This window comes from Pipistrellus hanaki, assembly GCF_964339955.1.
Source record: "Pipistrellus hanaki genome assembly, chromosome: 1".
Lineage (NCBI taxonomy): Eukaryota > Metazoa > Chordata > Mammalia > Chiroptera > Vespertilionidae > Pipistrellus > Pipistrellus hanaki.
This window is the reverse complement of record NC_140503.1, coordinates 108,532,112-108,604,200: the sequence shown is the minus strand read 5'-3', so window position 1 is coordinate 108,604,200 and position 72,089 is coordinate 108,532,112. Positions and strand designations below refer to the sequence as shown.

Sequence of the window (72,089 nt, the reverse complement as noted above, 5' to 3'; positions counted from 1 at the left end):
TTGAATGATTCTTTGCAAAAAGATTTTTATTTTAGAATCTATGTACTATATCTCTTTCACTGCAATTTAAAGCAGAGATAGAGGTGGTTAAGTGATAAAAACTACCAGTACAATTACTGATACTGGAAAATAAGCACCATAAAAGTATAGAAATCTAATTTTTCTCTTGGAACATCTCCTTTGCACTATTCATTCCTAATCCACATCAAGTTATAATGAATAGAATAATAAGTACCATTAGAATAATTCACTATTCATAAAGAATAATAAACCACTTAGTATAACAAGGCTAACATAATAAGCCAATGCTTAAATCATGAATAAGGAAAGGAAGAGTGTCAGAGAATTTGAGATTATTGCTATTGTGAGATACTAAATCCCTTGATGTATTGAATTCCATATTAACTTATTTACCAACACACCCTGCTCAAAATCGCTCAATGTGGTTTGTACACCACCTATATCAGACTCACCTAGAGCCATTGTTGGCAAACTGAGGCTCTTGAGCCACATGCGGCTCCTTGGCCCTGTGAGTGTGGGTCTTCCACAAAATACCATGACCTGGGTGAGTCTATTTTGAAGAAGTGGCATTAGAGTAAGTTTAAAATTTGACTCTCAAAAGAAAGTCCAATTGTTGTACTGTTGATATTTGGCTCTGTTGACTAATGAGTTTGCTGACCACTGACGTAAAGTGCTTGTTAAGACAGCCAGAGAGAGGAGATTCCCAAGGCTCTGATTTAACTGGAATAATTCTTATTTAATTATTCTTATATGTCTATCTCCTATTCCATCTCAATGACATTTGTTTCTGCTGGCCTTTTCACCTAGAATCAGCTGGATTTCTAACTTCTCCTATTAAAAATCTGCTCATTCTTTAAGGCTCAGCTTAATAGCTGATTTCTTCTCTACCCTTCTTGCATCCAATTCCCCACCCACTTAGCCACCCTGGCCAACATGGAAGTAGAATTCAAAGAATGTCAACAAGAGAGCTTAGACCAATTCTTTGTTTTACAGATGAGGAATCTAGAAGATAGAATCTTCACTTAAAGGAAAATCTTCCTTTCCAAAGAAGTAACACTCATGTTGCTTTTAACAAAGGAATTACATACATTTATATAAATTTATATACATTTTATATAAATGTATAAAAGAGTGACTTAAGTTACTATAATAAATATAGGATAAGAATGTCACTTTCAATAAGAGGTATACAGATATAAAATTCTATCTAATAAAAGAGTAATATGCAAATTAACTGTCACTCCAACACACAAGATGGCTACCCCATGTGGACACAATATGGCCACCACAATATGGCAGAAGGGGAGGGCAGTTGGGAGGTATCAGGCCTACAGGGGAGGGCAGTTGTGGGTGATCAAGCCTGCAGAGGAAGGCATTTAGAGGTGACCAGGCGAGCAGAGAAAGGAAGTTGGGGGCGGCCGGGCCTGTAGAGAAGGGCAGTTGGGGGGATCCAGGCCTACAGGGAATAGCAATTGGGGTGGGGGAGGGGGGACTAGGACTGCAGGGGAGGGAAGTTAGGGGTAACAAGACCTGAAGGGGAGCAGTTAGGCATCAATCAGGCTGGCAGGAGAGTGGTTAGGGGATGATAAGGCTGGCAGGCAGAAGTGGTTAGGGGCAATCAGAAAGGCAGGCAGGTGAGCAGTTGAGAGCAAGCAGTCCTGGATTGTGAGAGGGTAGTTGGACATCCCTCAAGGGGTCCCAAATTGGAGATGGTGCAGGCTGGGCTTAGGGATACACATCTCCTCATGCACAAATTTCATGCACCAGACCTCTAGTATAATTATATATGTTTATCTTTATGCTATATGATAAAGGAACATGAACACTAGGAAGATGCTAACAATAGAGGAAGGAATTTTAGGGTTTTTTTTGTTTTGTTTTGTTTTGTTTCTAAACCTGATCATCTATGGACTATTAACTTTCAACTTTAGGACTGTTCTCCCTTCAGTAACTGTGCAATTCAGTTGACTTCTCTGTGGTCCTCTTTCTTTCTAAGTATAACTATATAATATGTGTTTTTACTAATTTTGGAGAGGGAGAGGGAGAGAGAAATAGAAGCATCAAGGATGAGAAAGCAGTCATTGATTGGCTGCTTCTTGCATGTCCTCTACTGGGGATCAAGCCTGCAACTCATGCCCTGAATGGGAATTGAATTGAACTGTGACTTCCGAATTCATGGGTCAATGTGCAACCACTGAGCCACCCCAGCCCTGCAAATATCTATCTATATCCATATATATGACTCAATAAGAATTTGCATATATGAAGTAACTTTAGTAATGTATTTTGAATTCACATTCTAAATTACAGTGCACAAATATTAAACTTTAGGAAAATTAACCTCCACTTTTTCCTCAAATAGTTGAATTTCTTTGAGCATACAGTGTAGTGAAATTATGAACATTAATTTGGTGAATAATTTTTGCCTCCTTTTAATTATACTATTTTTGTATTCCTGAAAAAATATGTGATTTTAAATTACCATAGGTATTTATGTGACTTTGTATTTATATAATACTTGAGAACTGATGATACTTTTATTTAAAGAAAATTTATAGATAATTTTATCCAATTAAAAGCTTGACTTTCTGAGAAGAAAGCTCTTTCAACATTTTTCATATGGTTCAATATTTAATGAAGAAATACATTTACCAAATTGTACTTTGATTAAAAAAACAAACAAAACAGGTTTCTTTGGTAGACTTAATCAGTTAAGCAGGACTAATTTATGCACAATTTAATACAACATTGACAATTCTATATAATAAAGAGCTAATATGCTAATTAGACCAGATGGCAGAACAACCTTCCGGATAACCTTCCAGAATGACCAGTGGCAGGGTCACGAGGACAGGGCTATGAGGCAGCCAAGTCTGTGAGGGCCAAGTCCCTTGCATGAATTTTTAGCATTGGACCTCTAGTATCTATACTAATAAAAGGGCAATATGCAAATTGGTTAGGATGCCCTCACACAATGACTAAACAGCAGGCTCCATCGGCGACCAGGTTGGCAGAGAGCGGGAAGTGAGGGACAGCCAAATGACTAAACAGGAGGCTGCATGGGGCAACCAGGCCAGCAGGGGTGAGGGGTGACCAGGCCAACGGAGGGGATCAGTGAGAGGTGACCAGAGCGGCACAATATGCAAGGGCAATATGCAAATGGCAGATGGGGCAGTTGGGGGTGCAGATGGCAAGGGGGCAGTTAGGGGCAATCAGGCTGGCAGGGCAGGGGCAGTTGGGGACAACCAGGCTAGCAGGAGGGGAAGTTATGGACAATCGGGTCAGCAGGCAAAGGCTGTTAGGGGTGATCAATGTGCAGGTGAGTAGTTAGGAGCCAGCAGTCCCAGATTATGAGAGGGATGTCCTATTGCTGGTTTAGGCCTGATTCCCACGATTGGGCCTAAACTGGCAGTTAGACATCCTCTGAGGGGTCCCAGATTGGAGAGGGTACAGGCTGGGCTGAGGGAACCCACCCTCATGCACAAATTTTGTGCACCGGGCCTCTAGTTTCAAATAAAATGTAGCAAAAAAAGAACTTTTAGTAGATTTAAATTAAGACATTTCCCATACTTGAAACTGTTTCAAATACCAATCTTATTGTAAATTTTCATCTAACCCCATCCATTTTTTATTTATGGTAGTTTCATGTATTGAAAAAAAAAAAAAAAAAGTGTTTCCAAAATGTTGTAGTGAGTACATGGATTCCAGAAAAATGTAAAAAGCCCATTGTAATGAAATGGTAACTTTTCTGCAAACACTGCAATTAGATATCAAATAACTAATAATGTCATTATTAGATGTCAACATCTAATATGACCTAAAAAGTAAAACAAATATAGTTTGTATAGAAAATAGATTGTGATTTATTTCATTATCAACAAAAGTATGTTTATTTAAAGAAGCTCATTGACTATACCTCTGGGCAAAATTCCTATGAATCTATGCTCATAGCCAATGTGAAAAATGAATCCTGGTGTCCATAAAGCAACACTTGGCTTCCCCCAAGTGGGACATAGGCCCTGTCACCACTCAGAACAATACCCCTCCATATTGCAGCCAATGCTGCCAAGACCCCATTGCACAAAATGTGGCCTAGAGCCCAGCCCACCCCAAAATGGTGGCTGTGGGTGTCGGGTAATGACATCACAGAGCAGCGCCCAGATTTCTCTTCCTAGAAACTAGCCTCCTTAGCGCTTCTTCAACCCAGGAACATAACTTGCTTTATAGCCAGGTGGAAACATTTTGCATTTAACCAAATGTCTGTGAAGCATTTTCCCATGCTCATCTCATTTGATCCTCACAGAAGTCTTAGAATAGGTAGATTAGTCAGTAAACAAAGTTTTAGAAAGTTTAGCAACTTGACCTAATTGAAAAGAGGTAAAATGTTGGACCTTGAAAATGACTTCAGGTTTTCTCACTGAGCATAATATAGTCAAACACTGCTTTAGTTAAATATTTTACCCTTTGTTCTTCCTGTGTGATCTACAAAAAAAGAATCTGCTTTGTGTTGGTAATTACTGCTGTGTTGTTGACAATTACCTGAAAGAGAAGTTGGGGTGCTTTACTGGGCTGGAGAAAGTTTAGCTAAATCAGAAAGCAGGTCTAATTAAGCAAGTTTATTCTAATATATTTTTTATTGATTTTTTTACAGAGAGGAGGAGAGAGGGATAGAGAGCTAGAAACGTCGATGAGAGAGAAACATCGACCAGCTGCCTCTTGCACACCCCCTACCGGGGATGTGCCCGCAACCAATGTATAATACATGCCCTTGACCGGAATCAAACCCGGGACCTTTCAGTCCGCAGACAGATGCTCTACCACTGAGCCAAACCGGTTTCGGCAGCAAGTTTTATTCTATATATAAAAGGCTAAATTGACTTACACATGTGGGATACATATAAAGCTCTGACTGACACCTATTGCATGTGTGTACTTCGATCTGTCATTGTCAATCATAAATTTGGTTGACACTTCTATTATAGAAAAAGGGTGGATAGTGATATTAAAATATTTCTTCTAATTAATTTCCTTTCAATGTGCACAAATTCGGGCCTCTAGTTCAAATATAAAGCTGTTTGGGAAATATAAGCTAAATCTATTTGGGGTTAGAAGTTCAGAGATCAAGAGATTTGAGCTGGCTTTAGATAGATTGGTAGGAATTCAAATTTAAAAAAAATGAAAAGGAATATTATATAAAGGAAAGATTTTCAATTTCAAGGAAGAGAAGAGCAGTTCTCTATAGAATTTAGTGTGATTGAATTCTTGGATGTATTGAGCTGAATGGTAGCAGATGAGATGGCATCCAATCAGAAAAAATGTAGTATGTCAAGATGAAGAGTTTGGCCCTTATTCTTTAAACGTTGTACACATTTATGAAGAAGAAATTAATGAGTCCAGAATAAAGGCATTTTGTTAGTCAGTTTTTCCAATTACCTCACAAGAAACAAGTGGAAAAATAACTTCTGGTACCACCTCTTAATTTTAAAAAAAATATTTAATTTAGTCTTACTGTTCTTGAGGTTATATAATAAATATTCAGCATTTAATACTATGATGATTCCTGCCATATAGCAGATGAGTCTTCCAAATGATGATATACTGAGTGTAGGTGCTAAATGTTACTCTGAGTACTATGATAGCACATAGAAGGGAATTTAATGTGCCCTTGTGGGGCTAGGGAAGGCTTCTAATAAGTTTTTTTCACTCTGAAACTTCAGAACTACCATTACTTGTTTGCAATTGTCAATCTACGTGGAGATGATTCTTTTTAAATGTAGTTTATTGATTTTTTTTACAGAAAGGAAGGGAGAAGGATAGAGAGTTAGAAACATTGACAAGAGAGAAACATCGATCAGCTGCCTCCTGTACACCCCCCACTGGGGATGCACCCACAACCAAGGTACATACCCTTGAACCGGAATCGAACTTGGGACCTTTCAGTCCACAGGCCGACACTCTATCCACTGAGCCAAACCGGTTTCGGTTGGTTTTTAAAATCTCATAGTGTATATTTAATCAGTCTTTTACATACTAAATAAAATACACTGTATATGACTTGGTATAGATAAACATATTAACAGTTAGTCTTTACAGTTAAGATTACATTGCTTACTTTTACAAAACCAGATAATTAGTCCCTCTTAAAAACTGATATCTTAATGAGCTTCAGTTCTATCTGAGTCGGCTATAGCTTTCAACAAGGTTTATCTCTCTTCTAAACCATGCCTGTCTGTTTATAATTGTTATAAAACGGAAAACGCATGTTTCCCATGTGTTTACTCTCAGTACTCTACAACAGCACCACTTCACTTTACTTCTGACACTTCTGGTCACTAAATGTGTGGGAGGAGGATTTCCCACATCACGCTGTTGGGTGTCCTGTAATTCAAGTCTGACTTTCTCTACCTGGAGAGAGTGACAGACTCCAAAGATTAATAGCCCAGTCATTCACAACACCCCTGCTCCCATGCACACAGGTGCATACAGACACCCCTCTCCCCCGCAACACACACTCAGACACGAGTTACAAGTGCAGGTTGCTTCTGATCTATAATATGTAAATCAAAAATTCCCACAACCCCCTCCTTGAATTTAATTAATTTGCTCAACCTCCTCCTTGAATTTAATTAATTTGCTAAAGAAGCTCACAAAACTCAAGAAAACATTTTACTTACTATATTACTGATTTATTTTAAAACAATATAACTCAAGTTCCCAGTTATAAAAGTAAGTTCTGGGGGCTATAGATTATAATACTGTCTTGTTGTCTTGTACACTTGAAATTTACTAAGAGAATAGATCTTAGGCATTCTTAACACACACACACACACACACACACACACACACACACACACACACACACACAAAATAGGTAATTAGGTAAGGTGATAGGTATGAGAGTGAACCTGCTGGTGGTAATTGTTATGCCCAGATTTCAAGATCCCCAAGGACCACCAGGGAGCCAAGTCTGATGCAAAAAACAGAAGAGCCTTTATTCAAACTCTAGCCTGGTCTCCCTGCCTCTACCGACGCAGCGACGCAGCGGCAGAATGCAGAGAGCCCCGAGCTCTGAAAGTGTGGTCCTTTTTATAGGGTTTAGGGTTGGGTGGTGGGGTGATGCTCGGACCACTGAGTTGGCTGGCTCTCATTGGTGGGGTGAGGGCCAGGGTCCGGTTATGCTGGGTTACTTCCCTCTGTATTTCTATTGGCTGATTTAAGGGTGGGTTAGGTAATTGATACATATTGTGGTCTTTCTCTGAAAGGGGTTATGTCGGAGACATAGCTATAAAAGACAGTTACACAGTACAAAACGGAATCAGTCCTGCTCTGCCCTTGAAAGAAGGCTTATGTGCTGGGAAAGGGCCATGAGACCATATCTGAAGGCCTGGACTGGTGTCAGCACTGATAAGTCTATAGTCTGGAAGCATGCTCCAACATTCTCACTCTCTTACAGTAATCATTTCATAAAGGATATGAGTATCAAATCATCAGGTACACTTTAAATATATAGCATTGTATATGTCAATCATACCTTGATAATATATATTCAAGAAGAACCCAGATAGGAACAATGCATAGGCCAAGGTATGTGGGAAGGGGCATGAGCTTCCATACTTTTTCCAGGTGCCCCTCTCTCCTTGTATCACCACATGTTTACCAAGCTGGAAGCTGAACCCCATCCTTTGAGGGTTTTATGGAGGATTCATTACATAGCCATGGTTGTTTAAATCACTGGCCATTTGGGAATTGATTCAACATCCCGCCTCTCTCTTCCTCCAAGTTCAAGGGCTGGGACTGAAAGTTTCATTCCTCTAATCACAGTTGGTTCCCCTGACAACCAGCACCAACCTAAGGGTTTTTTCTAAAATCACTCAATATAAACTCAGGAGTAATGGACTTATTATGAAAAGTAAAGGATACCTTTATTGATCCCATCACTTAGGAAATTTCAAGGGTTTTAGGAGCTCTCTGAGGGAACATGATGAAGACCAAGTATATACTAGTATTTCTTTTTTTAAATCACATATTACTTTTTGCCTCCTATCTGTAGGAGAGTTACTAAAAGACAGAGTATTGTTCTTTCTTTTCTCCTTCCAGAGTTAATTGTATTTTAATAATCAAGACACTATATCATAAGGGGACCTATGACTCAAGCATTCTTTGATGACTCAACTGCTGTAATAATGCAGCATCAATAGGAGTAGGTAAGCTGTAAAACTGCTTTACTCAATAAACCTGCTGAAATAATTTCTTTCCCTAGCCCAATCCTTTCTTCAGTGTCCAGTTAAGCATGACATAAAAGGAAAATGCTCATATTCACCCCAGATGAACAACAAATGATTAAAATTCCCAGAATTAATTATAGCAGTAGTGTTCTTGTTTCTGCAACTTTGATTCAGCTGTCACCATTAATATTGGCAGTGGCAGCAATGGCAGAAACTGATGAGCCTGTGTGGAGATCTAATCTCTGTGTGGTACCAATGGTCTGTTGAATGTGAGGACACCTTTGGGTCATCTTACTCATCAATGACTGTAAAGAGAAGAAAAGATTGATTTGTAAACCTCTGTTTCAGTAACAAATAGAATTAACTTCAGAGGCTTTGTGAGGAGACTATGGAAAGGACTTAATACAAGTATGGGCAAGTCAGAGGATGCTGAGATATTAGCATGCCAAGAGCTGAAAAAGTAAAGAGAGAAAATAGGGTTATCAGAGTTCAGTGAGAGTGGAAGTCATGGGGAGTGGTTGTCTGGTAGGAAATATAGCCCTGAAGGGTTGTAACTACTGTCAAACACATGGGCTGGCAATAGGAAGGGAATGCCTATGCTGCTCTCCCCTACTGCCCTCTTGCAAAAGCCTCTGTTTGCTCTGTCATCAGAAAGCCAGCCCACAAACAGCCCAAAAAGCATAATTGGCATAGTTACTTTCCTAACACAATGAACAGAGAAATGGGAGGTCCTCTGACTTAGTCTCTTCTTTTCTTCTCAAACTACACTGTCTTCCAAGATGATGCTACTTGAACTTTGGTATCTAGACCATTTATGGAAATTATTTTTAGTGCAGATCTACAGATAAGTCTTCTTCTATGAGCTACAAACCTGTATACGTTTGAAGCAGGATATTATATACTTTATATTATATTTGTAACAGTTCTCAGCTCTCCTTTATTTTTTAAACAACTGTCAACAAAAGAAAAAAAGACCTATTTTATGTCATAAAACTAATTATGTTAATGTTATAAACTGAGATTATTAAATTCTAGAATCAATAGATTAATCTACTTGCTCTGTTCAGTGTAGCAATGTATATGAAATATGTAACTATATTGCATTTTCTCTTAATTTTGTCCTTGTAAATCATATTGGTTAAAAGGAAATCTTTTTAGACACCTAGATATCAGAAATAATTCCTCTATCCTATACAATATCATAATAACTTAAAAACTCTGTTTTTCTCATTAGTTGCCATACTTGATAAAATCTTGGCCAAAAATAATATTTAAACTAACATCTGTGATTTTCTGAAAGTCTAAGTCTTCGTTATATTTTTAGAAAAGAAAAAAATTTATCTTAGTTATAAGTACATCTATATATATAAAAACCAGTGACCAGAATGCTGTAACAACCAGAATGACCAGTTGCTATGATGCCCACTGTGGCCAGCAAACTGGCCCAATCAGGGGGTGGGATCTGCCAGCCAACCTCTTGAGGCCCCTCATCCCAGTAGGGGTCAGGGCAGGCAATCCAACCTCCTGAAACCCCTATTCCTGCCCAGCCCCACCCTAGATAGTTTCTTCCCACCAATTGAAGTTGGGGCTAGCTGGCCAACCTCGCACGACCCCTCCCTTGGCCACTGACCCTCGATTGGCCTAAAGCCACTACTTGGTCACTGAGCCCTGATTGGCCCACCTACCCCATTCAGGGTCAGGGCAGGCCAGCCCACTGCCCACAGTCCCTCCCCCTAGCCAGCCTGGCCCTGATCGTTCTGATTAAGGATGGGCTGGCTGGACCCCACCCATGCATAAATTTGTGCACTGGGAATCTAGTCCTATAAATAAAAGCCTTGGTGGTCCTCATGCCATCATGTCATAATGCCCTAATGCCATCACAATGCATCACCAGGAGTCAGCCAATGACAAGACAGAATAGGCCCTTGATGTCAGGGAGGGGCGGGACCTGAGCACTTGGTGCAGAGGGAATAGGACAGGCCCCATGGGAGAGAACTCAGAGCAGAGCTGCAAGTTGAGCTGGTCACATTGGTAAGGATATGCCAGTGCTACATCCTTCAGGTTTCAAGGAGAGGGAGACTCAAGAGATTCCAGATTTTAAAGGGCGCTCTGAAAAAAATATAAAGAGGCTTCTGAGTCCCTACCTTTCTCAGACTTGAGGGTCATGAAGTGCAGGCTGAACTCAGGGAAAACTTGTTCTGGAAGACCCCGGGCAGGTCACACTCAGCCTCGGACTTCACTTTCCTGGTGAGTGTCAGGTGGCTCTCCCCATCTTCACCCTGTTGCGAAGTTCGGGCTTCAGAACATGGGTCAAAAGACTGAGAGCTTCCTTGGTGGTTGGGAAGGCAGGGGAGAGGGACAGTGAGCAGGCTAGTCCTAGGGGACTCTACACGTGCACGATTAAATTGTGCTCTGGGCCTCTAGTAACATATAAATCAGGAGCATGCTGAATGCCCTCTTAGCAGAGGGATTAATTAATTTTTCATTTAAGTAAACAGTTTCTATCAGCCATAAGTGAAAAGAAAATCTTGCCATTTGGGACAATATTGATGAATCTTGTTGTCATTATACTAAGTGAAATAGTCAGAGAAAGACAAATGCTATATGATCTCACTTACAAGAAGAATTTATCCCCTAAAACTCTCCTTCCCCCCAATAAAAGCTCAAATATTAATTGGTGGTTGCCAGAAAAGGATATAAGGCATGGGCAAAATGGGTGAAGGGAGTCAAAAGGTACAAACTTCCAGTTAAATAAGGCATGGGGATTTGATATACAGCAGAGTGACTATAATAATGAAATCATAATATACTAATTGGACTGGACATCCTTTTAGATGACCTTCCAGATGAAGCCACAGCAGGAGGGGTCTGAGGCAGAGGCAGTGCAGCCGTGGTGGGGCTTGAACCCCTTGCACAAATTTCGTACATTGGGCCTCTAGTCCTATATAATAAAAGCCTAATATGCTAAGTGTCTGGTCAACCAATCAAAAAGTAATATGCTAATGATATTCTAAAGCAGCTTAACTGCTTGCTAGGATATGCACTGACCACCAGAGGACAGATGCTCCAACCAATAGGCTATTGTGCACCTGTCTTCCTTCTGAGTTTGATAGTCTGTTCGAGGTCCTTTGGCCTGGCTTGCACCCTCTCACAATCCGAGACCCCTGAGGGGATGTTGGAGAGCTAGTTTCTGCCCAATCCTGCAGGCCAGGCTGAGGGACCCACTAGCACATGAATTCAAAGCTAATCTATCTAATAATAGGGTAATATGCAAATTGGTCAGGATACCATCACATAATGAGGAGCAGCAGGCTGCATGCTCAGCAGGGGCAGGTGGGCAGAGACTTGTAGCATTGGGAATGGGGATAGGAAAGGTGAGGCCTGGCGGAGGACAACCTGTGCTGGAAAACAAGTCAGTTTCACTAAAAAAAAGATGTTGACAGGAAGCCAGGAAGGCTGGTCAACAACCTTAATTGCTCTAAACCTTTAGTTGAGATATTGTTAGCTGAAGCAGAATCTACCTTGTTTGTCCCATGAAAGTTTCTGTTATTTCCTGCCTAACAGCTACATGTAAATTTCTGTCTATGTTGCCTAAGATGTTTTCCCCAAAGCCTCAATAAAAGGGAATGGCAGGGCCAGAGCAGGTAGTAGTTCTCCCACTAGAGTTGGACTCCTGTCTGGCCCCCCATATCACAAAATTGAATTTCTTCAAGTCTCTTTTCATTTGAACCTAAAAAGAGAACCTGAACCCTGAACTGGAACTCTTTCTATGCGGGCCATGAAAGAGAGTCCTATATCTGGCACCTTCAACACGGGGCTTCTGGAGGAGAAGGTATTTTTCACCTAAAAGCGAAGGAAGAAAGAAAATTATACCAAGAAAAGGTGTGGAAGATTCACTGGAAAAAGGTGAGGGAAATTCACTGCACTCAAAGCCCATGGCCAGCTGCAGAGTCTCGAACTGTAAATAGGGTGAAAAAGTCTTTTTTCAGTCAGGCTAATGGGGAAGAATTAGGTTATAAATATAAAGTAAATTTTATTATAAAATTTTTGTTTGTATGTCTAAAGAATGTGGTTTATTGTTAAAATTTAGTTTGTATATGGAATTTAAAATCTGTAATAAGAAATGAGACTCCCCAGCTGAAACTCCCTCTGGTATGGAGATTCAAAGGTGGCAGGAGAGGACAAGGCTATCTGCTCTCTTGCAATGAGATTACTTAAAGTTTTCTTTAGAAATTATAAAAGAATTCGCAGGGAAATGCTGATCTTGGCCAAATTGGGTGCTAGTTATTACTTCAGAAAGCAAAAAAGAAAGAAAAAATTTAAGACCTGTTTTTATCTTTTAAGCATGAAAAAATGTGAGGCCAGATCTTTTGCTAAAACTTCCCCCAAAGTAAGCTAAGGAATGTGGTATCTTGCATTTGAATGGCCACAAACTTCCTCCAGAATCATGTGGCAATTGTTTTTTGGAAGCTGGCTTAATTATATAAATAAAAATGTAAAGTTTAAATTTGCCTCATAAAAAATCTAGAGGACAGAATGGAAGCTCTTAATTGAGTATGTCTTGTATTTTTCTTAGAAATGTAAAGTGTTATTAATCTAGGACATGCAAAATATATTTGACTTGCCAGCTTTAAAAGTTCAAAGTGCAAATTAAATGGGGATAAATTATATAGTTAAAATGTGTTTTCTTTAATGATTAGGAATTCAAAATAAGTTGCTTATTATTGGTCTAATTAAAAAATAGGATTAATTCTGTGATCTCAACCAAAAATTTTCTATGCAAAAACTAGTCTAAATCTAATTGATATATTAAGATAATAATAAAAGGTATTATAATATTTAAATCATATATGGATTTAGATATTTGTTTGATAGTTTTTTCCATGTTAAAATTTCAAGGCCTTACAGAGATGATTCTTGGAAAGCTCCAAGGGCCCGGAGTAATACAAGAAATTTGTTCTCTCTTCTTAAAGGAAATCTTTTTAAAACAGATCTAATATATCAATACTTGAAATTGCATGGAAAGCCTTAGCAAATAAAAATTAATAAATATACTTTAAATATTTTAGGAGGTTTGCAGGCAAGTATCGTTGCCGGCAAAGGAAAGCAGTTAACAACTCAGATAGGATATCAACCTTTTTAGGAGCGGTCACTGCTCAGTCTCCTAATCCTCATGCTGATCCTATCCAATGGAAAGATGATAAACCTGTATGGGTGGATCAGTGGCCATTAACCAAGGAGAAATTAAGTCATATTCATGAATTAATACAAGAGCAAATAGAGGCTGGCCACATAGAACCTTCCAATAGTCCTTGGAATACGCCTATATTTACAATCCCTAAAAAGGCGACAAGAAAATGGATGGGGCAAAGAAGTAGGGGACTATCACTAATTTATCTTGGAAGAGGTGCAGAAAATATAACCAAGATGTTATTTATTCAAAAAGAAATTGATAGCCAGTTTAAAATTGAATTTCTATGGCCTTGAGTAAAAAATATCCTTATATGATATTATTCTACAATGTCATTGTAATTTTGATATTTTTTACCAGCATATACCAAACAAACTTACAAACTAATTCTTTGAATATTTGGCAACAATTTAAAAGCATATAAAAGGATTTAATCGCTTCCACTGTGTGGAAGGCCCCCTGGGAAGGCACTTGAGCATTCTATATTGGCCCTTCTTGCTCTTTTGCCAAAGAGGGACCAACTTCTCACAATCTGATTATTCACAGCTGTTGCCTGAGTTTTCAAATTATGCTGAGGTTGAAGCCTTGTGGTGGCTGGTACCATGTATCTGTCTCTTGCCAAATGAAGTAAGCTGGACCCTCCCTAGAGAAGAAACCTGGGTTCCCCAAGATATCAATGCCAGGGCCCCGCCAGCAGGTGAGAGGATCCCAAGGCAGGTACTGAGCATGAAGGCCATAGGGGCATAAGTTACCAAGGAGACAGAACTGAACCTCACATCACCCTGCTTGGCCCCGGAGGATGGCTGGTTAGCCAATGATGGGTAAGATTCCTCAAGGGAGGAACAAGCTAAGACAGGGACAATCGCAGGGGGCCATCAGGAGAGAACTTGGAGGTCAACAGAGGTGAAGCACAGATCTTCACCCCCCTGCAACATTGCAGGGGCTTGAACACTCACCCCTTCTGAGGGAGGTCTCCTGCCCCATGGCTGCTTCGAGCTTCCCATGCCCAGCTCAGATCGGGACCCAGGCAACAAATGGAAACTTGAGCTCAGATCAGGACCTAGTCAACAGAGACTTAGCCGACAACAGCTACCCTATATCTAAATCTAGTCTAATACCAAGAATGTTTAGAGCCTTCTCAAGGATGCAAATAATCCTTTGCATTAATATTTATAGGGTAAACTAAAATTATTGTTAGAATATTAAGTTTTACAGTAAAATAGTAGTCAAGTTTTCAGATTAATTTAAATTGGCTAATTGAAATAAGTAAATATTCAAGAAAATTTCATTATACAAGAAGTTGTTTCTAAAGTATTAACTAAAATTTCTATTGGTAGTTCATTTCAAGGTAAAATTGCTTAACATGTAATGAATCTAAAAGCAGTAATATTTTTGTGCAAAAAATTAAAATTTGAAGACAGCATTATAAAAATTTTCAAAAAGCCTCCTAATAATTAAATCAAAAAAGGGGGGATAGTGGAAACATATTATGTAAGAAAACATATTCAGAAATTTTTTTCTTTAAAAAAAACCCACAAAAAACTAATTTTTATTTGTAAATACTAACAGCAGGACGAAAAATACACATGATGTCAGAATAAGCCAAAAAAAAAATCGTTTGGGCAAAAAATTAAAAGGATCCCAAGTAAAATTTATGGAAAAGATTCCATTATTAACTTTTGGTTGAGAATATGTTTGTATATTTTCAGAAAACAACTCCAAGACCATATGGATTCCTACAACAGAGAGGAATTGACAGGAATACGCCAGCCATAAAGACAAGAGGAGAGACAATTCAGAGATGGAAGATGCTGACCACGCCTTGCCATACTAGCAGTCAGCAGATGTGCATTGCTGCAGGTTGCCCAGGACCAAACCAGAGTTCAGACCTGCATTGCCACCATTTGTCCACCATCCAGATACCATTGCTGATATGGACTCATAACTGTTGGACATTAAAATTTTGGACTCAGAACTGTTGGACATTAAAATTTGGACTAAAAAAACTATTGGACATTGAATCTGGGATTCAAAAACTGTTGGCCCAGAAAGAAACATACTGCAGACTGATTTCATTTGACTCTCGGCATAGCCATTGTTGCTTGTTTCATTTTTGTTCATTTCTAGTCTGCATATGAAAAATTTTTAAGGAAAGAAAACGGGGGGAGATGCTGGAAAATAAGTCAGTTTCACTAAAAAAGAGATGTTGACAGAAAGCCAGGAAGGCTGGTCAACAACCTTAATTGCTCTAAACCTTTAGTTGAGATATTTCATGGGACAAGCAAGGTAGGTTCTGCTTCAACTAAAGGTTTAGAGCAATTAAGGTTGTTGACCAGCCTTCCTGGCTTTCTGTCAACTAAAGGTTTAGAGCAACAACCTTAATTGCTCTAAACCTTTAGTTGACAGAAAGCCAGGAAGGCTGGTCAACAACCTTAATTGCTCTAAACCTTTAGTTGAAGCAGAACCTACCTTGCTTGTCCCATGAAAGTTTGTTATTTTCTGCCTAACAGCTACATGTAAATTTCTGTTTATGTTGCCTAAGATGTTTTCCCCAAAGCCTCAATAAAAGGGAATGGCAGGGCCAGAGCAGGAGTAGTTCTCCCACTAGAGTTGGACTACCGCCTGGCCCCCATATCACCAAGTTGAATTTCTTCAAGTCTCTTTTCATTTGTGTGCGGCCCTTCTCCAGAACCTGAACCCTGAATTGGAACTCTTTCTACGCAGGCTGTGAAAGAGAGTCCTGTAAGCCTGTATTCCCCACATGGTGACAGTGGCTGTGAGCGCTCCTGACAGCGACTTCCGCTTGCCCAGAAGACCACAGGTTCCTTCTGCCAAGTGGCAGCAGAGCCACTCTGCCAGGAAACCTCTGCACCAGCAGCAAAGGCAAGTGAGGGAAAGGCCAAGCTCCACAGCTAAGAGTTCCTGGCCTGGCTATGCCCCACCTTGGCCTTCAGCATGGGTCAGGGGTTCTGAGAAAGACAGCTTCTTTCTTTGGCTCCTCAAACTCCCAGGCCACCTCCATCATCCCTCAACACCCCTCATGTCAGGGTCAGAAATAAGTGGAGGCCTCCAGGTGTCCAGGCAACCAATGTAGGGAATTTCCTTAGCAGCCAAACACAGTGACCCTGGGCTGGAGAAAGATGTGTACCCTCCCCTGCAGCCAGGAGAGCCCTGTAAGACATGGTCTGCCCATCACTGGATGAGAGCATCCAACTGATTAAGCACAGGGAAACTTGGGGCTGATGGCTGCTACTGCTTGCCCAGGACAGGTCCAGGGCTCCAGCAAGCTGTTGATGGCCACTACCACTGTGAGGGCCTGAGGCTCAGGCAATGAGGGCTGGGCGAAGCTCAGGCAGCCTTGCAGCTGGCAGTGGCAGCAGCAGAGGTGTGATGGGGGCATCATCTTCTCATGATTGCAGGGTCACTTCCCACAGAGGGAGGCCAGAGGCAGCAGCAGTGAGAGGGTGATCGGGGCAGTGCTGATCAGCCTGTCACCTCCCACAGAGAGAGGCCAGACTGCAGCTTAGGCCCACTCCCAATGTATGAATTTTGTGCACCAGGGCACTAGTAATACTATATTGTGTGTTTGAAAGTTCCTAAGAGAGTATGAGATCTTAAAAGTTCTCATCACAAGAAAAAAACAAAATTGTACCTGTGTAGTAATGGATGTTAAATACACTTATTATGGTGATAATTTCAAAATATAAAATCACATTGTACACCTGAAACTAATATAATTCAATTATATTTTTTAATGAACAGCTTCTAGTTGTCCATTTAACATCTCCACTGGAAGTCTAAAATGTTAACTTAGAGTTAATACTTCAAAAATGATTCCATTATCTTTTTCATAAGCACATCCTTCTCAAAACAGACTAGAAATAGATTGGAAATTCTAGAATAATAATTTAATAATACCTTTTAAGTATTTTGATTTTTTACTTAGTCTTTTATAGCTATGTCATATAATTAAACCACCAAATGTAATGACTATGGCATTGTTTAGATAAAAAGAAATAAGTCTGGAGATTGGATTAATATACTGTACTAGAGTTTATTTATCTGGCGAAAATAAAAACATTAGGCATGACGTTGTTGAGTTATATCACACAGTGATTAAGGAGACAGTGGTATCCATAAAGAAAGAAAATAAGCATATTTTCTACTTTCTATAAGTAAGCCAATAGCAGTCAATTCAATACTAATGGATATTTTCTTTCCCTAAGCCTTGTTAGATACTTAGTAATTCACAGCTGAATTTTCAGAGTAACAGGCAACAAGACTAAAACAAGTGCTTCATTTTTATTTTCCCTAGCCTGAATCAAAATTAAGTAGCTCCATGTTGGCACAGCTTTGTGAAAAAACCTGAATCTTACATTGCTTCCTAAGGAGTTCAGAACTCCTTATGAATTACTGGGTTTCTGATAGAGAAAGGCCATGTCATCTAAGCTGGAAACTCAGGTCGCCATTTTGTAAGTAATACTAGAAGCCCATTGCACAAAATTCGTGCATGGAAGTGGGGTGTGTGTGTGTGTGTCCCTCAGCCCAGCCTTCACCCTCTCCAATTTGGGAACCTTTGAGGGATGTCCAACTGCCCGTTGGACATCCCTCTCACAATCCAGGACTGCTGGCTCCCAACCTCTTGCCTGCCTGCTTGCCTGAGTGCCCCTAACTGCTTCTGCCTGCCAGCCTGATCACTACCTAACCACTCCCCTGCCAGCCTGTTTGCCCCTTACTTCCCTCCCCTGCAGGCCTGATCTCCCCCAACTGCCCTCCCCTGCAGATACCCCCAATTGCCCTCCCCTGCTGGCCATCTTAGGTCCACATGGGGGAAGCCATCTTTGACCACATTGGTGCAGCCATCTTGTGTGTTAGAGTGATGATCAATTTGCATATTACCTCTTTATTATATAGGATAAAAATTTAGGGTGTTCTTTGCTTTATCTTTTTTATTTTTTTGAAAAGGTCTTTATTGGTTAAAGTATAGCATGTCTTCTTTTTCCCCCATTGACCTCTTCCCAGCCACTCATATCCCCCCAGCACTGCCCTACTGTTTATGTCAATGAGTTATGCCTATATGTATGCATACAAGTCCTTTGGTTGATCTCTTATCCTTCACCCCTCCAGAGTTTGATGTTTGTTCAATGCCTCGATGTCTCTGAATCTATTTTGTTCATCAGTTTATGTTCATTATATTCCACAAATAAGTGACATCATGTAATATTTATTTTTCTGACTGGCTTATTTTGCTTAGTATAATGCACCCCAGTTCTATCCATCCTGTTGCAAATGCTAAAAGTTACTTCTATTTTTTTATATAGTGGCGTGATATTCCCTCATGTAGATGTACCACAGTTTTTAATGCACTCATCTGCTGATGGCCACTAAGGCTGTTTCCAAATCTTAGCTGTTGTAAATTGCACTGCTATGAACATAGGAATGCATATATCCTTTCTGAATGATGTTTCTGATTTCTTGGGATATATTCCTAGAAGTGAGATTACTGGGTTAAATGAAAGTTCCTTGTTTAATTATTTTAGGAAACTCCATACTGTTCTCCACAGTGGCTGCACCAGTCTGCATTCTCACCAGCAGTGCATGAGGGTTCCTTTTTCTCCACATCCTCACAAGCACTTGTTGTTTGTTGACTTGTTGCTGACAGCCATTCAGACAGGTGTGAGATGATACCTCATTGTCATTTTGATTTGCATCTCTCAGACGCTTAGTGATTTTGAGCATGCTTTCATATATCTCTTGGCTTTCTGTATATCCTTTTTTTGAAAAGTGTCTGTTTAGGTCCTTTGCCTATTTCTTGATTGGATTGTTTATCTTCCTTTTGTTATGTTGTATGAGTTTCTTATAAATTTTGGAGATTGAAACCTTGTCAGAGCCCTAACTGGTTTGGCTCAGTGGATAGAGCATCGACTTGCAGACTGAAGGATCTCTGGTTTGATTCCAGTCAAGGGCATGTACCTTGGTTGTGGGCATATCCCCAGTGTGAGGTGTGCAGGAGGCAGCTGATGTTTCTCTCTCATTGATGTTTCTAACTCTCTATCCCTCTCTCTACCTCTCTGTAAAAAAAATCAATAATATATATATATATATATATATATATATATATATATATATATATATTTAAAAACCTTATTTTTTTGTATATGGTGTAAGTTGGTGGTCCAGTTTCATTTATTGCATGTTTCTGTCCAATTTTCCCAATGCCATTTATGGAAGAGACTCTCTTCACTCCATTGTATGGTCTTGCCTCCTTTGTCAAATATTAATTGAGCATAATGGCTTGGGTCCATCTCTGGGTTCCCTGATCTATTCCAGTGATCTATATGTCAGTTTTGTGCCAGTACTAAACAGTTTTGAGGACAGTGGATTTGTAATATTGATTGATATCTGGTATTGTGATCCCTGCAACTTTGTTCTTCTTTTTCAGGATTGCTACTGCTATTCGGAGTCTTTTTATTTTTTAAAATCACAAATGAATATTTGTAGAGTTTGTTCTAGATCTTTGAAATATGCCAATAGTATTTTAATGGGGATTTCATTGTATCTATAGATTGTTTTGGGTTGTATGAACATTTTAATGAAGTTGGTTTTACCACTCTATGAACACAATATATTCTTCCATTTGTTTATGTCTTCCTCTACCTCTTTTTTCAACGTCCTGTAGTTTTAATAGTACAGGACTTTTTTTTAAGGTCCAATGACAGCATTTAGTGTCTACACACCACACACACACAATCATGCTTAGAAATGTAATCTGGGCACCAGCATGTCTAGAAATCTTATACAATGAAAAGCCCCCAACAGCCCCTAAGCTGTAAGCAGCCAGGCCCTCCATTGGCTGTCAGCCCTGGTCCCTGCCAGGGCAAGTGGCCTGCGGCCAGCCTATGCCCCAAATGGGAGTCATTTGTGTAGAACCTGCTCCCATAAGCTCCAGCTCCTGCAAGAACTGGTGGCCAGGCCAGGCTCAGGGAGTACTCTCAGCTAAGTACTCAGCTCGAACAGTCTAACGTCCAGCAGCTGTGCAGCCCCGCACACCTCAGCCCTTGCCCGTTCCTGCTCAGCCAGAGCCTCCTCCAGGCTGTGCTCTGTCACTCGCAGCTGGTGCTTCAACTCCACATTGCAGGTTTCCAGGTCCTGCACCTTCTGTTGCCTCTCCTCCCGATCCACTGCATCAGGGGCCTCACGGGGCCCACCAGCTTGGCCCTTGAGCATGTGGATCTCATGCTCAGTGCTCACCTGGTCCTTGGTTTGCACTAAGGACCCCAGCTGTTCCAGTGCCTGGCCTGGTTCCTCTTTCTCACTGACTGGGGTCGGCTCTGTGGCTGCCTGGGCCTCCAGTTCGGCCACCCGCTGCCGCAGCCCCTGAGCCTCTGCATGCTGTGCCTCTAGCTGCCGCCTCCACTGGGCGGAGGCCGCGTTGGCCTCTCTCAAGGCGCTCTCCAACTTGTCCTTGCTGTCCTGCAGCGCGAAGAACTCGGCCTCCCATGTACCCCGCCCATGGAGCCCTCTGACAGCATCTCCTTGAGTTGCTCTCACTCTGAGGGGCCAGGGGCTTCCGTGCTCTGGTTGCAGAACAGTTTCTCATCAATGGGGGGACCATTGGTGCTGATGAGGGGGCTGGGGGACACCTGGTGAGTGGATAGGCCCAGGGCTGGACTGATGAGCTCCCCCTCATCCTGAGATTTCCCCCGCACCAGCCTCGCTGCTTCCTTCATTTCTTGGAACTTCTCAGCAAACTGGGTTAGATGCTGTTCAGAAGTAAAGCCAAGGCCGAAGACAGTGTTGGCACGACTGTCTGCCCATTGTCCGAACTTCTGGGAGGTTTTGGTAAAGGTCGTGTTGGGGGTGACAGCACTGTTGATAATGGCCGTGGCACCTCCAATGCTGATTCTTCTGTAGATGTGGTGGGTGGCATCATAGAAGTAGGAGACGGTGAGTGTGTGCTTGCCTTCAGGGATCCAGGAACACATGTGACCTTGTGCTGAAGATGGACTGCTCCCTGGCTGTGGAATTGGTCAGGCTGGGCTTGGTGGGCTCCAAGGGGCAGCCAGAGAGGTGACAGGCGCTGCTGGTTCTGCCTTTGCTTATTTGTTCAACTGTGGCCAGATCAGGGCGCTGCTGGAGGGCAGACACATCCTGGACCCCCAGCCTCGCTGGGGAAATGGAAGCACAGACTCAGTTTCTAACTTCACCAGGCATCTGCCCCAGCAAAAGATTTGGTTTTGCTCTCAGGCTCGAAGCCACAAAATGCATGAACAAAGAGAATACCATCTGTTCTGTGCAGAGTGACTTTTCCTTATTACCAAAAATATAATTTAAAAAAATAGTAACTGGAAAGGTGTAGGCAGGGCCAAGGGTTCTGGAAGTCAGTCAGGGTGTGCTGAATGCCCTATGGCTAAAGCTCTGTAGTGAGGACCATTTGGCCCTTTGGTGGGGAGGGCCAAGTACAGGACTTTTACCTCTTTAGTAAACTTTACTCAAAGGTATCTTATTTTTGTTGTTGTTGTTACAATGGTAAATGAGATTGTCTTTTAGTTTCTCTTTCTGTGAGTTCATTATTGGTGTATAAAAAAGCCATAGATTTTGGGGTGTTAATTTTGCATCCTGCTACATTGCCAAATTAATTTAAGTTTAGTAGTTTTTTGATGGAGTCTTTAGGATTTTCTATGTACAATATCAAGTCATCTACAAATAATGATGTTTTACTTCTTCTTCTATTACACTTTGGATACCTTTTATTTCTTCTCCTTGTCTGATACCTATGGCTAGCACTTCCAGTACTATGTCAAACAGGAGTGGTGAAAGTGGGCATCCCTGTCTTGTTCCTGTTCTTAGGGGAAATGGTTTCACTGTTTGCATAGTGAATATAATGTTGGCTGGTGTTTGCTATATAAAACTTTTATTACATTGAGGTATGATCCCTCTATTCCCACTTTCCTGAGAGTTTTTACCAATAAAGGGGTTGGATTTTGTCAAATGCTTTTTTTTTTTTTTACATCAACTGATATGATTATGTGATTTTTGCCTCTCAATTTGTTTATGTTATGTATCATATTTATTGAGTTGCAGTTATTGTATCATCCTTCCATCACTGGAATAAATCATACTTGGTCATGTTGTATGATCTTTCCAATGTAATGATGAATCCTCTTAAATTTTTTGGAATAGTCACAGGAGGATTGGTTTTAATTCTTTTCATGTTTAGTAAAACTTCCTTGTGAAGCCTTCTTGACCAGGGATTTTGTTTCCTGGAAGTGTTTTGATTACTGATTCAATTTCCTTAGTAGTTATCACCTTATTCAGGTTTTTCATTGTTCTTGATTGAGTTTTATTTTTATTTATTTATTTATTTATTAAATATATTTTATTGATTTTGTACAGAGAAGAAGGGAGAGAGATAGAGAGTTAGAAACATCGATGAGAGAGAGTCATCAATCAGCTGCCTCTTGCACACCTCCTACTGGGGATATGCCCTTGACCAGAATCAAACCCGGGACCCTTCAGTCCCCAAGCCGATGCTCTATCCATTGAGCCAAACCGGTTTCGGCTTGATTGAATTTTAGAAGATTGTATTTTTCTAGGAACATATTAATTTCACCTAGGTTGTACAGTTTATCATAGTAGAGTTGTTTGTAATGTTTTAAATTTTTTTTTGTTTTATATATTTTTATAGACTTCAAAGAGAAGGGAGAGGAAGATACATATAGAAACATCCATGATGAGAGAGAATCATGGATTGACTGCCTCCTGCATGCCCCCTACTGGAGATAAAGCCTGAAACCCTGGCATGTGCCCTTGACTGGGAATCGAACCCAGGACCTTTGAGTCTTCAGGCTGAAGCTCTATCCACTGAGACAAATCAGCTAGGGCTGTAGTATTATTTTATATCTAGAGGCCTGGTACATGAAATTTGTGCATGGAGGGGAGGGTCCCTCAGCCTGGCCTGCACCATCTTCAATCTGAGACCTCTTGGGAGATGTCAGACTGCCATTTTAGGCCCGATCCTGCAGTCAGACATCCCTCTCGCAATTCGGGACTGGTGCCGCCTAACTGCTCACCTGCCTGATCACCTCTGCCTGCCTGATAGCCTCTAACCACCTCTGCCTGCTGGCCTGATTGCTCCTAACTGCTCCCCAGCCAGTCTGATCATCCATAACTGTTTACCCCTGCCAGCCTAGTTGCCCCTAACCACCTCGGCCCCCGCCACCATGGCTTTGTCCAGATGGATGTCCAGAAGATGGCCAGTCTAATTAGCATATTACCCTTTTATTAGTATAAATCCTTTGTATGTCTGGGGGTTGGTTGTTACTTCACCTCTTTTATTTCTGATTTTGTCTATTTAGGTCCCCTATCTTTGTTTCTAGGTGAGCCTGGTTAGAGGCTCATCAATCTTGTTTATCCTTTCAAAGTACCAACTCTTGGTTTTATTGATCTTTTGTCTCTATATTGTTTATTTCTGCTCTGTTTTTGGTCTCTATATTGTTTATTTCTGCTCTGATCTTTATTATTTTGTTCCTTCTGCTTATTCTGGCCTTTTCTTGTTGTTCTCTTTCTAATCCTTTAAGTTATAGGGTTAGATAATTTATTACCGTATTTTCCAGTGTATAAGACAACAGTGTTCTAGTAAAAAGCCTGCTCAGATTGGCCAGAGTCAGAGAGGTGGTCTCTTAAAAAAAGAACTGGTGTTGCCTCGGAAGTAGGGGGTAGTCTTATACAGTGAATATAGGCCTAAACCTATGTTTTAACTGTAAAATTAGGGGGTTGTCTTATATGCCGGAAAATATGATACCATTTTTTTTTTCTTGTTTTTTGCAGTAAGCTTGTAGAACTTTGGGCTTCCCTCTCAGGACTGCATTCATTGTGTCCCATACATTTTGGATTATTGTGTTTTTATTGTCAATTGTTTCCAGGATGCTTTGTATTTCTTCTTTGATCTCTTTGGTAACCCTATGCTATTTAGCCTCTAAGGCTAAAATGCTTGATTTTTTTCATTGTAGTGATTTCTAATTTTATACCATTGTGATCTGAGAAGATGCTTGATATGATTTCTATCTTCTTGAATTTGAAGAGATTTTGCCTATGTCCCAATATGTGGCCTATCTTTGAAAATGTCTCTTGAGTATTGAGAAGAATGTATATTCTGTAGCTTTGGGGTAAAGTGTTCTGAAAGTATCAATTAAGTCCATCACTGATTTAGTGAGTCATTTAGGGTTGATGTTTCTTTGCTGATTTTTTGTTTAGATTATTTATCCAGTGGTATCAATGGGGTATTTAGTCCCCTACTATGTTTGTGTTGCTATTATTCTCTCCCTTGATATTTTGCAGAAGTTTTATTATATATTTGGATGCTCCTGTATTGCATGCATATATGTTTACCAGAGTTATATCCTTTTGTTGAATTGCTTTCTTTAGTATTATAAAGTGGCCTTCCTTATCTCTTGTTGTGGCCTTCACTTTGAGGTCTATTTTGTCAGTAAAAGTATGCCTGTATTTTTTCTTCCCTTCCTATTTCTTCCCTTTTAGAAGTCCATGTAGCATTTATAGTATTGCTGGCTTGGTGATAATAAACTCCATTAACCCTTTTTTGTTTGTGAAGCTCCTGATTTCACCTTTAATTTTAAATGATAGCCTTGCTGGGTATAGTATTCTTGGATTTAGTCATTTGCTTTGTATCACTTTGTATGTTTCATTACATTCCCTTTCGGCCTTATTTGTTTCTGTTAAGAAATCAGTTGATGGGAGATCCCTCATAGGTAACTTTCTGTCTCTCTCTGGCAGCTTTTAAGATTATTACCTTGTTGTTTGCCAACTTTGATGTTTGCCAATTCTATATAATAAAGAGGTAATAATCAAATTAACCATTACTCCAACATACAAAATAGTGGGGTCAAAGATGGGATCAAAGTTGGCCATGGGGTCAAAGATGGCCACCCTCATGTGGACACAAGATGGACACCATAAGATGGCCAGAAGAGGGCAGTTGTGGGCAATCAGGCCAGCAGAGTAGGATAGTCAGGTGCAACCAGGCCTGCGGGGGAGAGCAGTTGGGGGTAACCAGGCTAGCAAGGGAGGAGGGTTAGGGGCAATAGGGCTAGCAGGGGAGCAGTAAGGCAGAGGTCAGGCTGGCAAGGACATATTTAGGGGGTGATCAGGCTGGCAGGCAGAAGCAGGGGCAATCAGGCAGGCAGGCAGGCTGGCAAACAGTTGGGAGCCAGCAGTCCTGGATTGTGAGAGGGATGTCTGACTGCCTGTTTAGGCCCGATCCTAGTGGCTAAAGTGCCTAAATGAGCAGTAGGAAATCCATGGAGGGTTCCCAGATTGGAGAGGGTGCAGGCTGGGCTGAGGGAAACCCCCTTCCATGCACGAATTTTGTGCATGGGCCTCTAGTTTGTGGATAATAAAGAACATTATAAAGTGATGAACAAAAATATATATACAGAGGTAGTAAAGCATCAAACAGACTGTTAAATTACAGTGGGAAGATTAGGGAGTGGTGGGGGAGATAAAAGATCAACTGAAGGACTTGTATGAAAGCTTATAACCATAATGGACACAAAATACTGGGGGTGTGAGGGCATGTATAAGAGTGGGGTGCAGGTCAATGGTAAGATATGTACACATATAATACTTTAATAAAAAAAATGGGGGGTCGGGGGGAAGAAAACACTCTCCTGTTCTGCCTGCCTCTTCTCAGTTTTCTGTTAGGTACTCAGCACTGTGTTGAAGTTCCAAGTGATCCACGGCTCCTTAGTGTCTGTCTTCACAGCCTTGTCTGCAGGCAGATGGGACCAATCTGCCCTCTTAGCCTGTCTGCCTGCTGTCAGTCTTAATCACTCAAGAGCCTGTTTCTGACAGGACTTTAGGTGGAGGTGGTGCTGTATTGTTTTCTGGGACCTAATGACCCCTCCTCAACCCAGTTCCTGAGGGCTCCCTGGGGCTATTCAAAACCTTTGTTCCCTCTGCTGTCTCTTCAGGGGAATAATTGCTGCTTAGGTTTGGAGGGTTTGGAATATCCCAGTGATGGATTTGCAAACTCCTCTCACTGTCCTTCTCCCTTCCAGAGCCTCAACAAATTTGTGCCTCCATCTGCACCACAGCCTCAGTATTTGTAATTGAGAGGTCCTATGAACTGAGTTTAGCAAATAAAAGCAAAGACAAAACAAAGGCAAAACAACTGCACAACTGTGAGTTTTAACACATACACACACACACACCACCACCACCACCACCACCACCACCACCAGGCCCAACCCAGCACCAGGGAACTTGGGAAGCTCTTCAGGCTGCCTTCCTGGGTGCAGCCTCTCATATTTATGTTCTTAAATCTAGATTCACTGGCTGCCAGTAGCCCTGTGGACCTCCCTTTCACAGTCAGGTGTTACACGAGTCCCCAGGGATGCGGAATTGATGTGGCACATCTCTCTATCTCCAGCCCAGATCCCTGATCCTACCATTCTGTAGGCACCTGCTGCCTTTTCCAGCTGCAGATTGTCTCACCAGCTATGTCTCATTTGTCAATTCTGGGTGGATGTTATGCATTTAGTTGTTCCTTCTATCTACTCCAGGTAAAGGCACAGGACATATCTACCTATTTGGCCACCATTTTGTGTATCCTTCATTTTAGGTTTTTCTTGAAAAAATACACAAAATGATAGGTTCTTCCAAAATACACTGTAATTTTACATTAAGAAAAGCTCTACATTATTTTTTGGGCTATTCCACATAGTGTGTGTGTGTGTGTGTGCGTGTGTGTGTGTGCGCACGCACACACACACACATATGTGTATAGTCAGATGACAGAGATCGAGGTGTGTGTGCACGCGCCTGTAGTCAGATGATAGAGATAGCAATAGTGAGAGAGATAAAGATAGAGATAGAAACAGAGACAGAGACAGAGATAGAGATAGAAAAGAGGCTCATGGCACCAACATGATAGATACTGATTTATTGATTTAAAATTGTGCATCATTTCTATGTGTGTGATCTTGGGCAAGTTACTTAACCTTCTTAGCCTCCATTTCTTCAGGTTCCAGGCTAAGTAAATGTGCCCTATGAAAGAGAATGAAAGTCTTTGTTAGTAGTTAACAGAAAATATTTTCTATGGAACGAACTCCATAAAAATGCATTCCCAAGTGTTCAAAGAAAAATATCTAAAAAATACCAGAAGCTAAACATTCCTCATGTACAGTTGGGATTTTAAATCCAAAAAGAGAGTATATAGAGATAGCAGTTTCTGCATACCTCCTATCATACTGACAAGGATTTGTTTATCAAATTCTCTTTTTAAAATTTATTTATTTTTGTATTTATTATTTTATTTTTTCCTGTTTTAATTACACTTATTGGAGTGACATTGGTAAATATGATTATATAGTTTTAGATATTGTTTCTATAAGGAAGAAGCAACTAGCACATGTTCTGTGAGGCTAAGGACGCCATCTTACTTCATCTCTGTTAATATAGTTAGACTTGACCATGTGCAAAGGATAAAAAGGGACTATTTATGTGTTTGTTATACATATGTACAATGTGTCCCAAAAATGTATCACAGCTGATAGCTGTTAAATTAAAATGAAATGCATTTTAATAAACACTGCATTTATAATTATATTCAAAGTGTGTATACATTTTTGTAACAATATATACATATGTATTTATTATGTAGTTTTCTATTCCATCGTATCTAATAAAGAAGGAATTTGCTAATTGATTCTCATGTTATCACAAATATGGTGGCACCCACAGCCAATAAGGAGGGAATATGCTAACTGACTACCCCTCCCCTCGAAGATGGCAGCACCCACAGCCACAAGATGACTGTGCCCAGTCCCCTCAGCTCCTCTGGGGGGCCTTCCTCTAGAGTCCCCCAGACCCCTCAGCCCCCCAGCTGCCCAAGGCTTTCCTGAGGTGCAGGAAGCTTTGGATGGCAGCTGCCCTGCTGCCCGAGGCTCAGGTAACCAGGGCTGGCTGAGTCTTGCACTGCTGTCATTGGCAGTGGCAGAGGTGTGATGGGGTGTCGCCTTTCCCTGATCTTCTGGTTGCCTCCCATCCCAGAGGGCTCCTGAACTGTGAGAGGGGGCAGGCTGGACTGAGGAACTGCCCCCACCAGTGCATGAATATTCATGCACCGGGGCTCTAGTAAAAGTATAAATCTTCAACCTCCATTACTCCCTTCTCTTTCTGATAATCAATTGAGAACTAGGGAAAGACCAAAGTTCACAGGTTTATTTTAGGTAAAGCCCAATCTCTTGGGGCCTTAGTAAAACAGGTTTTTTTTTATATATATGTCCAGTGTTTGATGGACACCAGAAATACCTTTGCAAAGTTTTGTCAGACCTTTGTATATGCTATAATGAAAGTAACATATTTAAATCTTTACCTATGGTGAACTCTCTTCTTGAATTAAGTGATAGGAGTCACATAAAGATAGTTCATATATCCATAAAAAGGTGAAAAGTAGGCTTGGACCATTTGATATTCTGAAATGGAGTATTTGGCTTGCAAATAAGATCCTTTTAATTCAAGCCATGAAACCTCTTACATAAAGTAAAAGATTAATATTTGAAATTTCTTATCTTTGACTGCATTTTTAGATTTCTTGGAGCATCAGAGGAAAACATTTTAAGACTAACAATCTAAGAAGCAGGAGCCATCATTTCTCCCCAACATGCTGGTTTACAGTGCACTTTCCTCCGCCTGCAAGTAGAAGAGGGAATTTTAACCACAAACATTGAAAGTCAGACTCCAGAGCTCAGATTCGTAACAATCTAATAAAGATTTTTTTTCTTATCTATTATTGCCACCTTTGTGGTTCTCATGCAGTAATTTCAGAAAGAATGGATTACACTGATGAAGAAAATACACTAGTCAAATTGCAGGGGTCCCTTCATTCTTTATTTCATAACCACTGATTGATTTGTAATGTGTTCAAAGCAGAGACTGTCCTTTTAACTCTGAGGCTGCACTTTTCTTTTTATGCTTTGTTATTTTTGCATTTCCCAGTGTTATTTAAAAATAATTGGCATATATCACTGTATAAGTTCAAGGCATCTGGCCTGATGGTTTGACTTTTCTTTTTTTATAGCAGTGTAGTATTCAATTATGCAAATGTACCACAGCTAGTTTAGAAATATTGACATTATTTGCCACTTAACATAACATTGTAAGACCTAAAAATAAGAAAGACTAAGGCAATGATTACAGCACAATTCTAGACACTGGACTTCTTAGTCGATTTACATTTATCCACATACCCTGTTTCCCCGAAAATAAGACAGTGTCTTATATTAATTTTTGCTCCCAAAGATGCGCTAGGTCTTATTTTCAGGGGATGACTTATTTTTCCATGAAGAAGAATACGGTAGACATTCATTGTTAAATGAAAATAAAGGAAATTTATTACCTGTATACGGTACGGTAGTACGGTAGTTGTCAACACAAACCAGACAAACTGTGAATCCTAAAGTATCAAGAATTTACTCATTTATTCAATGACAATCATGTCATCATCTTCTGGAACATCATCATAGCAATCCAATTCCTGAATTTCCTGGTGAATTTCTTGTGACTCCATTTCTTTCAGAATCAGTGGACCAGATCTCTCATGTTTAGCAATAGCATTCTGAGACAGAGCCTAGGGGGGCCTTATTTTTGGGGGGATTCCTTATATTTCACTCAGAAGGAAACCTGTAAGTAGGTCTTATTTTCGGAGGATGTCTTATTTTCAGGGAAACACGGTAGTTTTGAAATTGAGACAACTAAGTAGGTAAGTCCAAATATTTTAAAGAATATTTATCTTTTAAAGATAAGAGGTGAAACATCTCTTTAGTCACTTACATCAGGCATATCAAACCCACGGCCCACAGGCTGGACGAGGCCCACAACAAATGTTTTTGTGGCCCAGCCAACTTAAGAGCCAACTTAAGAGTATGTAAGAAACATTTTAATAAAAATTTTGTAACTTAATTTTTACAATATCCTGTTATACATAATTATTAATAGCAGACTGCAATGTTCACTAATGACTGATTACTATAATTGTGTTGCATTCAATGTCCTTATGTGCCTTACCCACAGGCACACCATTTCTCTCCACTAATACTAGCAGTGAATATTTTAGCAGCTGATTTCCACATCATTAGTTTTGTACTGACTTGTTTGGTGTGCGTAACAGGAAATATTTTGCTTTTGGAGAATAAGAAAATTTGGTTAATTTGTGTTACACATTAATTTGTGCAGTTATTCAGTGTCTGGTAAGTTAATGTTCAAGAAGATATTAATTTTCATTAAAATGTTCTATTATTTTATGTTAACAGTTACTCATTTATTTTAGCCCTTTATATTTATCATATCTCTATCAAAATACACCTACATTTCTATGAAAATTGAAGCTTTTGTTTTTTTGCAGCCCACATAAACTTAAACCTTGTTTATTTGGTCTGTGTTAACCTTTGAGTTTGACATGTTTGCTATATATCAAACCCCACATTATATTATTGTGTCAAATCTTATATGCTTTAATATTGATGCTATTAATCCCAGATTATACTGTCAATATAATAAGCATACATATTTCATACATGTAAAGAAAAACATTTTGCCTTTTATTGGCATATTTCTAAAAACTAAAATTTAAAAATATCTAAAATGGCTTTGATTTTTTTAATCTATATTTCAGAGGGAGATAATAGATACTGTTAGAAAATCATTTAAATCAGTGCTATTTTATAAAGGTACTAGAGGCCCTGTACACAAAATTTATGCACGGGGGTGTGTGTCCTGCACCCTCTCCAATCTGGGACCCTGGAGGGATGTCTGACTGCCTGTTTAGTCCTTATCCCAGTGGGATTGAGTGTAAATGGGAAGTTGGACAACCCTCTCACAATCCAGGACTGCTGGCTCCCAACCACTCGCCTGCATGCTTTCCTGATTTCCCCTAAACACTTCTGCCTGCCAGCCTGATAGACACCTAACTGCTCCCCTGCTGACCTGATTGCCCCTAACTGCCTTCCCCAGCTGGCCCAGTCACCCCTAACTGGACTCCCTTGCCAGCCTGGTCACCCTAACTGCCCTCTCCTGCTGCCTCAATTGCCCCTAACTGCCCTCCCCTGCTTGCCTGGTCACTCCTAACTGCTCCCTCCCCTTGCTGGCCTGTTTGTCCTCAACTGCCCTCCCCTGTAGGCCTGGTTTCTCCCAACTGCCCTCCCCTGCTGTCCACCCCTAACTGTCCTCCCCTGCTGGCTTGGTTGACTCTAATTGCACTTCCCTGCTGGCCTGGGTTCCCCCAACTGCCCTCCTCTGCCGGCCTGGTTACCTCTAACTGCCCTCCTCTGCAGGTCTGATCACTATCAGTTGCCCTCCCTTGCTGGCCTGGTTTCTTCCCCTGCAGATCTGGTCACTCCCAACTGCCCTCCCCTGCTAGCCTGATAGCCCACAACTATCCTCCCCTGCTGACTCTCTTGTGGTGGCCATCTTGTGTTCATATGGGGTCGACCATCTTTGACCACATGGGGGCAGCCATGTTGTGTGTTGGAGTGATGATAAATTTGTATATTACCTCTTTATTAGATATGATACACTGAACATTATTTTAGTTTTCTAAACCAAATTGTGTATTTCTTTAAAAAACTCAAAAGATGTATGGAACTGTCAATTAATTAGAATTGGGTAACATGAATAAAAAGTCAGGGTAGAACTAATTCAGATAAATATTCTATGCCAATTTTATTTTTTGTTGAATAAATATCAATACCTAGTAAGTGCTGTCTTCCTAGAAGGTTGGAAGCTTAAGAAAAAAACAAAACAAAACAAAATCAAACTTTAAAGAAAATGGAGTATTATTTCTGCTGTTGTAAGTTTAGGAGGTATTTCTAAATTGTTCTCAGACAATATGGAAAGTAAACATTGTCAGAGTCAGAACTGGTCATCACAGAAATCATGATTTCCCTGAGACATTCAGGATCATTGAATTTTAAGAATATTGCTCCCCTTAAAATGTAGTAGAAAAATAAGTAGTCTATGTTTCAGGGAAGGAAGTTTACACATTGCATCAGAAGTTATCATTCATTGTATGATAATTTTGTCTCAATTTGGCTGGCTACTGGGTGCCCAGATTAAACATTGTATCTGGGTTTGTCTGTGAGCATGACCCCAGATAAGATTAACATTTGAATCAGTGGACTGAGAAAGTAAATTTCCCTCCTCAATGTTGGCAGACATTATACAATTCATTGAGGATCTGCATGGAGCAAAAGTTAGAGGAAGGATAAATTTTGACCTTTTTTCTTTCTCTCTCTCCTCTCCTCTCCTCTCCTCTCCTCTCCCCTCCCCACCCCTCCCCTCCCCTCCCCTCCTCCCCTCCCCTCCCCTCCTCCCCTCCCCTCCCCTCCCCTCCTCTCCTCTCCTCTCTCCTCCCCTCCTCTCCTCTCCCCTCCCCTCCTCTCCCCTCCTCTCCCCTCCCCTCCCCTCCCCTCCCCTCCTCTCCTCTCCTCTCCTCTCCTCTCCTCTCCTCTCCTCTCCTCTCCTCTCTCCTCCCCTCCCCTCCCCTCCCCTCCCCTCCCCTCCCCTCCCCTCCCCTCCCCTCTCCTTTCCTCTTCTCTTCTCTCCTCTTCTCTTCTCTCCTCTCCTCTCCTCTCCTCTCCTCTCCTCTCCTCTCCTCTCCTCTCCTCTCCTCTCCTCTCCTCTCCTCTCCTCTTCTCTTCTCTTCTCTTCTCTTCTCTTCTCTTCTCTTCTCTTCTCTTCTCTTCTCTTCACTTCATCTGATCATCTCACTCATCATCCCATGTTCCTAGCTTTTGAACTGGGTTTTACACCATTGGCTTCCCTGATTCTCAGGTCTTCAGATTCAGATTGAATTATACCATTGACTTTCCTGGAACTCATGCTAATAATAACTAAATTCCTCACTCATTATAAATCAATCAATATCTCTCTCTCCAGTCTTTCTCTCTCTCTCTCTCTCTCTCTCTCTCTCTCTCTCTCTCTCTCTCTCTCTCTCTCTCACACACACACACACACACACACTATTATGTGTATCCATTCTCCTTCGCTCTCTTCTCTTTCTCCTCTCTTTAAATATAAAGATATATAGAAACACATCTACACTAATAACATAGAAATATACAAATTGATCATACCTCCACAACACCCTCCAGGCAATCAGGAGTGAGTAAGAAAAATAACCCAAAGATAGCAGGTTAATTTGCATACACAGGGATGGAGCGAAGACTGAAGACCAAAGACTGAAGACTGAAGGCTGAAGAGGCTTATCTTCTCAGCTGCAGCCGGAGCAAAGGCCTGGATCCTGGGCGCCAGAGGAAAACCAGTGCTGGCAGCCAAGGGAAGGAAGACCTATTACATGAATCTCTGTGCAATGGGCCTCTAGTATAGTTACAAATTTATACTTAGTTATAGATCTTCCACTGGTTCTGTTTCCCTGGTGAACACTGACTAATATACATTGTTTATGCTGAAAATCATCAATTGAAACTGGGCCAAAAATCTCATGCTTTTTATCTTTGCAAAAGCCCACATTGGACTGTCCTAAATGAATCCCACCTGTAAAATATTGCAGCTAATATTCATTGTGTTTCCTAATTTACATATTTGATTTTTCTGGTAGAAACTAGGTAGAATACCATATAGAATTTTTTCCTGCGAAGTCCATGTGTTCAAGCCTCAAATAGAATCTAGTCCAAGGGCTCAATACATATATGCTGAATAGACCAACACCTTTTACTTCCTATTCAAATTAGAATCACAAAATAATTTTATTGCCGAAACCGGTTTGGCTCAATGGATAGAGCGTTGGCCTTCAGACTGAAAGGTCCCAGGTTTGATTCCGGTCAAGGGCATGTACCGTGGTTGCGGGCACATCCTCAGTGGAGGGTGTGCAAGAGGCAGCTAATCGATGATTCTCTCTCATCAAGGTTTCTAACTCTCTATCCCTCTCTCCTCCTCTCTGTAAAAAATCAATAAAATATATTATAAAAAAAAGAATTTTATTAATGATATTTTGGAGTACAATCTCAAAGGAACAGGGTGATAATTATAATGTTAGCTACATTCTTGTGTCTAAACTATTTAATTTTGGTGTGCGATTTCCTCCTTCCATTCTACCTTCTTCCTTTGTTTTATCATTTCTGTTGGATTAGATAAACATTTTCTTTCCTTCCTTGCTTTTCTTTCTTCTTTCTATTATTTATGGGTAGGTAGACATTTAATGATTAATTTTCTGTATCCTATCTGATAAAAGAGTAATATGCAAATTAACCATACCTCCCCGACACCCACCAGCCACGCCCACCAGCCAGTCAGAGCAAACATGCAAATAAAGCCAACCAAGATGGCTACAGCCAAAGAGAGCAGGAGGAATGCTTGGGTTTCCCCGGCAACAGAGGAAGCCAAGCTTTCCACCTGCCCTTGCAGGCTTAGGCCTCTACTCAATGATATAAAGTTTCAATTATAGAAGGTAAACAAATTCCAACAAAAATGGTGGCAGCCGCCAAAACTGGTTTGGCTCAGTGGATAGAGCCTCGGCCTGTGGACTGAAAGGTCCAGGGCTCGATTCCAGTCAAGGGCATGTACCTTGGTTGCGGGCACATCCCCAGTAGGGGGTGTGCAAGAGGCAGCTGGTCAATGATTCTCTCTCATTGATGTTTCTAACTCTCTATCCCTCTCTCTTCCTCTCTGTAAAAAATCAATAATATATATATATATTTTAAAAAAATGGTGGCAACCACGGAGCAAGCAGGAGGCTTGGCTCTGCTCCAGGCTACAAAGTTTCAATTATAGAAGATACATAAACCCCAGATACCAAGGTCTCTACTTGGGCCACCAGGGGACATGGCTGGCCTGCAAATCACCATAGGCCCCTTGCTCAGGCCACCCCGTACCCCAAGGGAAACCCCACCCTGATCCGGGATACACTTCAGGGAAAACCAGTCAACCCCCACCCATGCACTAGGCCTCTATCCTATCTAATAAAAGAGTAATATGCAGATTGACCATCACTCTAACACACAAGATGGCTGCCCCCATATGGTCAAAGATCCTGCCCCCATGTGGACACAAGATGGTCACCACAAGATGGCCAGCAGGGAAGAGCAGTTGGGAGGGACCAGGCTGGCGTGGGGGGAGGGGGGAAGTTGTGGGCAATCAGGCAAGCAGGGGAGGGCAGTTTGGAGGGCAATTAAGCCTGCAGGGTAGGGCAGTTAGGTGTAACCAGGCTGGCGGAGGAGGGAAGTTGGGGGTGACCAGGTCTGCAGGGAAGGGCAGTTGGAGGGGACCCAGGCCTTCAGGGGAGAGCAGTTGGGAAGAGGGGACCAGGTCTGCAGGGGAGGGCAGCTATGGGTGACCTGGCTGGCAGGGAAGGGAAGTTAGGGGTGACCAGGCCTGAAAGGGAGGGCAGTTAGTGGCAAACAGGATGGCAGGGGAGCAGTGAGTCATCAGTCAGGCTGGCAGCAGAGTGGTTAGGAGGTGAAAAGGCTGGAAGGCAGGTGAGCAGTTGGGAGCTAGCAATCCTGGATTGCGAGAGGGATGTCCAACTGCCCATTTAACAGTTGGACATCCCTTGAAGGGTCTCAGATTGGAGAGGGTGCAGGCTGGACTGAGGGAAACCCCCATCCTTGCATGAATTTTGTGCATCAGGCCTCTAGTAGGATAATAAAAAGTTGTCTATTTAGGATTTAAATTTTTATCCAGTATCTTCCCATCCTTATTAATGTCTTAAGGTTCATCATTTTCAGGATTCTTCTTTATAAAACAGTTCATTTTCTAAAGATCACATAAATTGTAATTTAAGTATATATTATAATATTTTTTACTTAGAGAGATCACCTCTTCCTTATCCAAATTACAGGGATATTGTGACTATCAAAATGAGAAAATGTCTGTGCTACTACCTTGTAAAGTATAAAGTAATGTACTTTCATCTAGTGTAATTATTTTGTTGTGATTTTTATAACATAGGTTGTATTTATGATAACTAAGATAATCTTCAACTAGGTATTAAAACAATAAAGACTTTTTTAAAAATATATTTTATTGATTATTTACAGAAAGGAAGAGACGGGGATAGAGAGTTAGAAACATTGATGAGAGAGAATCATCAATTAGCTGCCTCTTACACTACTGGGGATGTGCCCTCAACCAAGGCACATGCCCTTGACCGGAATCGAACCTGGGACCTTTCACTCCGCAGTCCAATGTTCTATCCATTGAGTCAAACCAGTTTCGGCAATAAAGACTTTTTATAGTTGCTTGCTATACTTAGTCTCTTTTTGAGTGATTACCTATCTTTATTAGTTTCCTTAGAAAATAGTTTATGGATAATTTGCATTCAGTTGTGGAAATAGAGTTGCTATGGTTTAACCCAGAATTTTGATTGACTTATGCTATCTAGAGCATAAGGGCAGCTGCCTGTGTATGAAACAAACATGTACCTGCAGGTGGCTTCAGAGTGCTCTTACTGCTGCAATGAAACTTTTGTTGGTTCAGGAACACTCAGCTCTTCAATCTCTGAAATTCTCTGAGGGGAGACCACATGCAAATCCAGGTTTGTTCCTTGGCCTTACTGTAGACTCACTGGATGAATTGGTCAAATATGGGCTTGTGTCTGAATACTTCAACTCAAATGAGAACATAGTTATCTAAACATTGATGACTAAGTAATTAAACATGGGGACTGTTTTCAGATATTAAGGAACTCAGTAAGCAAATGTTATTTGTTATGTTGAGAAATTTTTGAAAACCTAAAGGCCTTAAAAACATTTTTTAACCATATAAATTTATAAGAAGTACAAGCTACAGTCCTCTTTGCAGAAGAAAAAAAAAATACTATAGCTGCCTCTTCCTGCTGACAAGAGATTATTAAATTTTCAGGAATTTTATGATCCAGTGATAAAATAGTTTGTAGCATCAAATTTTTCATGAAGGCAGTATTTTTACCACATAATCTAGCAAACACTACCAATAAGGGCTTTTTTTTTTTTTTTTTTTTCCTTTTTGGTGGATGAAAGAATTGCTTTATTTTGTTTTCTATGTTTCTAGGAACTGGGTTGTTACACATTTACCAACCAACTACTGGGTTTAAGTCACCTCTTCAGTAATAGTTTCTTTCCTCAAATATAAAATCAACTTTTACACACAACTGATATCCATTGGGTGTCTCCTAAATGCTTGGGATGATCAATTGCCCTTGATCTCATTCTACTTCTGTACCTATACATATGTATTTTTTTTAAACTACAACAACAAAACAGGATGACTTATTTTATAAACTACTTTAATGAAAGAAAAAGGTCAGCTTTCAAGGACAGGGAAATATAGAAAATAGTAGGCAAAAGCTTTCAAGGACAGGGAAATATAGAAAATAGTAGGCAAAAACTGCTGCTTTGAAGCTTTATCTCTGTCCTGCTTATTGAAAGTAATATTAGTCTATTGAATCACATGGCTTATGTCCCGCCCATTACTTAGTCATCAATGTTCTACTTTTAAGAATATTTTGTTTTTCCTTTTTCAATTGTTCTTGGTTTTCTAGTTCAATTTATTGTGTCCTTAGCAATATGTTATATAGAGAGAATAAAACACATTCCATGTCGCAAATAAACTCATAACCTACTGGAGATATCAAATGTACTCACAATTACTTATTTACATGCAGGGACAATATTTGAAGATATATTCTAGTATCCTATCTACTAAAAGAGCAATATGCAAATTAACCATTAATTCCTATCCAATACAAGAGTAATATGCAAATTAACCATCACTCTGTGACAAAATGGCAGGGTCCATAGTCACAAGATGGTGGCACCCATCCCCTCAGCCCCACCAGAGTCCCCCAGTCCCAGGGAGGGCTGCCCCTGAGAGCCAGCAGCATAAGTGGTCAGGTGGAATGCTGCCCAGAGGCCTTCCTGACCCTGTATAGAAAACAAAAACAAATTCACTCTCCGCAGATTGATCCCCCCCCACACACACACCTGCATCCTCTGGTCTTAGCCTTGGAAGCACCCATTACCACCCCTTCCCTCCCCAAAGCAATCCCCTCCCAGCAGCCCAGGGTCTCAGCCTCAGAGGCACCTGCACCCCCATGGAGCAATCCTCTTGCAGCAACAACCTGGGGTCTCAACTGCTGATTCACACCAGCCAGACAGATATGGAGTAATCTTAAATGTTTATCTTTTTTAATATATTTTATAAAGTTTTTATAGAGAGGAAGGGAAAGGGACAGAGAGCTAGAAACATCTATGAGAGAGAAATATTGATCAGCTGCCTCCTTCATACTCCCCACTGGGTATGTGCCCCCAACCAAGATACATGCCTTTGACTGGAATCAAACCTGGGACCCCTGAGTCTGCAAGCTGATGCTCCATCCACTGAGCCAAACCAGTTAGGGTGTCCAATATGTTAAAGAGAAAACCCTATAATAAAGATGGAATATGCAGGGGAGGGCATTTGGGGGTGACCGGGCTGTCAGAGGAGGGCAGTAGGGGATGATTGGGCTGGCAGGGGAGCAGTTAGGCGTCGATCAGGCTGGCAAGGGAGTGGGTAGGGGGTGATCTGGATGGCAGGCAGAAGTGGTTAGGGCAATCAGGCAGGCAGGTGAGCAGTTGGGAGCCACCAGTCTTGGATTGTGAAAGGGATGTCCAACTGCCTGTTTAGGCCCAATCAGGCCTAAACTGGCAGTCAGACATCCCCCAAGGGGTCCCAGATTGGAGATGGTGCAGGTTGGGCTGAGGGCACCACCCCAGTGCACAAATTTTGTGCACCGGGCCTCTAGTACACACACACACACACACACACACACACACACACACACACACACACACACTAGAGGCCCGATGCATGAAATTTCATGCACTGAGGGGTGTCTCTCAGCCCTGCCTGCATCTTCTCACAATCCTGAACACCTTGGGTAGGGTCCTTAGGCCTGGCCTGAGATCAGAACCTATTGAAGCACCTGGCCCCACCCCTGCTGCTGCCATTGCTTGCCATCTGTGTAGTGCTGCCCCTCACCACCCATGCCACTGGTGGTCTCCTTCTGCAGGTGATAGGAGGGGGTACAATCACTTAGTGGGCCTGGGCCTCCCTCTGTGGGGTGATCACTGGCAGTCCACACACCTTCCACAGAGTCACTGCCAGTGGCCTAGGCCTCCCCGTTTCTTTGCTGGGGATCTGGGCCTGCCTACCTGATCACCCCTAACTGCTTGCTGGGGGGCAGGGCCAGCCCTGTGAGGGTCCATCGGCCTACCTGATGACCCCTAACCATTCTGCCTGCCTGCCTGATCTCCCTAACTGATTGCTTGGGGATGGGGCCAGCCCAGAGATAGGCTGTGGTGGTTCTAGTCTCTGGTTGTTCTGGTCATTACGGTTATAGTGCTGGCCTTTTATTAAAAGGCCAGGTTTGACTATATTTAGTTATAGTTACAGTTATACATGATTATTTCACCATATTTTAAAAGGCTACTGTATCTATTTCACAGGTATAATACAAAGAAAATACTATAAGGCACATAAATTTGTTGTTACTGTTATTATTAGAATGGTAGGCATAATTGATAATAAATTACAAAAAAGGCATAAACATTTGGTTCTGATACTAGGTCCATGTAACTGCTAAAGGCCCACATTCCACAGAGATCCAGGCAAATGGTGTTTGTTTGTTTGCTTGTGATCCTTTGTTCTGTTTAGCATGTGGTTATCATTTAAGGTTTAAGATGCTTGCTTGAACTCTTAACTTTGTTTTATTCTGCTCAGTTCAAAAGAGAAATAGAAAGGAAAGTGCATGTCTCCATCCTTTTAAGAAAACTTCTCACAAATTCCTCTGCATATATCTCAATGATCAGAACTTAGTCCGTGCTTCACTTAGAAGGCATTCAAAGAAATGCAGTATTTTAGCTAATGGCAATGTATAAAGTGATTTAAAAGTTGTTTTCTGTTGTGAAAGGAAAAGAAAATGGATATATAGTGGTTTCAGAGCACTATATGTGGAAATGCTGCACAGGGCCCAAGGGACTGGTTACATGAGGACATCAAAATGCTGTAGCACTGGAGGAAGGGTCATTTAGTCATGAAGCAGCCCATACTGGAAGGAATGCTAAAGAAAGGAGCATTTTCTGTCAGTTCCTGAAGAAACACAGTTGTCTGGAACAATGAAACAGAGACTGTACCAGTGGCTGTGTAGAAAGGCACAATAAAAACCACATCTCAGATGGTTCTTGGGCTTCAACAAGAGCAATACAGACCTCTGGCACCCAGCAGGCAGTAAGTGAGAACTGGACCAAGAGAGGTAGTGAAAAATCTTAAATACATTAGAGAGGGCAGTGGAAACAGCCTTCTTCCAAAGTGGTTCATATTTCAAACAGCTTTTGAGGACGTTCTTGGCTATGAGAACAGATCCAGTCCTGCTTCTCTCACAAACTAGCAGTGTAGTGATGTCTGAGTCAGAAGTTAAGTGGGGGGGTGGCCCTACCTTATTTGGTAGCTCAGCATGGGAAGGTTGCATTATGTAAGTAAGTATGACTTTGCTGAGACCTGAATTGGGGCAAACTGAACATAGTAATTGCAGTAGATTAGAAACTCCAAACTCCTAAGAACATCAGGAGGTTATGTCTTTTTTTCCTACCCTCTCTTAATTTCTTTTTTGTTTCTTATTATAAATGGAAAGTATTATCAAGTAAAATTAAGAGGTGAATCTGGTCCCTGTGTAAATATCAATTAAAATACAATAATTCCATATTGTATAATTTATCTGCTTAATTGATAAGGTGTTAAATAAATACTATAAACTTTAGAGAATAAGAAAAAGTTGGAGGAAACACTTCTGATACCAAAGTATACTACAAAGCCATAATTATCTAAACAACATGGTACTGCATAAAAACAGACATATAAATCAATGGAACAGAATAGAAAGCCCAGAATAAACCCATGCCTTTATAATCAATTAATATTTGACAAAGGAGGCAAAACATGCAAAAGACTGAAGATAGTCTGTTCAATAAATAGTGTTGGGAAAATTGGAAAGATAAGTGCAACAAAAATAAAACACAACTAGACCTCCTTCTTACACCACAACAAGAATAAACTCGAAATGCATTAAAAACTTAAATGTTAGACTTGAAGTCAATAAGAATTCTAAAATAAAACAGGCAGTAAAATCTGACATTTCTCGTAGCAATATTTTTCCTGACATATCTCCTCAGGCAGTGGAAACAAAAGCAAAACTAAACAAATGGGTCTACATCAAACTAAATTTTTGCACAGCAAAGAAAACCCTCAACAAAATGAAAAGACAACCCACCTAATCAAAGAAGATATTGACCAATGGTACATCTGATAAGACATTAACATACAAAATTTATAAAGAACTTATACAACTCAACACCACAAAGAAACAAACACAAAAACCCCCACAAACAATCTAATTAAAAAATGAGCAAAAGACCTAAATAGACATTTATCCAAAAAGGGCATACAGATGGCCAACAGACATATGAGAACATACAAAACATTGCTAATTATTGGGGAAATAAAATTTAAAACCATAGTGTGATATTACCTAACACCTGTCAGAATAGTTATCAATAAATCAATAAACAACAAGTGTTGGTGAGAATGTGGAGAATAGGGAATGCATATTGGTGTGGCCACTATAGAAAACACTGTCGAGTTAACTCAAAAAAATTAAAAATGCAACTGCTTTATAACCCAGCAATTACACTTCTGGACATTTATCCAAAGAAACCCAAAACACTAATTTTAAAAAATATATGCAACCTATGTTCATTGCAGGGTTATTTACAACTAGAGGCTCGATGCACAAAGATTTGTGGAAGAATGGGCCTTCCTTCCCCTGGATGCTGGCACCCCTTTAACCTAGGCCAGAGCCCCCTTTCTGCCTTTGCTCCAGCCCAGAGGTGCCTTTCCGCTTTCCCACACTGCCCAGAGTCCGGGAGAGGCTAGGGTGGTGCAGAATGCCTGCATTGTCACCATTGCAACGATGCAACCATTTCACCCCGGCCACTCAGCGCCTGAATATGCAAATTAACCTGCCATCTTGGTTGGGTTAATTTGCATAATTATTTCTGATTGGCTGGTGGGCATCATGAGGGTATCGTCAATTTGCATTGTTCTCTTTTATTAATGTAGATAAGCAAGATTTGGAAGCAATCCAAATGTCCATCAATGGATCAGTGGTTAAAAAGTTTGTGGTAAATCTTGAAAGTGACTGACCCAGGGCAACCAAGGTGGTGACATAGGTAAACACCTGAACTTGATGCTGTGCACAACCACATCAAAACTACAACTATAAGACAAAACTAATATCATCCAGAACCATGGGAAGGCTGGCTGAGTGGAAATTCTACCACTGGAAGGAAAGAGAAAAGCACATTCAGTCTGGTAGGAGATGCGGAGGTGTGGTGTGGAAGTGTGGAGGTACAGAGGCATGCACAAAAGGGGCTGGTAACTGGATACACTGTTGTCTTTTTCAATTGAGAGGGAGATACAAGCTCCTGACTGACTGATCTGAACTCCAGTTCCGAGAGAGACTCTGGGGACTCAGACTTATACCTCATACAGGGAGAAACTGGACTGTTTGGCATCGGGCGGCTTTCTTTCAGAAGTTTTTCAGCAATCATTGTTCCTGCATTGTGTCATAGGACACAGAGACCCGGGGGTCTCTTCAGGGGTGGGCTAATGGCTAACCATTCTGTTTCATCCACCATAGTGATTCCTAAGATCCCGCCCCACCCAATTTACAACTCCACCCAAGTTGTGCACAGAGGCTTTTGCATATGAATGGCCTGACCTTTTGCAATCTAAGAAACTAGAGCTGGGTCAGAGAGCCCCAGAGCTTCCAAAAAAAAAACCAAAAAAAAAAAAAAACCCCCAAAAAAACACCCCAAGGCTCTACAGCAACTTGCATTGTGTCACAGCTGGGCTTCATCTGGACACCTCCAAACTCCAAACAAAGAGGAGGAATCTGCAGATCTCTCTGTAGCCTCTGCTGGATGGCCTCAGACAGTGGCTGACTTTGGACCTCCTTGGAGATCCAAGAGCCAGTGTATCCAGTGGTCAGAGTGAGACCATCCAGATTACAACTCTTCACATCCATAAGAGGCACACTCAGTGGGCAGACTCAGTGAGCGCCAAAGCCCTACTGAAGCAAGTCCTGCCACATAAGGGTGTCTCCAACACAGAAGGTTTCCCAGCATAGACACAACTGATCCTCACAGCCAATCAGCCTGGAGGTCAATTATTCCCAGTGATATCAACAGCAATCAAGGCTTAACTAGAATAAGACTCTGCAAACAGCACACAAAGGGTTGCACCAAAAGTGTCCACCTCTGAGAGGCTGAGCCACTAGCCCTATAGGACACCTAACACTCAAAGCCACTTTGTCAACACAGGGAAGCAGCCAAAATGTGAAGTCAAAGAAACAGGTCACAAATGAAAAAAAGTGGAAGAAAGCAAACTACTGGATATAGAGTTCAAAATGAAGATTATAAGGTTACTCAAGAATCTTCCAGAAACCTCTGAGAAATATAGTGAGACCCTCAAGGATATGAAAAAAGACCAGTTAGAAATTAAGCATACACTGACTAAAATAAAGAATAATATACAGAGATCCAAGAGCAGACTAGAGAATCCCAAGAATCAAGTCAAAGATTTTAAATACAAAGAAGCAAAAAACACCCAACTGGAAAAAAGGAAAATGAAAAAAGAATCCAAAATTATGAAGACAGTGTTAGGAGCCTCTAGGACAACTTTAAGTGGACTGAATTATGGGGATGCCAGAAGAATAGAGAGAGCTAGATATTGAAAATTTATTTGAATAATGACAGAAAACTTCCCCTACCTGGTGAAAGAAATAGACTTACAAGTCCAGGAAATGCAGAGAACTCCAAACAAAAGGAATCCATAGAGGACCACACCAAGACACATCATAATTAAAATGTCAAGGGCAAAAGACAAAGGGAGAATATTAAAGAAGCAAGAGAAAAACAGTTAATTACCTATAAGGGAGTATCCATATGTCTTTCAGCTGATTTCTCAACAGAAACTATGCAGGCCAGAAGGGAGTGGCAAGTAATATTCAAAGTAATGAATAGCAAGAACCTACAACCAAGATTACTCTACCCAGCAAAGCTATCATTCAGAATTGAAGGTCAGATAAAGAGCTTTACAGATAAGAAAAATCTAAAGGAGTTCATCACTGCCAAACCAGAATTATATGAAATTCTCAAAGGTATTCTTTAAGAAGAGGAAGAAGAAACAGGTAAAGATAAAAATTATGAACAACAATATCTATCAACATAGTGAATCTAAAAATCAAGTGAATAAAAAATATGATGAACAGAATAAACAGATGAATATAATAGAATCAGGGGCATATAAAGGGAGTGGACTGACAATTCTCAGGGGAAGGGAGTGTGGGGGTGTGGGAAGAAATGACAAAAATCATACACCTATGTATGAGGACAGTAAGGGGGAGTAAGGGCAGGGGACGGGGTGGGAACTGGATGAAAGGGAGTTATCTGGGGGGAAAAAAGAGGAACAACTGTAATAAGCTAAACAATAAAGATTCATTAAAAATATAAATAAATAAATAAATAAATAAATAAATAAGCTGGTGGTATATTTACACAATGCAATACTACTTGGTTGTGAAAAAAGGGAAATCTTACTATTTGCAACAGCATAGTTGGACCTGAAGAGTATTATGCTATGTTAAATAAGCCAATCAGAGAAATACAAGTACCATATGATTTCACTAGTATGTGGAATTTAATGAATGACATGAACTAAAAGAAAAATAGTGACAGACCTATAGATAGAGAGCAGCCTTTTAGCTATCAGGGAGATGGGGTTAAGGGAAATGGAGAAATTAAGCAAAAAATAAAGAGAAAACTCATGGACAAAGGATACTAGTGTGGGGATTGCTAGGGGAAGGGGGTTAGGACAGGTGGAGTAGGCTATGAGGGGGATAAATGATGATGGACAGAGACTTGACTTGGGGTGGTGAACACATAGTACAAGTACAGATGATGTGATGTGGAATTGTGCACCTGAAACTTGTTTAATTTTGTTAACCAGTGCCATCCAATAAATTCAATAGAAAGAAAAACAATCAATGAAGAAATACATTAAAAATTAAGTTGGATATGTAAATATGAGTAACATTTTATATGATAGCATATTTATGCCACAGTCTTTTAGCAGCAAGGGTTCGGGAATCTGTAGAAGGGGCTGATGCATAAATGGATGGAGAATAGACAAGAAATTAGATTTGAAAGGCATGGAAACCAGGTGGAAACCAGCTCTCTAGTGGAGTGGTTCCCTGAATGTCCGGACCTATGGCTTTTTTTTCACACATTTTTTCCTTTAGCAAAGCAGACACACATATCAAAGGTAAGGTTTGGTAAACAATAAAAAAAAAATATCAGGTTAGGGGAATTGCCCTCAGCTTTTTGGTAGCAGGTAATAATATGCAGATCTTCATCACTGCTGAAGATGCTAACTACTGTTCTTACCCTCTAGGACATTTACACAATGGGAATAATACTCAGTCATAAAAGGAAGAAAATTTTACCCTTTGCAACTGCATGGAAGGACCTGGAACACATTATGCTAAGTGGAGTAAACCAGTCAGAGAAAGAGAAACACCATATGATTTTTACTCATATGTGGAATCTAATGAACAAACTGAACTAACAAGCAAAATACAGACTATAGAGAGCAGGCAGTCAGCTCTGGTGAGAGGAGGGTTGAGAGGTGAGGGAGTGAAGGGATTGAGAAAAAAAAAAAAAGAGAGAGAAAGCTCATGAACACAGTGTGGTGACACAGTGTGGAGGAGGATAAGTGGAGTGGAAGGCAGTTAAGCCAGGTAAATTGTAATGGGAAAAATAAAGGAGGAAAATAAAAAAATAAAAAAAGTTTAAATATTTTATTGAAAATTTTAAATAGAACTGACTTTTTTTTTTTTTTATGCTAACTGGGCTAGTGCCTGGCCTAGAGTTATTAATGGGAAAAGAACCACCATAGTCGGCATTTTTTGGTTGGCATAATTTGGGGGGGACTTTGAAGCACATAATTATTTAAAAACTAGAGACCCGGTGCACAAAATTGGTGCATGGAGGGAGAGGGTGTCCCTCAGCCCAGCCTGTACCCTCTCCAATCTGGAACTCCTTTCACAAACCAGGATTTCTGGCTCCCAACTACACACCTGTCTGCCTTCCTAATTGCCCCTAAACACTTCTGCCTACCAGCCTGATCACCCCTAACCACTCTGGTGCCTGATTGATGCATAACTGTTCCCCTGCCAGGCTGTTTGCCCCTAACTGCCCTCCCCTTCAGGCCTGGTCATCCCTAACTGCCCTCCCCTACAGGCCTGGTCCCCCCAACTGCCCTTCCCTGCAGGCCTGGTCATCCCCAACTTCCCTCCTCTGCCATCCTGGTCACCCCTAACTGCCCTCCCCTACAGGCTTGATTGCTCCCAACTGCCCTCCCTTGCAGGCCTGGTCCCTCTCAACTGCCCTCCTTTGCTGTCTATTTTGTGGTAGCCATCTTGTGTCCACATGGGGGCAGGATCTTTGACCACATGGGGGCAGGCATCTTGTGTGTTGGAGTGATGGTCAATCTGCATATTACTCTTTTATTAGATAGGATAGAGGCCTGGTGCATGGGTGGGGGCTGGCTGGTTTTCCCTGAAGGGTGTCCCAGATCAGAGTTGGGGTTCCCTTGGGGTGTGGGGTGGCCTGGGCCAGGGGCCTGTGTTGGTTTTCAGGCTGGCCACATCCCCTGGTGACTCAAGCAAAGGCCCTGGTATCTGGGTTATGTATCTTCTACAATTGAAACTTTGTAGCCTAGAGCAGAGCCAAGCCTCCTGCTTGCTCCATGGCTGCAACCATTTCTGTTTGGGTTTGTTTACCTTCTATAATTGAAACTTTGTAGCATTGAGTGGAGGCCTAGGCCTGCAAGGGCAAGTGGAAAGTTTGGCATCTTCCATTGCCAGGGAAAGCCAAGCCTCCCTCCTGCTCTCTGTGGCGGTAGCCATCTTGGTTGGATTTATTTGCATACTCATTGTGATTGGCCTGTGGTTGTGGCTGGTGAGTATGGCTGGTGGGTGTCTGGGAGGTATGGTCACTTTGCATATTACTCTTTTATTAGATAGGATATTTCACTGATTACAACATGGATAAAATTTAAATTAATCAAAACAAAGTACTAAGTTTCAGTCTATGAATCCACCATTATTTTTAAGTACAGAAATGTTAATAGTTTATGAGCTATTAAATATCAATAGTGTATTGGAGAATCTATTTATTGGCATCCAACAACACTTTTTATTTTTACTTTAGGTAATGTCAAATTAACTCCTCTTGCATGAATTTTTTTTTAATAGGAAAGTAGAAATGAAGGTGTTAATTGTGGGGAAAACTTGTATAAGTTATAATACTTTTTGATATATTGAGCTATTTGATAGATGCAAACTGATTGTTTGCAGTTATGTGAAGATTTTGTTTAATCACCAATCTTGTCTTATGAAGCAATTGGAAAATTAATTAGAGACATCAGTAATCTGAAAGAGAATTAGCTCCCTGACTCTAGCCTGAAGTAGCTCTTCTTTTTTATAGTTTTCTATGTTTCATATTTCCCCTTTCCTGTTGAATCACCTTTTTTTTTTTTCTAGGCAGTTACATTTCCATGCTAGAAAAAAGGATTCTCTTGGAGACTAGCTGCATTTACTTAAGTAATTTGATAATGTCAGTGTTTTCTGAATGTACTACATACTGTAAAATTGTATTTCTGCTGCTCTGATGTCTTTGGCAGCAAACTTTTCCTTGTGTCTCACACATTTATTCAAACAGCTTTTCGACATGGTTATCCATAAATAACCTAAATCCCAAAGGTCAAATATGAACTTGGATTTCATTTTATTATCATTTAAATCTAGGTGTCTTCTTAAAACATAGCATTAAGAAAAATTCTATATAATAAAAGGCTAGTATGCAAATTGACCGAACAGTGGAACAACCAGTCGCTAGGATGCACACTGACCACCAGGGGCAGACGCTCAATGTAGGAGCTGCCCCCTGGTGGTCAGTGCACTCCCACAGGTGGAGCGCTGCTCAGCAAGAAGCCAGGCTCACTGCTGGAAAGTGCAGTCGAGGTGGCAGGAAACTCTTCCTCCCCTAAAAAGTGCTAAGGATGTCCAACTGAGAGCTCTTTGACTGCAAGAGGGTACAGGGGGCTGAGGAACCCTCCTCTCCCTAAGTGCATGAATTTCATACACTGGGCCTCTAGTGAAATATAAATTTAAAGGAAGATCAATTGTAATATATCTGAGCCAAAGCACATTTTGAGTGTATGTGTGTGTGTGAATAAGAATAAATGTCCAAAACATAATTAAAAAAAATTAATGAAAGCTGAGGACACATCATAAATACAGGTCAAGAAGTAGCTAGGCTTGCTATAGGAAATACTTATATCAGCTATTTAAACTCTAAAACCTTAGAGAAAAGCATGCCTAATTTAATATCCAATGGTGTGATGGAGGAGGTATTGATAAATGTGGTGAAGGTGGATTTGCAAAAGCCTATTATGCACAATTCTTTTCAACTCCTGTTTAGTAACCATAATCAGTTGCTTGAAATCAGCTGTGGTGAGATTATTTACATCACAGAAATCAGCAAATATTTCTAATCAGGGCTTTTTCTCTTTGAAGACCTACTTAGTAAATTTACTAGATTAATGGTAATCTAAGAAATGAAGATTGGAATGTGTAATTTTATTTTATTTTTTAATATTTATTATTTAAAGTATTACATATGTCCCCCATTTTCCCCATTGACCCCTTCTAGCCTGTCTCAACCCCCACCTCAGGCCACCACCACCCTATTGTCTATGTCCATGGGTTATGCATATATGTGTGAAAGTTTTTTGGTTGATCTCTCCCCACCCACCCCACCTTTCCTCTGATATTTGTTCCATGCTTCTATGTCTCTGGATTATTTTGTTCATCAGTTTATTTTGTTCATTAGATTCCACATATGAGTGAGATCATGTGATACTTATCTTTCTCTGGGTGATTTATTTCACTTAGCATGATATTTTCCAGGTTTCTTATGCTGTCTCAAAGGGTAAGAAATCCTTCTTTTTTACTGCTGCATAGTATCATGCCACGGTGTAAATGTGCCACACTACTGGTGGGAATGCAGGCTGCTATAGCTATTATGGAAAACAGTATGGAATTTTCTCAAAATTAAATATGGAACTGCCATTTGACCCAGTAATCCTAAGAAACCTGAAACACCAATAAAAAATTTTATGTACTGCTATGTTAATAGCAGCCCAATTTATAATAGCTAGGATTTGGAAACAGCCCAAGTGTCCATCAGTAGATGAGTGGAATGCATAACATTTTAAAGGCTCAATTTAAAGAAAGCACATTGTTCTTGGTGAGACTCCAGTGACTACTTCTTCATTTTTAGTGTTAACAACTGTGGTTGGTCATCTTCCTGAATCCTACTTCCATCCTACCATCATTTTGACATTTCCAACCTGATTCCAGAGTTCCCTGGACACCAGAGGAAGTAAATCCAAGTAACAATTATGGTCAGATATATAAGGATCAAACTCTTGGTAGTCAAAGCCCATCTATTCCTGTATTTGCCTCATATCCTTTTTAGATGGTTGGTTAGGAAAACTGAAGGTCTGCTAAAACATACAATCAAAACCAAAAGCTCCTGGCTCCCTGTGAATGCTGCCTATTAACACTGACAATTATGTCAGGTGGTATGCAAGAAAGAGTTAACTCGACAGCATTTGTGCACTTACTGTGGACTAAAGACTTAATTCAGTGGAATTAAGTTGTTTGAACCCTATACATTCCAAAGAAAGGATTGTCCCTTGATAAGTCCATGGGAGAAAATCTCTAAACCATAGAACTATCCTGCCTAATAATAGTGTTTGTATACCTGGGTCATGAACCATGCCAGAGAGTTTATACTAGCAGTGTCATTTATTGTGGGGCCTTGAGTTATGCTATATTTGTTTGATCTCTGGAGAGACTAGAGGTTCAGTAACGCAGATCAGCCAGGCTTGTGCTCCATGCCAACATGACTAACCTGCACCACCTCTGAAAATATCTGTACACCACAGCTCAGGTGAGCTTTCCTTTTTGGCAGTACCATGCAGGTTGTCACAGGACATTGCTAAAAGAATTAGCACTGTCACCGGGACCGGTTTGGCTCAGTGGATAGAGCGTCGGCCTGCGGACTGAAGGGTCCCGGGTTCGATTCTGGTCAAGGGCATGTACCTTGGTTGCGGGCACATCCCCTGTGGGGGGTGTGCAGGAGGTGGCTGGTCGATGTTTCTCTCTCATCGACGTTTCTGACCCTCTGTCCCTCTCAATTCCTCTCTGTGTAAAATCAATAAAATATATTAAAAAAAAAAAAAAAGAATTAGCACTGTCTATAAGACTTATCTAAGAAAGGAAAACTGAAAGCATATAGGGGGGTGGGGGAGAGGGCGCGTGTGCTGCCCTCGATGTTTCTCTCTCATTGACGTCTCTAGCTCTCTATCTCTCTCCCTTCCTCTCTGTAAAAAAATCAATAAAATATATATTTTAAAAAATTGTAAAAAAATAAAGAAAAAAATGTATCTTTCCCATCCTCTGGGAGACTTATGATGGATATATAAAAAAAGATATCCAAGAGCCTCTTTTTTAGGATAAAGAAATGCATCTTTGTTTTACAGATATAGGAAGAAGAAGCAAGAGAAAATATTGTTTTAATTATTTTTTTTAATTTTTTTTGGGGAAAGAATAGAATATAAAATCCACCTTCAACAAAATGTTAAGTGTACAGTACATTATTATTATTATGGGTACATTTTGTAGATTTATAGGGCATGTTCATCTTGCTTGACTGAAACTTTATGGCCCTTGATTAATATTATTTTCCCCACCCCCTAACTAATACCAACCACCAGTCCACTCTGATTCTGTTAATTTGACAACTTTTTAAAGATAAAGTAGTTTAATTTATTATTTTTTCTTCCTTGTGAGCCCAGGTGCCTAACCTAGATTAGCCTCCAAATTTACTTGAAAGGGGTTTCCATTTTCATTTTTCTATGGGACTTGCTGAACTTTGGGCAGATAAAGAAATACTTCATAGTCTTTAATAAAATTGAGTCCTGAAGAGCCTTGGAGGTCAATGGATGAGGAAGTTCCCATGGGTAGTTGGAGAGATTATATATATATTAGAAATTGTGCTAAAATACTTACTGATAAAATATATAGAATAAAACACACTTAGAAACTGCTCATTTTAATCATGTATAGTTAAATTTTGAAAAAATATTTATATATACTAGGTGTACTGGTTAATAATGGCAAATTTTGTAATCAAAGAAAACATGATAATTTCAGGAGAAACATCAAAAGTGCTTTATTCAAAGTAATGCTCCTATATTTCAGGTAAGTTGTGGATACCATCCCAATTTTGTGCATCGGGCCTCTAGTAAATGTATAAAAGGCCTTTTGGGAGGACTTTAACAGAGAGATTGACAACAATACAATCATAGTAGGTACTTTAACACCCCTTCTGATTATCCTAGATAGCTCTTCCAGACAAAGACTTAACAAGGAAACAGTGACTCTAAAGGACACATTGGATCAGATGAATTAAATTGACATTTATAGAACATTTCAACCTAAACCAGCAGAATATACATTCTTCTCAAGTGCACATTCATAAAGATAGACTACATGTTAGGACAAAAAACAAGTCTCTACAAATTAAGAAAGATTAAATCTATCAAGCATCTTCTCAGATCACAGAGGAATGAAATTAGGAATCAACTATAGTAAAAACACCCCAAAACATTCACACATGGAGGCTAAATAGCATGTTATTAAACAACTAGAGACCTAATGCATGAAATTCGTGCACTTGAGGGGGGCCCCACAGCCTGTGCCCTCTGACAGTCTGGGAGCCCTGGGGGGATGTCCAACTGACAGCTTAGTGTAGGGGTGTCGAACTCAATCAGAGAAGGGGCCAAAATCTAAAATCCAGCCTAAATCGCGGGCCGAATGGTTTACTGAACAGTCATAAACTGACAATGTCATAAACTGACAGCGGAGTGCAGTGATGACAGCGCGGTGCGGGCCACATTGCAAGGCCTGGCGGGCTGGATTTGGCCCGCGGGCCTTGTGTTTGACACATGTGGCTTAGTGGGTCTATGCCCTCAGTCCGACATCATTAACATTGCCTCAGAGGTGGGAGAGGCTCCCACCACTGCTGCTGTGCTCGCCAGTCATTAGCCCAGCTTCTGCCTCAGTGGCACTCCCCTTATAGGAGTGCACTGACCACCAGGGGGCAGCTTCTGTATTGAGAGTCTGTGCAAATCATAGTGATCGGTCATTCCACCATTTGATCATTTGCATATTAGCCTTTTATTATGTAGGATATGCAGTAGATGAAGCCCCCTAGAACCATAAGAAATACAAAAAAAAAAAAAAAAAAATTCAGTTAACTTATTCTCGAATTTCCACCTCTTAAAATTAAATTGCTCCCACTTTGGGGTGAGTGCTGCACCTTGGGAACCAGTGGGCTTGTCACTTTTCCTCTCTGAGCTTCATTTCTGAATACATAAGCATATACCATAGGAATTGTATGCCTACCTAACTGAGTTGTCATGAGGAGGTTCTGAGCTAATAAACCTAGAAATGTTTCATCAAGTAAGTGATGTTTACACTGGAAGGGATTGTTGTTTTTAAGCCCACGGGAAGCAGGTAGCAGGTGCTGATTAGGGGAGGAGGGCATGATTGTTTCCTGGGACTGTAGCTATGTAATCTTTGCAGAGGGTTCTGCAGGCCTCAGAGGGGTGGGCTCTGGCCAGCAGTCCTGTACTGTGGACATCCCTGGAGGATCTGGCAGGAGGTGGGGTATTAGAGGGGTACTAGGGGGGCAGCAAGGCTGAAGGAGGAGTAACTGTATCTTCCCACTTGGCGTCATTCTTTAAATTGTATGTGGCTGTTTCACAGCTGCACCTGCTCAGGGCAGGGCTCTGATCTCCTGGAACAGGGCCGAGCCAGGTGGGCTAGGAGGGTGGGATTAGTCACACCTCCAGCGAGATTCAGCACACTTCAGCTGTGGAGATGGTGCTGCTGCTGTCGGGTGAAGGGTCTGACCCTGGGGGGCCACTCAGGCCTGCCTCCCCCTAGGTCTGGAGTTGTAGGGAGAAGAGGCATGCCCGGCACCAGCGGAGGGGGCCTGGCAGTGGCAGACTGTGGGCCCCAGGGATGCTGAGGGGTGATTACCCACATGCTATTGTTGTGGGAGCTCTTGGTGGGGGTGGCAGGGGAAGAGATCAGGAATTGGAGGTGCAGGCTGCATCTACCCCTGAGGCTGGATCTTCTCCCCATCTGGTCAGCCTCCCCATCACCCTTGGGGTTCAGGGGCTGGGTAGAGTGTCCTTGCAGGGGGATTGGAAGAGCTCCCCATGGCCACTTCTTCTTCCTTCTTTGCAGTCCAGGCTCCTGTCAGGCAGTCTCCTCAGACCCCCAGGAACTTGGTTCTGGCTGCCTGCCCCCAGTTGCATGCGCATCAATATGCAAATAGGTCATTATGAGGACACCATTATATTCAACAAATTAGCATATTACCTCTTTATATGTATAGATGAATGGGTTACCAACAAGGTCAAGAAAGAAGTAAAAAACTTTATGGTAACAAATGAAAATGAACACACAACAACCCAAATCTCTGGGACACAGCAAAAGCAGTCCTGAGAGGGAAATTCACAGTACTATAGGCATACCTCAAACAAACAAACAAACAAACAAACAAACAAACAAAACAAGAAAAATCAGCCATAAACTATTGAACCTTACAACATGAAGACTGTAAAGAGTCCTAACCTGTTTGGCTCAGTGGATAGAGCATCAGCCTGTGGACTGAAGGGTCCCAGGTTCCAACCCAGTTAAGTTATGTACCTTGGTTTCAGGCACATTGCTAGTAGGGGGTGTGCAGGAGGCAGCTGATCGATGTTTCTCTCTCATCAATGTTTCTAACTCTCTATCCCTTTCCCTTCCTCTCTGTAAAAAAAATTAATTTATTTTTAAAAACAGAACTATAAAGAGAACAACAAGAAAAGTCCAGAGTAAGCATAAGAAACTAAATAGTAAAGATTAGAGCAGAAATAATAACATGGACTCAAAAAAAAAAAAAAAGGCAACAATAAAAATAAAATCAACAAAACCAAGAGCTGGTTATTTCAAAGGATAAACAAAATTGATGACCTGTCGGTCAGACTCATTAAGAAAGAAAGAGATGACCCAAATAAATAAAACCAAAAATTAAAGTAGAAAAGGAACTACTGATAACACAGAAATACAAAGGATTGTAAGAAAATACACAGAAATACAAAGGATTGTAAGAAAATACTATGAACAATTATATTCCAACAAGTTGGACAATGTGGATGAAAGGGACAAATTCCTAGGAAAATATAATCTCCCCAAAATGATTCATGAAGAATCATAATACCTGAATAGGCAAAATACAACTGACAAAATAGAAACAATAATAAAAATCCCCAGGCAAACAAAAGCCCATCTCTGGTTGGCTCTACAGGGGAGTTTTACTAAACATTCAAAGAACAACTGATAGTCCTCAAAATATTCCAAAAAAAAGAAAAAAAAAATCCAAGAGAAAGGGATACTTCCAGACATTTTATTTATGATGCTAGCATTATCCTAATTCCAAAACCATATAAAGACATTATAAAAAAAAGGAAATTACCGGCCAATATCCCTGATGAACATGGATGCTAAAATCCTTAGCAAAATATTAGCAAATTGGATCTGGCAATATATTAAAAAGAGCATTCATGATGACCAATTGGCACTTATTCCAGGGATGCAATGCTGGTACAATACTTGCAAATCAATAAACATGATACGTAACATCGCATAAACAAATTGAAAGACAAAAATCACATGATCATATCACTAGATGGAGAAAAACCAACAAAATCCAACACTCACTTTTGATAAAAACTCAGCAAAGTGGGAATAGAGGAAGCCATATATGACAAAGCTACAGAGGACATACTCAATGGGCAAAAACTAAAACAATTTTCCCTAAGAACAGGAATAAGACAGGGATTTCTGCTTTCAACACTCTTATTACTCAACATAGTACTGGAAGAGTGCGGCAGAGGACGAAGATGTCGACTGCCATGTACTTGGAGCACTACCTGGGCAGTATTGAGAACCTTCCTTGTGAACTTCAGAGGAATTTCCAGCTGATGCATGAGCTGGACCAGAGGACAGAAGAGCAGAAAGCAGAGATTGACATCCTGGCCACGGAGTACATCTCTACAGTGAAGACTCTGTCCCCAGAGCAGCGGGTAGAGAATCTGTAGAAGATCCAGAGCGTCTACAGCACATGCAAGGAGTATAGCGATGACAAGGTGCAGCTGGCCATGCAAACCTATGAGATGGTGGATAAACAAATTTGGAGGCTCGATGCAGACCTGGCGTGCTTTGAAGCAGACCTGAAAGACAAGCTGGAAGGTAGTGACTTTGAGAGCTCTGGAAGACGAGGTTTAAAAAAAGGTCGAAGCCAGAAAGAAAAGTTCCCGGTGGCGAGGCAGGACCTCAGAAGAAGACACTCCAAAGAAAAAGAAGCATAAAGGAGGGTCGGAGTTCACTGACACTATCCTGTCTGTGCATCCCCCTGATGTGCTGGACATCCTGTGGACCCCAACAAGCCCACCTACTGTCTCTGCCACCAGGTGTCCTACGGGGAAATGATTGTCTGTGACAACCCAGATTGTTTGATAGAGTGGTTTCACTTTGCCTGTGTAGACCTGACCCCGAAGCCCAAAGGAAAATGGTTCTGTCCTCGGTGCGTCCAGGAGAGGAGGAAGAAGTAAGGAAGAGGATGACACCGAGCCTGAAGAGCAAGTAGATACACTCCTTTATTCACGTTGCAATATTTTACCTTCATCTTAAAGCTACCTTATTTGGAATGATATTTAATAACTCAGTGGCCAGTTGTAACTCTGGATATTTCCTAAAACCAACAAGAACCCACCTGATACCCTGTTTGCACAGAGGAGGGATCTTGCCACAGTGACTTTGTTCTCATGACTTTTTGTACAGACCCAGCACTGAGCACAGCAGTTCCACCACCCCGAGGACTCCGTGGGTGTGTGCATGCGGTGTGCTGAGTAGGGTGGAACGTGCCAGCTGGGAGAAGATACTGCCATCATTTTGCAGCTAGAGGTGTGAGCCTTGTATGGTCTGCAGTTTCCTGGGCTTCCCCTGAGAGCCCACACCACTCTGCACATTGGCCACGCTGAGAGCACCGGTGTGTAGTCTGGTGGGCGTTGCCGGAAGGCGCCCTCCGGACTCAGGTGCCCTGGGAGCTCACGGCTGCACAGAAAGGCTGCGCCTCCCAGAGGAGCTCTGCGTGGCTGTGCACTACCTTTTTACCTGGACTGCCGGTTTTTCCCTGAGGTTTCACTGTCCGGAGTAAACCGCCCTGGATTGGCAGATGGGCTGTAGGTGACCATGACCAGCACCAATAAGAAACAGCGTAACAGACTGGCAGATGTTCCATTTCTCTGGGAATTCCGGATTTTTTTAGTGTGAAGATGAAATTATTGCAATTGTACGAAGTCTGTCTGTGAAGTGAATCCAGTCTACCAAGAGCTGATTTTGAACCTGCTTCTGTTACACACTGGGTTAGCATTTTGTCTTCCAGAGGACTACAATTATGTGATGTGATTTGTGAATTTGTGCCACAATAGCAGTTCTGGAATGAAGCTAGGAAACTAGAGTGTACTTTCTGTTCAATCAGCAACCAAACTGGTTTTAAACCAAACTGGTTTTAAACCATCTCTTTGGTACTAGTTGGGGACATGGCCCACATTTGGTATGTTGAGATGGTACCTAGAGTGGGGCCTCCGGGAGTGTCCCCGGACTCTCCAAGACCCACCCCGCGGGATTCAGACAAGTCAGGGTTTCTATTGCCAGAAAAAAAGATCCAAGAGATAGAATCGAGGTGTGAAATGCCCAGCTTCAGAAGAATCTCTGTGAGGAGTGTCCTCTGGAGTGGCCCACCTGCAGAGGAACTGGTGAAGCTGCTTCCTAGACCAGCCCCTCCATGCAAATGAGTTAATATTTGGCAATTAGGAGCAGATATCAGAGGGCAATTGGAGTCCAGCTGGAATTTGTGGCCCTTAGTGGGTCTTACCCTGCACAGAACGTGTCCGACTGCTGTCCTTCCTAGAGCCACCCGAGGGAGCAGGACTTGCTTCCAAAGGACTGCTGGCTGTGGGGGGATCACTTCAGCTTGTGTGCTGTGGTTAGGGTAGGATCAGCAGCTGCCACAGCCTGTCCCTGGTGGGTTTCAGGTCTTGGAACTGATGTCTTCTTGCTGCTCAGGAACACGAGGCCCGCTTATATTTAAAAACTTAGCTTTTACATTACAGGTGTCTAAAGATTGTGAGGGATCAGTTGTAGACATTTCCCCCCACGTTTACCAGTTTTTGTGGAGAGGGTAGGTAAGTACATTAAGTTTGTGATGATTCTTTGGAAGCGAATTTAATATTTGCACTTCGTCTTTAAACACACTCACTTGCCACTGGAACACAGTGTGTTTGTGGATGCAGGTTAATGGCTGGCTCGTTTCAATTGTCACCTGGTTTCTCAAGGCCATGCTCATTTCCTGAGAATCAGACTAACTTCTGTCTTAAGCTTTTGTTTAAAGTTCAATGTTGTCATTCTGCTTGTCACTGTGCAGCATCTCACGTGTCAACTTTTTTTAAGTTTCTGTGCTTATCTGTTTCTAGTGTTTACTTTTGCCAGTGACGATAATATTACCAAAATAATATGCAGACAGCTTTGAAAAAAATGGAAATCATGAGCATTGAAGGTCCTCTGGGATGTTTGGAGAATGTCGGAATGCCATTCCTGACCATTAATACTGTCGGAATCAGAAAGACAAAAGGGTGGCTTTCTGGTTGAGAAAGAATGTCAGGCCACCTGGCTGGCTCAGGCCCTGGATTGCTGGAGCACCACAGTGATTTGCTCCCCACAGCTTGGCTGCCCTCGTCTTGGGGGTGATTCAGCCTGGAACCCTGTCAGTGCCTGCCAAGTCCCATCTCTGATCCTGAGGACAGCTGTGGAGCCAACTCCATCCCTCAGGTTGCAGGATCTGGGCTGAGCCCAGCAGGTGAGGATGTGGCCTCCATGGCTGGGGTTTACTGGTAAGGGAAGAAATATCTTGTTCAGATGAGAAGCAAAACCATTTTTCTTATTCTCAGTGCTATGCTTTCAGCTAGCATTTGAGAAACCTCCTTGTTTTCCAACAGGACACATCTACACTAACAGTTTTTTAAGCTGAACTCTGCATCTCTGGCTGTGGTTAGTGGAGCTGTTGGCTGGGCTGAGGCCTGAGTGACTATCCTCACTGTGCAGCCTGGGCCCCAGGCAGGTGGATGTGAGACTGGACTAGCCAGGGCCCTGGAAGCCGGATGTACAGCCGTGTGTGGTGAGATGCATGGGGATGCCAGCCAGCCTTGTGTCAGTGCTGTTCCAGGGAGCCACACTGCACTTGCCTCCTGCCCTGTCCTTGGTAGGGGCTGCTTCAAGCAATAACTGTCCACATGCACAACCAAGGCCTGCCCCGTCACAGGATTTGGACACTTCTTATGGGCATTGTTGAGTTAAGGTTTTCCTCCATTTTTAATGAACAGTTGTCTTTACCTGTGCTGAGAGGCATTTACAGTGGGAAGTCTAAGAAATGTTCTCATTCAGGAGACAGTCCTATGAAGTTTCTTCCTTTGTATGTGTTCTGTGGTGTTCACTTTTACCACATTTCATCCAAAAAGATGATGCAGCTTTAACATGAATGTTACATTTTATTTTCAAGGAATTATTACCTACTATGTTCCCTTTGTAAAGGAAAGATAATATTGTAAATCTTTTTATTAAATAATGTAAAGATGCATATATGTATTTTTGGTCATGTTATAGATTATGGATATATTGTTTAATAAATAAAGTATTTTTTAACAAAAAAAACACACAAAAAAAACAAAAACAACATAATACTGGAAGTCCAAACCACAGTGATCAGATAAGAAGAAGAAATAAAAGGCATCCAAATTGGAAAGAAGGAAGTAGAACTCTCATTATTCACAGGTGACATGATATTGTACACAGAAAACCCCAAAGACTCCAACAAAAAACTACCAGATTTAGTAAATGAATTTGGCATTGTAGTAGGATACAAAATTAACACCCAGAAATTGATAAGTTTTTATATACACCAAAAATGAATTCTCAGAAAGAGAAACTAAACAAATAATCCTATTGACCATTGAAACAAAAACAAAAACAAAAAATTTAAGCTACTTTAGAAATAAACTTAACCAAGGAGGCTAAAGACCTGTAGTTAGAAAACAATAGCATGTTGAAAAAAAGAGAGAGGAGAGGATATAAACAGGTGGAAGAATATAGCATGTTTATGGATTGGTAGAATCAACAGCATTAAAATATCCATATTACCTAAGGCAATCTACAGATTCAATGCAGTCCCTATTAAAATATCAATGGCATATTTCACAGAGCTAGAACAAATACTCCAAAAATTTATATGAATCAAAAAAAGGCCCCAAATAGCTATAGTAATCTTGAGAAAGAAAAAGTTGGATGAATCACAATATTAGATTTCAGGTTACACTGCAAAGCCACCATAATTAATACAGCCTGGTACTGACACAAGAACAGGCATATAGACAAATGGAACATAACAAAGAGCCTAGAAATTGGCCTACACCATTACAGTTAATTACTATTTGACAAAGGAGGTATGCCCATACAATGGAATGAAGAAAGTCTCTTCAATAAATTATATTGGGAAAATTAGACAGATACATGCAAAAGAATGAAACTAGACCATCAACTTATACCATACACAAGAATAAACTCAATATGGATAAAATACTTAAATGTAAGTAGTGAAACCATAAAAATCCTTGAAGAAATCATAGGCACAAAATCTCAGACATCTCTCACAGCAATATGTTTATGGATACATCTCCTAAGGCAAAGGGAACTAAGGGGAAAATAAACAAATGGGACTACATCAACAAAACAAAAAGGGACCCCACTTTATGGGAGAACATATTTGGCAAGGATACATCTGATAAAGGATTAACATCCAAAATATATAAGGAACTTATCCAACTTAACAAAAGTAGACAAAAAATCCAATTAAAAAAATGGGCAAAAGATCTAAAAAGTCACTTCTTCAAAGAGGACACAAAGATGGCCAAGAGATATGAAAAATGCTCCAAGTCAAGGATCATCAGAACAATGCAAATTAAAATGGCAATGAGGTATCACATCACACCTGTCAGAATGGCTATCGTCAACATATCAACAAACAACAAGTGCTGGAGAATATGTGGAGAAAGGGAACCTTAATACACTGCTGGTGGGAATGCAGACTGGTGCGAACACTATGGAAAACAGTATGGAGTTTCCTCAAATAATTAAACATGGAACTGCTGTTTCACCTAGTGATCCCACTTGTAGGAATATATCCTAAGAAACCCCAATCACTAATCAGGAAGAATGTATGCACCCCTATGTTCATAACAGCCCAATTTACAATAGCTAAGATCTGGAAACAGCCCAAGTGTCCATGAGGAAATGATTGGATAAAAAAGCTGTGGTACATTACACCATACAATACTATGCAGCAGTAAAAAAGAAGAATCTCTTACCCTTTGAGACAGCATGGAGAGACCTGGAGAGTATCATGCTAAGTGAAATAAGTCAGTCAGAGAAAGAAAAGTATCACAGAATCTCACTCATATGTAGAATCTAAGTAACAAAATAAAGTGATGAATGGAGTGGATCCAGAGACATGGAAACATGGGACAGAGTGCCAAATCTCAGAAGGAAGGTGGGGGAGGGTAGATGGGTGGAAGGTAATCAACCAAAGACGTTGTATGCATATATGCATGGCTCATGGACACAGACAATAGGGTGCTGAAGGCCTGGGGTGGGGTGCAAGGTGGGCTGGAATGGGCCAATAGGTGAAAAAATGAGACATATATAATACAACAATAAAGATTCATTAAAAAACAACAGAAATAAAATCAAAATAATAACAATAGAAATAATAACAATAATAATAAACTGTTTTTAATTGGTCCATTTTACCTAGAACTGAATTTTCAATCTTCTCAAACGGCATAAATTTCATTAGCAATAGACCTTAATTAGAACAGATCGCTGAATAACATTATTTCATTCAAAATAATTCCATTAAAACATTGGTGAGATGCCTTAGGAAACTGACTCTTATTTATATCGATTAGCCTATGGAAAATTTGGTTTTGTTATACATCGTTTTGCTCAAAGTTGCAGGACCTATCAATGTTAAGTGAGAAATTATTATATAAGAAATTAAATTCATTGATAGGCAAGTGCTTGTCTCCTACAGTCATGTATTAATCAGATATTGGACCTTTGTAAAGTGAAATGAAAGTTTTGTCTGTATTCTATCTGAGGCAGCAATGGGCATACTCCTCAGGATCAGGAGTATGGCTTGAGTCCTGCAGAGGGGTTCTGAGCTGATGTGGTCTTACTGAACCATGCCCTGGGTGGTTCAGTAAGTGGTTCATCCTCTGTCCCAAGGAATGAAAGTTTGTGTTTTTCGCTTGTTTATTTGTTTTCTAATTCTCACAAAGAGAACTGATGAGTTAGCAATGTCCCTACAAAAGGCAATGATTCTTGGAGATTGGAAACCTATTTGGGCTACTTATATACATAATAATCTTAGTAGTATCATTATTTGTCAGTGAAATGTGAGTCCTTGGGCTTCTTCTTCATCTATGCCTACTACAACATATTCCTCATGTACTCTTATATAACAATGTCTTTTAAAATTGTATTTCCCTGGGTAAAACAGAATCATCTATTTTTCATTGTATTTATTCTTCTAAGTTTTTATATTGAAACTAGAGACCCAGTACATGAAATTCATGCATGGGGTGGGGGTGGTGGGTCCCCTCAGCCCAATCTGCACCCTCTCCAATCCTAGACCCCTCAGGAGATGTCCTAAACTAGCAGTCAGACATCCCTCTCACAATCTGGGACCACTAGCTCCTAACTGCCCCCCCCCCGCTAGCCTGATTATCCCAAAATGCCCCCACTGCCAGCGTAGTCACCTCCAAACCCCTCCTCCATGCCACCAGCCTGGTCACTCCTAACTGGCCTGGTCACCCCGTAGTGCCCCCCCCACCAGCCTGGTTGCCCCTAACTGCCACCCCTGCTAGCATGGTCACTCCCAACTGACCCACCTTCCAGCCTGGTAGCCCCTCACTGCTCCTCTCCGCCGGCCTGGTCACCCCTAACTACCCCCTCATGCAGCCTGCTGCTCAGTCTTTTGGTTACTCTTCACTAAGCCCCCTGCCAGCTTGGTCGCCCCACACATCTTGTTCAGTTGTCCGTTCAGTGTTTCGGATGCGATGGTAACTTAGCCATATATATGTACTCTTTTAGAACTTAGATTAATGACTTGGTAACAGAACTGTATCTTAGCATTTGCCCTCACATTTTTTGTCTAACGAGATACCTTTTAAATATGGTCACATTTACCTGACAGATATTTGTAAGATCTAATTATCAATTTTTCATGAATTGGGAATAAATCAAATGAACATATTACTCTAGCAATCTTTCTGACATTTTCAAAACCTATATCTTTTGTTTATTTTTGTTCTTATTTATTGATTTACTGTGTACAATTTTTATCTTTACTTGAAACTCTCATTTCCCAATTGCCTATATTTTAAAGTTTTTATGCAAACAGAAAAATAACAATCACTCTAGAGGGACAAAAATTCTGTAAAGGTCATAGACAAATATATTTCTCTAAAAAGGAAAATAAACTATGTGTGCAGATAATGCTTTGTCTGATAATCTATTCTGTCAGGATCTGATTTAAGTTACATGTCCTTTTTACCTCTTTGTTTTTTGTTTTTTTTTACTTTGTTAGTTCTTCAAAGTTTCTAAAATTTATACTTTATGGCTCCTAATATTTTGGTATTCCGACTGATCAGATTTATGAAGGATTAAAATTCACACATACATGCAGATTGCATGCAGACTCATTGAGAAGATATTGCTTGTAGATTATATATTTGTAATTTCTTTGGAAAAGTTTTTTGTCAGAGTACACATGGAGCAATAACACCAGCATCTCAATATTCTTCCCAAATCAGTCCATACTTAAACAGAGAATATAACTGAGCATGCAGCAAGTCTCTCAAATAATTAAGCTACTTACTGGTGCTAAAATATTTGAAATTCAATTATCTTTGTCATTGGGATTATGAGGCCTGTTATGAAGGCAGGAAGAAGTGGTATCTTTTCCATCTTGACTCTTTAGATCTTTTCATTATTGTTGCATTTTTTTTTAATATTCACTGGAGGATATTTCTCCCATTGATTTTTAGAGAGAATGGAAGGAGAAAAATGGAAGGAAGGGAAGGAGGAAGAGAAAAAGGAAGAGAGAGAGAGAGAGAGAGAGAGAGAGAGAGAGAGAGAGAGAGAGAGAACCATCAGTGTGAAAGACACATTCATTGGTTGCCTCCTGCACATGTCCTGACTGGGGCTGAGGATTGAAGTGCCCTTGACTGGGGATCGAACCCATGATTCTTCACTCTACAGGTCAATGCTCTAAGCACTGATACACAGCAGCCAGGGCTATTGAAATTTTAAATGACTTTCTATTGTGGAGGATTTTCTACTCTAAATCATCCTTCAACTGATGATTTTGTAGGGCACTTGGTTTTCTGATTAGTTTTTTAAAGGACTTGGTGGGTTTGCCTTTCTATATACAAAGCATATGAAGAATTTGGGTTCTGGTTCTAAAAAGCTATCAATCAGAAAACAGTGAGCAGAGACACCTTTTGTTTTCAATAATCCTATGACAATAGTAATTCTGTTGAAGATATTTAGTGCTTTTAATCTCTTCAGAGTAATATATTCACTGGACTGGAGATTTGGTCTTCTTTAGTAGAAAAATCAAGACTATAAAACAATGAATTCCTTTATTCTGTAAAGTTTATTTACTATGCATTTACTGTGAAAACAGTGGACAGGCAATGGGAAGCCAACTCTAGTTATTATTATCTTTATGAGGTTACAATCCAGTGGAAGACTTACGCATTAATCAGTACTTGCAATGTCTAATAATTGGCTCAATGAAGGAAATGATTTTCATGGAGGTGAGAGTGCTGACGAGTCTAAAGTCAGGAAAGTCTTTCTAAGGAATTAGGAGAGAGTGCTGATGAGTCTAAGGTCAGGAAAGTCTTTCTAAGGAATTAGGAGAAGGAATTCACAGTTAGTGGGATGAGAAGACCATTCTAGGCCTAGAGAAGAGCCAGTGCAAAAGTTCTGATATGGAAGGAACATGGCTTCTTATGACGAAGAAGAAAAACAAGGGATGAAAAAATTACAAAAAAATAAAAATAAATAAGTAAATAAATAACTTTTTCTGATTCCAAAACCAAATTGGGAGAAATTAAATATAGAAAAATATCATGAGAAGAAGAAACTTGTTAATTTTCATAGACTTTCAATTATAGGATCAGATAGGTATCCATCTGTAAGAGCCTTGAGAATTTTGATTTGTTCAAATGCTGCATCAACTTGATTTAGTAAACTTTTTATTTCAACAGACTTTGTTGCTTTGACTTTGTAATTGTTAAAATGCATTTCAACTTCCACACTTAACTCTGAAGTTGCTGCTCTTTAACAGTTTGTCATACACGTCAATCTAAAACTAAAAGCTAAATAAATTTTATTTAATCTATTTGTTCAAAAATTTACCATCAAAATAAAGTGTAAAAGTTCTGTTTCCACACCTTCTCATAATTTATTTTCTCTCTTCAATTATAGTCTACTAAATATTCTCATCTACCAAATTTGCCTTCAGTTTTCACATGATGTTTTTTCTAGTGACTCTACTTTAGTGAGCCTACTACTTGTTATGATTATGTCCTTTTAGCTTATAGAATCATGGAGGGAAGGTATATTTCCAACTCATTTTGTTGTCCCTGCTGCTTACCACAGTGCCTGAAACATGTTAGATATTTTATGAACACACATTTTCTTTTTCAGAAATGTCAGTGAGAACACTTCTTTCTTTCTACTCTTTTTGGAGGAAGATATTTAAAGGCAAGGATTTATTTTTAGTTTATGCATTTTACTTACTATAGTAGGCATAAAATAAATATGCACTGAATTAATTATTTAATTAACTTAATATTAATATTTTCTAAATCATTCTATATTAGTTCAGAAAACTTGAATATGGATAATAATACAACAAAATATAAAAATTAAGGCAAAAGCTAAAAGGACATGCAATTTACTTTCACATCATTTCCTATAATTTAACAAATGTTATGAACTATGCAACTTATCAGTATTGCTATATAAATCTTACATAGTAGATGTTATTGTTGAATGAATAAATAAGTAATATTTTTACTAAAGACTACACTGCTATCAAATATTTAAGTGACTACATTTACTGATCATGTTGGCTATGGTCCAAATGTAAAATATCTAGGTTATTAAATGTTAGCATTTTAATCTGCTAATCATTATCAAAAGAAAAAGTCCTTGACATTTCAAGAGTTATTGTCAATCATTGCTATTAAGGTGTGCTACACTTCTTTTTTTTTGCCATAAATAAATATATAATTGCATAATGCTATGACAGCAAAAATTAAATAAATATTACATTTAAATATAATAATTTTGTATGGAATAGTGGCCCATGCTGGTTAAAGGTAGCTCCAGAATCCCTATGTCATGAAAATCACTATTACCTCACATGCAGAGCTCCATAATCTTTTAGGTAATGCAATCAGAATAATCACCAGAATGTATGAAAAATAGATTAATTCATATAAAGTTCTAGGCTGTTTGGTTCAAGCTCTAATCTAAAACCAGTGAAAAATGATTTTTTGCAGAACTCATATTTTGATATCTCAATTTTCTAACTTTAGAAATTTAACACATAGAAATAAAAAATGTTTTAAGGTGTATTAATCAATTGCAAAGTTAAAGAATTATTTATATTTTGTCAAGTGGAAATACTATCTAGACTAATAAAAGAGAAAGATGCAAAGTGACTTACCTTCACGATGTCCACCAGCCAATCAAGAATGACAATGCAAATTAACCCAACAAAGATGGATGACTAATTTGCATATGCAGGCACAAAGTGGCCAATGGCAGGGTGATAATGCAGGCTTTCTGCACTGCCCCTGCAGCTCCGGGCCCCTGGACAGTGTTGGGAAGGCGGAGAGGCAGCTCCTGGCTGGAGGGAAGGCACTGCCGGCAGGCCCATTCTTCCATGAATCTTCATTCATCAGGCCTCTAGTCGTATATAATAAAAGCCTAATATGCAAATTGCCCCCTTGGGCAGTTATTCGCCTGGGAGTTTGACCACTCGCTATGATGTGCACTGACCACCAGGGGGCGGCGTGGAACATGGTGGATATCAGCAAAGCAGCACTGGCTGTGGGTGGCAATGGAGGTGCTACAGGCCCCAATGGGCCCCAAAGAGACCAGAACCATGGTGGGATGGTGGAGCAAGTGACCAGGTGGCACTAGGTCAAGGCAGGTAGGAGCAGGGGCTTGGTTGCCCCACTGACTTCCCTGCAGATGCAGACAGTGGCCAGCTGCAGCAGTGGGGTCAGGGCTGCCACCCAGCTCCCAGACACTGAGCGAGCCAGGCCCCAACCAATCACCTTATAGATGGCAACATGCGGCCGGCAGCCCTTGATCACCATATTGGGGCTGCACCCTGGGCTGGGATGGGGACCTGTGGGTGGGCGGTGACTAGCAACCTCCTGTGGTGCTCAGGATAGGGACTGTGACCTCTTGCGGGCTACCTGGGGGTGGGGGTGATGGGGATGAAGGTGGGGTGAGATGTGGGGTGTCACCTGAGCTCACTCTCACTTCCCCTGCTACCCTCCCCCAGGATGCCATGGCTCATGTGCCTGGGAAGCCCCCATGCTCATGTGCCAGGTGTTCACGAGAAGCCCAATCCATACCTACACAGGTCTTCTGGTTGAGCTGGGCCACAGCCACGAAGGACCACAGGGATTTGTTAGGCTCACTGTGGGTTTGTGCAGGAGCTGGTCTGTAATGCTGGCTGGAAGAGAGCATGTTGCCCACCCACTTTCCATGCATCTAGCCACACAAACCGCAACTCCACATGGAGCCTCAGGTGCCATGACTCAGGCAGAAGGTGGCATGTGGGGGCCCAGGTACTAAAGGGCACAGAAGTCAGTTGGGACCTGCCCTTCCATGCCACATGATTGTGCTTCAATTGCAGACCAGGCCTAGGTACTGCACTCATGCACGTATTTCATGCACTGGGCCTCTAGTTAAAAAGACAACTGGGACAATATGAATACTGAGTAGATTTGTATGATATTAAGAAAGTAATGTTTTCTTTATATAAATATCATAATGGCATTTTTGCTGTGTTTTTTTAAAAATGATTCATTTGTTTCAGTAATTCACACTAACATATTTACAAATACAATCTTACCTAATAATAGAGAAACATGTAAATTGACCATACCTCCGCTATGCCCACAGCTAATCAGAGGGAGTGTGCAAATTAACCCAACAAAGATGGCAGTTAGTTTATACATGTATACCTGGGTCCTGGGAACCTTCTCAGCACCCAGGTCACTCCCAGCCAGCCTTCGGAGGGTTGGGAGGGCTTTCCAAACCGAAAGCCTGTGGTGGAGGCTTTAGGCTTTGGAAGGGGCCAAGCCTGGGACCAAATGCAGACCATCCAGAAGTCAGCATCAAATGCCTGAAACATAATTTGATATTTAAAAACAACTTCACCAACAGTTATGTATCATTTCTACTTTTAAAAGTCAAACCATATTATATTCTATCTACCCTCCATCTGGATAGTATTTCATTTCTTATATGTGGCTTCTTCTTTGAGTTTTCTAATGATTTTCTTTTCTCTTTGTGAACATTTGTACTCTAAGTTTAAAATTCTGCCTGGAAAAATTCATTCTTGGTTCCATGGGACACTTTTAAGGCTATGTTGGGAAAATACACCACTTGTGTTTTTGATGTGTTCTTTGAATCATAAGCAGAATTTTATCCTGGCCCTTTTCCAGGTTTTAGATTTAATGGAAGAACCAGGGCTTTTCCTGTATGTCACTTATAGTGTTGTCTAAATTTATAAATTACATTTAGAAAACATAATAGCTAACTTCCAATATTTTTATTGCTAGATATTTTGCTGTGTTTTTATATTCATGACCTCATTTAAATCCTTACCATCATTCTCTAAAGTAGTTTACAGGTTTTAAAAAATACTATGTTTATTTCTCGAGAATCAGAAAAGTTAAAATACCTATCTAAGGTCACATAGCGATTAAGAGTTAGAGCTGAGATTCCAGCAGAATTCTTTTTTTAATTGTTGGTTGGTAGCAGTTAATCTATTTAAAACAGCAATAAACTTCAAGCTAGCTGAAGCTGTATCTTTTAAAAAAAATCATAATGTTAATGATAGTCAATTCTTTAGAGATAAAGTCAGTGTGATACTAATCACACATGCTTGAGTGGTGGGGATAAACCAAAATTATATGAAGTAAAAGCCAAAATAAGAAAAACTCAAAGGAATTTCCCAATATAAAACTGTAAGATAGCACTATTGAAATTCAATGCACAAGACTCTTTTCTTCTCTCTATACTATGTTCATGTTAATACATATAATAGGTATGTATAAAGCTTCATATTTATAGACAGGTCATTTAAAAATCATACTGTAACTCCTGTAATAGTGAAATTATAAATCTTAGGAGTAAATGTATTAGCAAATAAATGTCACCTGTGTTACAGTAATATCTCAGTGAAATAAATGTGCCTCCGCACCATCTCCCATGATTGATTCTGCTTCTCTTCAGTGGAGCTGAAATCTTTCACATGGCTGTCTTCACAGCCTTGTCAAGTATTCTCATATTTTATATTCATCAGTCCAAATCTCCTTTGCAGCAGCTTAGGCCTTATAAACTAACAGAGATGTACCTGTCACAAAAATGAATGGATGCTACTTTTATTTTCCTTCTATCTTTTTTTCTTATTGCAGTTGTTGTTTCTGAAAACTTAAAACACTCAGGATATCTATTCACTGACTCACTACCTATAAAAGCTGGCTTGAAAAGCAAAAGGCTTTTAAAAATATATATAAGTGGAATGAAATTATAGTAAGTGCTAAATGCATTCCTTATAAAGTACATATACCTGTCTTGCATCTCAAAAGAAAAATCCCTAATTTTCTCTTTTTGTCTTTAAAAAATACAAATTGCTCATGAAACATGACAGGCAGGAGAAAAATGCAATCTCATATCTATAGAATGAAATTAAAAGGATAATATTTTTACAGTAGATATTTTACCTCTGTAAGTCACCACAGTCATGTCTTTGGGACATTTAATTTAAACTTTCGTTGTCATTGTTTTTAAGCCTCTTTATGTAGAAAACTAGAGGCCCAGAGCATGGGTAGGGTCTGGCCAGCCCGCCCCCATTGGGGTAGATCAGGGCCAGGTCTGTCTGGAGGAGGAGACTGTGGGAGGTTTGCCAGCTGGCCCACCCTGATAGGGCCAATCAGGGTTAGGCTGGCTGGGGGGGGGGGGGGGGGGGGGAATTGAAGGCCATTGGCTGGTGGGCCCTTCCCCTGAATGGGGTGGGGGTGGGGGTGCTGATTGGGGGACAGAGGCCAGGGGAGGGGCGTGGGAGGTTGGTCAGTCAGCCCTACCTCTGTTAGTATGGGGGGAGGGGCCTAATAGGGAGTGGAGCTGACTAGGGGAGGGCCCACAGGCCAGTTGGGCTGGTTGGGGCCCATTGGGGGTGGGGCCGGTTATTGGCAGGGGCTGTGGGTTGTGGGGCAGCTGGCCCTACCCCCTGTTGGGGTAGGATGGGGTGATCCGGAGTGGGGTTAGTCAGGGGGAGGTGCTGTGGGAGGTTGGCCGGCTGGTACTACCCCCTGATTGGGACAGTTTGCTGGTCACAGGGGGCATCGTAGAGACCAGTCTTTCTGGTTGTCACGGTGTTCCGGTTGTTGGCTTTTTCTTTATACATAGATGATAACTTGCAAATACTATAATAAGAGATAGATTGCTAATGTTTATGAAAGAAAATTCAGACTATTCATGCTGAAATATATTTGGATTTCTGTGTTATCTAAACATCTAATACCGTAACATTTGTGTGATGAAGAATCAAGTAAATTTGAATTTTGTTTTTATCAAGAAATACTTATTAAAAATATACTTGGAGTATGGAATGGTAGCATAATGATTTATATACAGGGTGTGGCAAAAGTAGGTTTTCAGTTACACAAAACAGTTCATTCTTGTATTATTAATTATTAATTATTGCATTATTTCCCATATAAAAAACTATAAACTTGCTTTTCCCCACCCTGTTTGCTGTACATAGATTTATTTTATATAAGCATTATTTTAGAAACATAGAAACTTTCCTTAAAGTGATATCTACCCCATTTTGTCCTAGGTAAGCAGAGATACAGATTTCTCCTTCATAACTGAATAGCTGATAGGCAGATTTCTATGAGTTTATGGTTTGCTAGTGAGTTAAACATTAATATGGGGAGTCACAGGTTAGAAAAAAATATAAAATAAATAGAAGTCCTTATTTTGGTTTTCATTAAGAATATGAAACATGATTAGTCATTTTATCCACTCATGTCTCTATTACTTTTAGTCATTTGTTCCTTTTGAAGTCTTACAGTTGCATACAGTCATTTTTTAGGACTTAACAATTATTAACTTAGTTTCGTTCTCTTTTTTTCTTTCCTCACAGCAACATGGATTTATTATCTTATAGTTCTGGAAGTCAGAAGTTTGAAATGGGTCTCACTGGGTCAAAATTGAGGCATCTGCAGGGTGCATTCCCCAGAGGCTCCAGGGGAGAATCCATTCCTTGTCTTTCCAGAGCCCAGAGATCCTGCATTCTATTATATGACATGTGGGTGGCCTTTTATTCTTCTTCAAAGCCAGCCCTGTCTTGAGTCCTTCTCACAAGGTTTGTTTGTTTTAAAAAATCTGTATTGTTGAAAGTATTACATATGTCCCCTTTTTCCTCCATTGACTTCTCCAAGCCTACCCCACCCCTCAGGCCAAGCCATCACCACCCTATAGTCTGTCCATGGGTTAAGTTCATTGGTTGACCTCTTCCCACTCGCCCACCCTAGTATAGTTTCTTTCTTGACTAATATGGCCACCTTCATACAATGTCAGCCGCTGACAGAGAAAAATATGATCGTTTCCAACTCCACACTCCATAGGCCCCACAATTAGTAACAAAACTGGGCAATGTTAGGTATTGTAAAGTTCACTTGCAGTCCCTTTTGGAAAGTAGTTTTACTTAGTTTATAATTTGACACAAATGGAACTTTAAATGGATATTTTGGACATTTTAAGTGTTTCATATTAACCAGTTTTCTGAAACTTA

The 72,089-nt window shown here is 40.6% G+C and overlaps 2 pseudogenes across 2 annotated transcripts; one reads left to right on the top strand and one right to left on the bottom strand.

Annotated features, from left to right (window-relative positions):
* Nucleotides 1–20,433: 20,433 nt before the first annotated feature.
* On the bottom strand, nt 20,434–48,337 carry LOC311612376 (homer protein homolog 3-like; annotated as a pseudogene). The gene is made up of 2 exons: nt 48,250–48,337; nt 20,434–21,605 (listed from the first exon to the last, which is right to left on the bottom strand). The product of its transcript is annotated as a homer protein homolog 3-like (transcript).
* Nucleotides 48,338–55,692: 7,355 nt separating this feature from the next.
* On the top strand, nt 55,693–56,912 carry LOC311614549 (inhibitor of growth protein 5-like; annotated as a pseudogene). The gene has a single exon. The product of its transcript is annotated as an inhibitor of growth protein 5-like (transcript).
* Nucleotides 56,913–72,089: the final 15,177 nt, after the last annotated feature.